The sequence below is a fragment of the Neomonachus schauinslandi genome, chromosome 13 (assembly GCF_002201575.2).
Source record: "Neomonachus schauinslandi chromosome 13, ASM220157v2, whole genome shotgun sequence".
NCBI classification, from domain to species: Eukaryota; Metazoa; Chordata; class Mammalia; order Carnivora; family Phocidae; genus Neomonachus; species Neomonachus schauinslandi.
Genome location: NC_058415.1, coordinates 60,116,512 through 60,188,600, shown reverse-complemented (window position 1 = coordinate 60,188,600; position 72,089 = coordinate 60,116,512).

Genomic DNA, 72,089 nt, shown 5'->3' with positions numbered 1-72,089 from the left:
GGCTTTCTACACCATCGGTGCCTGAGCGGCACTTCGGATCCCCCGTCAGAATCCTTTGGTGTTGTTATCTAATTTTCCTTGTTGTCATTTGGGTTTATTTCTCAGCTCCTCTACTGACTCCAATATGTAGCTTTTTGTGGACTCCTGACATCAGAGAGAACCCCACATAAAAGTGGCTTAAACAAGAGAGAAGCGTACTTTTCCTGTCACTTCAAGGAAGTGCAGAGATGGGCTGTGTGGGGTGGGGTGGAAGCGCAGAGATGGGCTGTCTGGGGTGGCGTGGAACTCTGCTTTGCCTCCCTTTCTACGGCACAGAAGCCCACTAGAGTTTTGAGGAAGGAGGTGAGTTGACATGATCCAGTTTGCAATTTGAAGATTATTCTGGTTGTAGTGTGTCTCCTCTAGTCTCCTGGGGGAAGAGAGAATTCCAAGTTATTTTACCCAAAACAACAGGTGTCAAGAACTACTTAAGCCAGCTGCTGATGGGCACAGGGGGGTTGTTATATTCTATTTCTGCATATCCTTAAACTGGTTCATAATAAAAAACCAAAAAAATACGAAAAGATTTATGTTACCAAATCATTAGAAGGTGCCCTCCCAGGTCAAAGGCTCTGTAATGGATCTGTCCCTTCGTGCCCCTCGTGATTGGGCCTGAGGGGTCTATGTCTTCATCTAAAGGCACAGTTAATTGTTGGACAGCAATCACAGAACAGGGCAAGAGTGGCACAAAGGGCAAGGGGCTCGGTGTCAGAGCCTGGTGTGTGTGGCCTTGGGCAACTTCTTTCTGTCCGCCTCAGTCTCCCCCACTGTTAAAGAAGGGGCTATGAGATGCACCAAAGGGCCGTTAGCGGATCAGGGCCCCAGAAGGTTATGGTTAGGCTGTTAAACAATGTTCATTGTTAGCAGAGTCCTTGGACCACAAACTTTGGCCCCGCACACATGCTATTTGTGAAACCATCAGTTGACTCTCCCATCCTGTTATCGTTGCTGGTTATGGGGCTATAATGAGGCAATGACTGAAGTACAAAGTGTTGGCAGAGGCCAAGTGTATCTTTACACACTTGCTGATTGAGTGAGTTTGAGATGCTGCCCCACCGTTAATGACACTTGGTGCAGATTTGCCAACGAATGCACAAGGGCCTCTTAGATCCAGGAATATCTGACCAGAGCAGGGATGAGCTGCTGCTCAGGATGCCCTTGCCTTTCACCTCTGTCTCCAGTCAGCTTCCAAGACTACTCCACACTAACAAGCACCTGCCCTCTGTCTTTCCTCCCTTCACTCAGCTCCTCTTATGGGTGGCCCCATGGCAGAGGCCCTCGCAGAGCAGAGATGAACCGGGCATTCTCCCCGTCCTCAGTCCGCAGACTGGGGAGGCAGACAGACAGGAAAACTGGTGTGTTGCTCTCACACAGTATGAGAAAGCCCCATGGTGCCAACAGAGCAAAGCAAAACAAGAAATGGAACACAACAAAGCCTGGGAAGATCGTAGGAGACTTCCTGGAGGAGGTAATACTTGATCTGAATATAGAAAGCCGAAGAGGGCCAGCGGAGAGATGGCATTTCTGGGAAGCAGAGTTAGAGGTGCAAAAGACCAGAAACGAGGGGTGGCCTGGGTGGTGTGGGGAGCTGTGAATAGCTCCTGCTGGCTGGGGCCTGGGGTGTGTTGGGCAAGGTGGGGTGCAGTGAGAGAGCCAAGGCTGGAGTGGGAAGGGGGGTACATATCATGAAGGGCCTGAGGTACCAGGCTAAGGAGTGTCAATGTTATCCTGAGGAGGCACAGAAGGACTTTAAGGCAGGGGGTGTGATTTGGTTAGGGGAGAACCATTTCATTTCGTCAGATCCCATGGCAGTGAGTGAGGATTAGGTTTGACTCTGAGAAACAGAGCCTCCAGTAGCAGTGGCTTATAGAAAATGGGAGTTGATTTCTCTAAATAAGGAAAATAAGTCCAGAGGTAAGCAGCGCAGGGAGTTGATAAATGATCCTCAAGTATACATAGCCCTCCAACTCACCATTTGGTCACCCTTAGCAGTAAGCATTCTTTGTGGTTCAAAATAGCAGCTACCACATCCACATTTCAGGTGGCAGGATGGAGGGAGGGATGGGGACAAAGAGGCAAAGTAGGTATGTCCACTGCTTTTAAAGAAGGGTCCCCAAAGCTGCCACCAAACCCTTCCATTTGCATTCCTTTGGCCAGAACTTAGTCACATGGTACAGCTAACTACAAGGGAGGCTGGGACCTGCAATCTCTATATTGGGTGGTCATTTTGAGAGATCCCATTTCTGTGATTCTCTGGGAAGACAGACACTGGGGAATATCTAGGAGGCTCTGCCACAAACCCTCCTAACTCTGCTTCGAAGACAAGTGTCACCAGCTTTGGTTGACAGATAAGGACACTGAGGCTCAGAGAGTGAAAAAGATTCACTCGTTAGTGGTGCACCTGAATTGCAAAGATTGGCTTTGACTGCCACACTCTTTTTTTTTTTTTTTTTTAAAGATTTTATTTATTTATTTGAGAGAGAGAGTGAGAGAGAGAAAGAGCACAACAGGGGGCAGTGGGAGAGGGAGAAGCAGACTCCCTGCTGAGCAGGGAGCCCGATGCGTGACTCGATCCCGGGACTCCAGGATCATGACCTGAGCCGAAGGCAGTCGCTTAACCAACTGAGCCACCCAGGCGCCCAACTGCCACATTCTTAAGCACTAGGCAAGCTACTGGAGGTGCCTGACCTGGGCTGAGCCTCCCCTCTCCAAATCTGGTTCCAAAGATCCTGCCATGACTGCCTCAGTGGGTCATCCGGGAGGAGCAGCCTCTACCTCAGAGGATTCCCATGATGGCTAATCCTACCCTTGGCCTTACAGAATCAGGGACAGAGCAGGGAGCAAGGGGGCCCTTAGAGCGTCTGGTCCAATGTTGCCATTGTACAGATGGGGAGACTGAGGCCCAGAGAGGCAAAAGGACTTCTACAGGTCCTTCAGGGAGTCCATGGTGGGGGAGGGGGCTTGGACTAGCATCCATAACAAGAACTCACACATGTCACAGTCTTATTTATTATTCACCTGGTATCTAGTGTGGTGTTTAAACAACCTTTTCAGATAGGCTGCATCCTGGTTAAGGCCACAGCTGCAGGTTGGTGAAATTGCCCCAGGGTTGGCATAAGAAAGGTGTTTCCCACTGCACATCTGTTCATAAGGATTATGGGCCATGGAATATTCCTTCCGCAGAACACAGTAATATGTTTGCAATGACAGGGAGGATGGAACCACAGAGGAGAGAGGACATGAGATGTAGTGGGCAGAGTCCTGGGCTAGGGGCCAGAGGCTTGGGTCCCAGGCTGCCTGCCTTATTATGTGCCCTCTGGGCCTAATTGTCCATACGGTGAGGGGACTGGGCTAGATTGTAGACCCAAATGAAATCTTAACACAGAAGGTCAATGTCAATCCAGGTGAAAAGGAGCTGCTTGCTGGACCTCCCTACCCCCGGGGACCCCTGAGGCAGCTCCAGGGGTCTCTGTGGCTCCGTTGTCTTTCTCATGGACTGAGGTATCTAGGGATGCTCACAAGGAGGGGCAGCATAAAGCGACTCAGGGGCAGGAACCAGGGAGTGTGGCCTCCACCTGGCCTGGTGAGAGTCCTTCACAGGGTTTGGAGGACAGCTGGCCAGGTCTGTCCTCCCAGGGCCAACAGATCAGGGGTCCCTTGCTGGGCAATGGCTTCCCAGCACTCTGAGTTTGTCCACAAGCTGGGCCCCACTCCGGTGGATAAAGGGTGGCAGAGGTTCCTCAGAGAAACAGTATCAGACCGGGAAGTGCTTAAGCCTATGGAGGGGCTAGGCATGCTATTCAAAACCTGAACACCAGAAATCCGCACTCACTAGCGAACATAGGGCCTGCCGTCATTCTTCTATGCCTGGTCTTTGTGTTCCCCTTGCTGGGCCAGGCATGACTCCTTCGGATGCCAAGTCACGAGGAGGTTTTGGGGGTCCCAGGGCAGTGCCTGGACGTAGATACAGGTAGGCTCTTGGGGGCTCAGACGATGGCTGCTTACAAATTGGTAGGTGATCATTTCCTATGAAAGCACCCATAGGCAGTACTAGTGTTTTTCAGCTGGGAGAATGAGTCCTGCGCTGTCATTTATAACTTAAGCCAAAGGGGTTTATCACTGTGACAGGAAGAACATGGACGAAGAGCACTGTTACCCTGATTGTACAGGAAAGAAGACTGAATCCCAAGCAGGGACAGGGGCTTGCCCCAGGCCAGGCAGAGAGACCCTGGCAGGGCAGAGCATGGCTGAGGAGACCCCCAAGTCTCTGGCTCTGCACCCGGAAGCCACTCCATCGGTGGCCTCGGAGGTGCAATGCCTGCCTGCTGGGGACAGATCAGGGCCTTTACCAGGCATGTTTATGTAAAGGGCTTCCGGACTCTCAACACCCCGAAGGAAAGAAGAGATAATTCGATATTGTTTTCTATCTATCTATCATCTATCTATCTATCTATCTATCTATCTATCTATCTATCTATCTATCTATCTATCTATTTATTTGACAGAGAGAGACACAGCGAGAGAGGGAACACAAGCAGGGGGAGTGGGAGAGGGAGAAGCAGGCTTCCCGCCAAGCAGGGAGCCCAACGCGGGGCTTGATCCCAGGACCCTGGGATCATGACCTGAGCTGAAGGCAGACGCTTAACGACTGAGCCACCCAGGCGCCCTTGATCTTGTTTTCAAGCAAAAAGAAAATGAAACAGGAGGGGTAACGAGGGGGCAGAATCATCCTCCAGCTGAGGAGGCCAGAATCTCAGACTGCTTTCCACTAAAGCCATCTTTGTGACAGGGACAAAGGAGCTGCTGTACTGAGTGGGGCTGTTTATTCACCAAACCATGTTTGCAGACCTGTTTAATCATTGTCTTCTAATCAGCGCCACCGTTCTGTGCTTCACAGAGCAGCGAGGGGGGGCAGACAGGGTCCTCCTGCCCCAGATGTAGGGGCTTCCGGCCCCACCCAGCCTGGATCCCCGCCCCAGCCCGACTTGTTGCCTTGATTCCAGCTCCAAGGGCTTGCAGCCCCGGGGCTCCATTCCAAAGCTCTCGAGCTAGGAAACTGTTTCTGCCTCCAGCTGAAGAGCATTGAGGAGCATAGAGGAGGAAAAGCAATTATTTTTAAAAACTCAAGGTCATCCCTTCAGGGAGCCCTTGAGTCCAGAGTAAACCAAACTCCTGGTTCTAAAACCTAAAGGATTTTTACAATCCTTGTCTGCCTTCCAGACAGGCTCTTCCCTTCCTGAATATGTGTAAATGGGTAATTTCTTGCAACCTTAAGACATGCTGGGAGCAAGACACTCACCTCAGTGACACTGAACCAGGTGCTTGCCCTGGGCTTTGAGTGGTACAGGAATTCCATGAAGCCGGAGAGATGTCTGATTAGATCCTGTCTTATGTCCCCCTGGAGTCTGAAATGCTTGATTTAAGTGTACCTGAAAATGTCACCATGTTAGTGATCTACTGAACCTTCCTATTTATCCTGAAAAATTTAAAAGTGGGTAGAGTAAGGGGTGCTGAAAGATGATCCATCTGTCTGGATTGAAGTATGACACTAATTAACATTTATTGAGGGATTGCTATGTGCTGAGCACTTTGCACGGATTACCTGTTTAAGGCTCATCACACCCATGGGATAGGTAACCAAACTATGATTTCTATTTCCAAGGAGGAACAGATTTAGAGAGGCATTGCTCAGCCGGGCTGCACGTCAAAATCACCAGGGGGCTTATAAAAACACTGATGCTCAAGCCCCTACCCCAGACCACCCGAATCAATCTTCAGGGATGGGGCCTGGCCATGGGTATGATTTGAAGTGTTCTGGGTGATTCTAATGCATACTCAGAGCCGAGAAGATGTGGTTGTATAATCTGCTCATGGTCATGCAGCTAATGGGTGGTGGATTCTAACCCAGCATTTCTAACTCACCAGGCCTCATTTGAACATGCTGGAAATCAGTATCATTGGTTATCCTTCCAAAGGAACTGGGGCTTTGGTGTGAAGGTCCTTCTCCCCTTAACAACAAAGGCATGTATGAAACCTCCCTGAAACCTCCAGCACTTGCAGCTCTGGAACCAGAGGTGTTTGTTTGCTCTAAGTTTTCCTGATTGTCCCAAATGAACATGACATATGGTGTTAGTTTGCTATTGCCCCTGATACAAATGACCACAAACTTAGGGTTGGAAAAATGCACACTTATTCTCTGACAGCTCTGGAAGTCAAAAGTCCGAAATCAGTTTCACTGACCAAAATCAAGGTGTCGGGGCCGTACTCCCTCAGTTCTCCCTCTAAGGGAGAATCCACCCCCTTGCTGTTTTCAGTTTCTAAAACTGCTTTTCTTGTGCTCCTTGGCTCATGGCCCCTTTTTTGATCTTCAAAGCCAGCAGCGAGGGTATCTGCTTCTCTTTTACAAGGACCTTGTGATTGCCTTAGGGCCTACCTGGATAATCCAAAAAGTCTCCCCGTTTTAAGATCTTTAGCTTCATCACATGTGCAAAGACCTTCTTCCCTCTTACAGCCAGCCCCAGGGGGTACGCGACTTTAATCTGTCCTCCCCTCTGTGGTTAATCAGCCCATTGCTTCGGGAGCCACTATGGTGGCTGACTTAAGTGAGACCAGAAGAATCCATCATGAGGGAAAGAGATGGTTTGAAAAGCAGGGAAAAACAAAGCATCCTGCTGACAATAAAATGGCAGAAAGGGGGCCCATCAAGGTCTCTCACATACAACTGTGGCAAGATCTAATATTATCTGGGACCTCGAGAGAAAATAGAGACAAGCTCCCCAAGTCAGTCTTGCTAAGTAAGCCTAATGAAGGCGCTGCTTCAGGGAAAGCAGGTTATTCCTTTGAAGGAAGGCTCAGAAAAGTCAGGTGTGTTGTCAAATCCCCTTCTGCTAACAGAGGAATTTGAGGGGTGGATCCCCCCCACCCTTAGAGACTAGGGGTTAGGCTAACATTGCCCTCGAGTGTGTATAATAGGGGGCAATCAGAGGCCCCATGTTGAACTAACCATTTACTGGTCTTCCACTAACAAATACACTGTACTAGCTCTGACAGACACTGGAGCTGAATGCACACTTATCTATGGAAACCTCTTGAAATCTGGGGGAGAAATAAAGGCTACTGATGGTAAATTTCAGGCAAAGACCCTTTTCCATCTAAGGTAATCCTCACAGGGAGATATCTTTATTCGTACTTCCATTCAGGTTCAAAGCCATCTGTGATCTGGCTGAAGGCAACTGGAGTGAAACCATGTTGGTTGATATTAGTTTGGTCCAAATGAAAATTTGGTTAAGAAAAAAAAAATGCTATAGCTAGAACCCAAGAGAGCCCCCGACAAGCCCCGGCTCCTGGCATTCACACCCTGCCCACATTGTGTAGACCCCTTCCACGCTGTGCTTGGAGGGTTGGTCTATGTGACCAGTGGTGAATGCTATGTCACACCCGAGATTCGATTATGAAAGACGGAGGCCTCCGTCTTGGGCTTTTTCTCTCTGATCTCTCACTCTAGGGAAGCAAGCTGCCACGTGAGCTTTGGAGACATGCACCTCAGTCGAACTGTGACCTCCTTTCAGGCTGCCAACATCCCATAAGTGCACTTGGAAGTGGATCCACCAGCCTAGGCAAGTCATCAGGGGGCTGCCAATGGCTTGGTCACAACCCCCTGAGAGACTTGGAGCCAGAACCAGCCAGCTAAACCGTTCCTGGATTCCTGACCCTCAGGAACTTGTTTAAAAGTGCTAAGTTTGGGGGCAATCTGTTATGCAACGATAGATAATGAATACAGCCTCTGTTCTGTCTCAGTTCTGGAACTGGCAATTTTTAGTTCCTCCAATGGGGCATTTTGCAAACTTTCAGGTAACTTGAAGCATTTTGTCCATTTTCCAGAAGTGTGCAGTAATTGATATTTCTCTTTTTATAGATGTTCAGCCATTGACCACTGTGTTCCCAGGTTTTAATATGAAAAAAGGCAAAGAGAAGATGACTTGGAATGATCTAATATCTAAAAATGGCGATTGGCTGGGACAAGGCACACAGCTCATCATTGCTGGTGCTTCCCTGACATGGGGGCTGTGGGAAGTGCCTAGGACCTCTTTTATCAGGACAGAGCATTATATCCCAGGTGGCCCATGGCCCCTTTCAGAATGACCGTCTCTTTCTGAAAACCTCCATCTTCCCCTCCACCCCCCACCCCCCACCTTGCCTTTGCCTTTGCCTTTGCCTTTGCCTTCACCAGGGGCTTTTGGTGAGAACTTTCTGTAGTGTTGGGAACCACTTTTCTAGTCCTGAACTGAGGCCTCGCTCTATCTTCTTTCCTAGCCTGGCTGCTGGGGACTTCTCTTCCTTCTCTCGACCTCGTTTTCCTAACTGCACGCTGACTACAGTGAAGTGACCCTGACTCTCTTTCCTTAACAACATTTCTACCTCCTCCATGCAAGGGAGCCTCAGCTAGAGATCAGAATCAGAAGGAAAGCAAAGGGATTGGAGTAATTCACACCAGGGGGTGAATGGCTGATAGCTCCATAACTATAACACGCACCCCCATTACTTATATTAGCCTTAAAAACAAAAACGAACAACCAAATGAGTAAGAGTGAATCATCCTAGTGGCATTTCATATGCACTGAAGAAGAAAAGGGAACTGCTCTGGTTCTGAGAAAGACAAAGGGACCAGAAACCTTCTCCACAACCTGAGGCCAGACTTCAGGCTCTGGGATCAGAGCTGAGGCTGAATCAGCTCTGCCACTGACAGGCTTTGTGGCCTTGGCAAGTTAGCAACCCCTCTGAGCCTCAGTTCTCACATCTGTAAAAGGATGTGATAACCTCTGCCTCTGCCTTGTAATAAGCTATAAGCAAGCCAGCACAGCCGAGGCGCCCAGCCAAGTGGGTGACCCTCTTTCGTCTTTCCCCCTTTCCACTGCTGAATGTGGACCTCCTCCCACTGCCGGCCCCGGCCCCAGGATCTGGTGTGTTGGCTGTGAGCAGAGTGGACTGTGGGAGGAGAGCCAGGTCAGCCATGGCTGTCAGGTTGGGAGGATGGTGGTGACCTTCTTCCCAGAAGCCCCTGGCCCCACATTCCCTAACTGGTCCGGATGGTGGAAGCTGAGGGTTGGCTGTGGGACAGGCGTGGCAGCAGGCTCCCAGGTGCCAGGCTTGATGGAGGGGGGAAACAGCTTTCCTTTAAGGCAAGTTGGCTCAGCGCACTGCTTTGTTTAGTTTCAAACATTCAACTTCTCATTTCTATTTGAAAACCTGCATGTGATGTGATGGCCTGGCAGCTGGTGAGAAATGTGGGGAGCTGCATCTGTGTGTGTGTGTCGGCCCAGTCTTCTCTGTGCCTGGGATCACACTCAGTCACTCATTCAGCAAATATCCAGTAGGTGCTTACTATCTGTGCGAAATGCTGGGATCCAACTGGTGAGCAAGACAAACATGGTCTCAGCCCTCAGAGTGTAGGTGCAGGTAGGTATGGGGCCATCAGCGGCTCATTAGCCAAACAGCACACAGGTTGGTCTAAAGTTGAGGCCCAGGATGAGTGTTCTCAAGGACTGGACTATGCTACCATCAAGGTGGTTAATGGGCCTTAACCAGGTAGAAGGGGCTGCTGAATTTAAGTGTTTCTGCTAATCCATTCATCCAACAATTATTTACAGCTACTCTGCCCCAGGCATGTGCTAAGGCCTCAGGGGAATCGTCGTCTTGCCTACCAGGAGTTCCTTGAGGGATATACAGAGGTGTGATCATTCTCCTCTGGACACTCCATGCTAGACCCAGGCTTGATTATGCCATAGGGACTCAGTGAGACTGGGATGGAAAGTCATGCAGAAAAGCAGAGAATCCTTCCTGGCTGAACAGGGATCTGAGGGAGGAGGAGGGCCCAGATTATCACTAGCATTACGGTGAACACAAGAGACTTGAGAGACTCAAGAGCTGTGTGACTTCAGGCAAGCCCTCTCCCTCTCTGGTCTTCAGTTTCCCCTACTGTACAAGAAAGGTCAACATGAGGGTCCAAGCTACAGAGCCCAGGACAACCTCTGGGGCAGAGCAGGAACAACTATGTCATTTGTCAGAGAGACCAGATGCAGCCAGAGTTGGAGATGTGAGTAGTGCTTATGATAAACCGTACGAATTTATAACACTCTCATCCTCCCTGTTCATAATCAGGGTTGTTTTGTAATCTGAGGAACACAGCATAGTATGTTTATAGTGATTCTCAGATCATTGGGTCTGACAGGTAAATTTCCTTTTAAAGCTTGATGTTAAATGTATTTTAAAGTGATCATAATTCATTGATTTTTTTTTAAAAAAGATCAATTATAGTATGGTGATAGGTTCTGGGACACATAAAATAGGATTCCAGACTCTCTGTCTTTGCTTCCAAAGACTGGAATGTGGAAAGGAAAAAATAGTAACTTTCCAGCAGAGACACCTGGCAAATACCACCTTAACTGAGTGATTAGGGAGAATGTCACCAGCGATCGCAGGTGTCACTGGTATGTCGTGATCTGTGGTATTCTTCCCATAAATATATAACCCCAGTCTAAGCATGAGAATAACATTAGCCAAGCCCAGAGGAGATGACATGCTCTAGGATACCAAGCCGGAACTTCTCGAGACTATGAGGCTCATGAAAAATAGGAAGAGACTGAGGAACTGTCCTAGCCCAGAGGGGACCACGAGGAGACATAACCACTAAGTGTAATATGGTGCCCCACATTGGATCATGTTGCAGAAAGAGGACATTAGTGGAAAAACTGGTGAAATCCAAATAAAGTCTGGCGCTTACTTACTAGGCCTGTACCAATACCAAATGTCCTGGTTTTGACACGTGTACCACAGTAACATGAGATGTTCACACGATGTTCACATTTTAACCCTAAAATGAAAGCATTTGGTGAAAAAGGAGAGAAGGATGATTAGCAGACAAAATAAATACTTTCCTTCTTAGAAAATGCCACAGAATAATTTGTTTTGTCCTAGTTGATGGGGTTGGGGTTTTTGATAGTTAACAAAATTCCTAAGGAAACTAAGCCAAACTATGAGGATTTAGGTAAGGTGCTGCCTTATAACCTCATGCCTCAGCTTGGTGCTAATACAGAGGGCTGCACGAGCTGTGCTAAAAGCACAGGAGGCATCACTACCTCTGGAAGAGTTGCAGAAGACTTCCTGGAGGAGGGGGCATTTTGAATAGAATCTTAAAGGATGTATAGGAGTTATCAAGCTAACCAGAAAGAGTAAGGATAGGAATCTCTATAACTATATTTAATAAATATTGGTCACCTAGAAAGTGCCAGCCACTAGGCTGGGCTCTGGGGGTATAGCTAGAAACAAAACCAAGAAATGTTCTCTGTCCTCATGGTGTTTTGCTTCCTGTTACCTTCTGCAACCTATGTAATTACACAGCTGTAATTATGGAGTGGATGGGCATATTTAGGGATGTGTGTTCTAGAAATATCCACTACTGGGCCTGCTTTGTCACCATCCTGACTTCTAAGGGAGACCACTCCATGTTAGGCTCTGCTACCCAGGCCACCAGGTTTTTACCAGACTGGTTTGCCAGGTATGTGATCTGTGCAATTGCATGGGACACGTGTGTGTGTGTGTGTGTGTGTGTTTCTGCTGTCGTCACCTTGAAATGCTGAATAATTTTACCTCTGAACTTGCGTTTTGTAAGTGAAGTCTAATGAGACAATGGAGCATGCATGTGAGCGGAAGAGCTATACCAGGTGGCAGGGCTTGCTCATGTGGGCTTGGCCCCACGGGGACTGTGAGCAGTGCACATAGCAAGCAGATGGCCTGGCCACTGGGTGTGCATGCGCAGTCCACCTGGGGTGGTCTCAGGTAACTGTAGGACCCGGCAGGGGCAGCCAGGGCCGGGACATGAGCTCAGGTTGATGGTAGCAGCAACCGCAGGAGCAGCAGTGCTGGTGACAGCCAAGGCCTCAGGAGAAAGGAGCCTTCAAAGCTGAGCTATTGGTCCTTGGCTTGATTGGTCCTTGCATTTATTGAGGGGCTGCTAAGTGTCAGGTTCTGTGTTTGATAGGAACTCTAGTTATGCCCCATGAGAGGTGGAAGGAAATGCAGGGTTTTTTCCTTTAGTTTTTTTTTGTCTCATTAAAAAATATTATATAGCAAATTTGGAAGAAATAAAAAAGAGGAAAAAAAAAAAGACTCCATAGACTCAAAACCTCAATAAATAACGACTACCATTTTGGTGTATTTTTTCCTAGACTTGGCCATGCACATTTTTACAGTGTTTAAATGATATATAATATATATTTTTACCAAGTGAATATACCACATTAACTTTCTTTGACATTTATGTGGTTTCCAACTTTTTGATAAGACTTTGCTTTACATCTTTGTGCATAATTGTACTTTTCAATAAACTCACTCATTTCAAAAGAGCATAAAGTTCTTCATGAATTTCAGCTTATTTCCTGACCCAGAATTTCTGTCCTTTGTTGGCTATGGTCACTTTAGGTGAGTTATTCACTTGGGTGTTTGGTTATTTCAGCGCTGACTTGTCCCCAGCTTTATAACAATACATTTAATAACTCCGATGAGATGGACAAATCCCTCGGAAGACACAACTACCAAAGCTTCACTCAGGAAGGACTAGATAACGAGAATGGCGCTGTGTCTGTTAAACAAATTGAATTCATAATTGAAAACCTTCCAACAAAGGAAACTCCAGACGCAGATGGCTTCACTGGTGAATCTGAATACCAACTTATTTAAGGAAGGAAGAATACCAACTCTGCACAAATTCTTACAGAAACCAGAAGAGGAGGAAACACTTCCCAATAATTTTATAAGGCCAACAGTTCCCTGACACCAAAAGCAGACAAAGACATCCCCCCGCCGAAAAAAAAAAAAAGAAAAAGAAAAAACTATAGTCCAAGATTCCTTATGAATATAAATGCACACAGCTTCAACAAAATGTTATCAAAGCAAATCCAGCAGAACATAAAAGAATACTTCATAACTGCCACATGGGGAAATAACCTACATGTCTTTCAACTGGTGAGTGGATAAATATGCATAGGTACCTTCATTCCATAGAATATAGCTCAGCAAGTAAAGATATGATCTATGGATAACACAACACGGATAGATGTCAAATGCATTATGGTTAGTGAGAGAAGATTCACTCAGAAGCTATATATATTAGGATTCTATTTATATGACTTTCTGGAAAAGACAAAATTATAGGAACATAAAACAGATCATTGCTTGGGGGGACATGGGGACAGCATGGGGACAAAGGGTGACCACAGAAGCACAACATGGGGGAATTTTTTGGGATGGGAGAATAACTCTGTGTCTTGATTGTGGTGGTGGTTACAGGACCATGTGTTTTTGGTCAAAACTCATGGATTTCTCTGCCAAAAAGTATATATTTTACTCCATGTAAATAATACTCCAACTAAAAAAGAATAAAAAGGCCAATCTCTGCTTCCATATATGACATTCTGGAAAATGCAAAAACCATAGGGACATAAAACAGATCAGTGGTTGCGGGGCTGGGATGAAAGGAGGGATTTGACCACAAAGAGGCATAAGGTGACACAGAGGGTCATGGAAATATGCTATTTCTTGATTGTGGTGGTGGTTGTAAGACCATATACATTTGTCAAATTCACAGAACTGTAAGCTTAAAATGGGTACATCTGACTATATGTAAAATATACTTCTATACACCTAACTTTTAAAAAATCTCTATGCCCTGGATTGCCCATGATTGCCTGGTTCATCTACAGCAGCAGTCCTTAAAAGGACATGTTTATCTATTTTTCTTAAGGCATTGATTTATGTCAAATTCTTGTCAAATGCCCTGCTTCCAGATTTCAGCTCTCTCATCTATAGCATGACATTTTTTTTTTAAGATTTTATTTATTTATTTGACAGAGGAGACATAGCGAGAGAGGGAACACAAGCAGGGGGAGTGGGAGAGGGAGAAGCAGGCTCCCCACTGAGCAGGGAGCCCGATGCGGGCCTCGATCCCAGGACCCTGGGATCATGACCCGAGCTGAAGGCAGACGCTTGATGACTGAGCCACCCAGGCTCCCCTATAGCATGACATTTTAATGAAATGTTTGGAATGGTAAAGAATGTGGTTTTGAAGTTGAACAATTCTGGGAGCAAAACCTTTCTCCACTTCCCAGCTGTGTGACTTTGGGCAAGTTTCTTAGTCTTGCTAGGCCTCAGTTACAGTTATAATAGCTTACCTCATAGGAATATTGGAAGGATCAAATGAGATGGTCCATAAAGAGTGTGGCACAATGTCAGACCCAGGGCCAACATTCTACAAATGGCACCTGTATGCTCAAGTCCCATCCGTGCTGACCTACGCAGAACTGTACAGGGAGATGAAGGGTTTTGGGGTGGGCACCTGTAACAGGATGAGTAATGGGTCCCCAAAGATGTCTGGGTATTAGGAATACCCAGAACCTGTGAATGTTACCGTCTATGGCCAAAGAGACCTTACAGATGTGACTAGGATCTTGAAACAGAAAGATTATTCTGGAATATCCGGGTGGACCCAGTATAATCACTAGAGTCCAGAAAAGAGGGAGGCAGGAGAGTCAGAGAAAGAGACAGAGATGTGACAACAGAAGCAGACGTTGGAGTGATGTGGGGCCACAAGCCAAGGAATGCGGACAGCCTCTAGAAGCTGAAAAATGCGAGGGAACAGATTCTCCCCTAGAGCCTCCAGAAGGAATGTAATCCTGCCCTCCCGTTTAGACATCTGACTTCCAGCACTCTAAGAATACATTTTGGTTTTTTTAAGCCCCCAAATTTGAAGTAATTTGTTACAACAGCAAGAGGAAACAGCATCTCAGGTAAAAGGACCCTATTTCCCAGACCATTGGGAGGGACTTAGCGTGATACATGAAGGGCATGTTACTGAACATGTTCTTATAATTGGGCCTGGCTAGGGCAATAGAGAATGCAGGGCCCCAGCAAATGTGGAAGCTTGGAGTAAGGTTTCTCTCCACCATGCTCTGATCCTGCGCAGGCTGCCTCCCTCCTGGCCCATGAACCCACCAAGTGGAAGCTCAGTGACCTTGCCTCCATACCAGAGGATAAGTTCTTTCACCCCACGCTATGAAGCTGCTGCCTATTGGGCCGGACCCTGCACAGAGTTCCCTGCCAAGTGGATGCCTGCCCTTTCCTGCCCTCTCCGAGACCATCCTGGAAACTTTGCCCTATATGTCGCCATGGGACCAGTCTGGAACTGGAGGGGATCCAGATTCTGCTTTCTTTGAGGAGTCTTGGGGTGCTTTCTGTTGATGTCCACTAGAGGGTACTGTGTACATGTGTATAGGAGACTCTGAACACAAATTTAGGCGTCCTCCCCTGCAAACATTCAAGCAGAGAAACCCGGACAAAGACATCCCCTCACATGTGCCTAGAGCCAGACACATGGACATACAAACCCACAAATCATCACACACACATAGCACTCACTCACACACATGGATAGATATGTATATACACACCACAGCATCACATGGAAGGATACACTCATGCACGTAGTCACACGGCCACAATGTACATATCCACATACATTCAGATTCATATGGATTCATCTATACACACGCACACACGATCAACCTAGACATCCATGTAGCTGATTATACATTGGCAGGCGACACACAGCCACGTGTACAGTGTCAAAAATATACATTCAAACAGATATAAGCACGAAAACATAACATGCATATACATCTAAACAACACACATGCACACCTAGTCCAGGCCTTTGTTATCTTACTTTTGTGGAAAATTAAGTCCCTTGAGGGATGATTAATGTTGTGGTGTTTTCTAAGGAAAACAGTGAAAATGTCAACTTCACAATCCCGATGGAACTGTTTTATTCGTTAAATGTTAATGAACGGCAGTTCAGATAATACACTCAGTTTTTAAACTGAGACACCCTAAATCAAATACTGGTTTAAAAGAAAAAAATTGCCAGAGAAATTTCAATAGAAAAATCAGGATACACCAAAATATCATGTTAAGACCAGTAAGTCCAAACAAGTCCTTCCTTCTCAGAAAGGGTAGTAAGGAAGCAAGGAGCCTTTGCCAATGATTATCAGATGGCCAGGCCTGGAAATTTGCCTTCAATAAAACAAAGACATTAAAATAAAGGAAAAGATAAAAGAAGGAGAAAGGGGGAAAAGCCTATAAAAACAGCTGATTTGATAACGACGCTGTAAAGCTGAGAGAAGTCAGCTGTCAGAAATGCACAGCATTCCGGCAGCCCAGCCCTGGCACCAAACAGGTGAATGTTCTCCGGGTTCTCTGGGCGATGGGCATTGGACCAAGTGGAGGCATGAATGGCTTTGCACACACGTGCACTGTCCATTGCTGTGTCTTTTCCCACAGAGACCTTGTAAGCAGGGGCAAGAGGCTCAGCTTCTAGGTCAGGACACCCAGGCCAAATCCTGTTCTGCCACCACCCTGTCCTATGAAACTAGCAGGTCCAGCCCATCCTTCGGCCTCGGTGTCCCCAGGCGCACAGTGAAGAAGTTGAGATTAGCTTCTCTAATCTCTGAAGTTCCTTCCTTCTCTGACACTTTATCATCACAAGTCCCCGACGCTATCTTTCTGAGACTCCACCGCATCCCATGGCCAGAATCTTTGCAAGTAGCTCAATTTGTGCATTTAACAAAGTGCCCGTTCCAGCCCATCAGTGCGATCCCAGTGAACAATAGCTCAGGAATAGATAAAAGGCATTCATCAGGCAGCCAGGCCCAATTATCATGTCACACTGAATGAATGTATTTTAAAATCTTTTCTGACAAGAAAATGTTCCAAGTAGATACCTTCAAATTAGCTGGAAAATCCAGAAAATTCGCTATTAGGCCTTCTTTGAAGAATCTTTATTCCCCCCTACTGTTCCAGAGGAATTCCTTGGATATTATTAATTCCCTTTAAGAGTATGACCCTGTGCCCCCTGCTGGGACTGAAAGACTTGGTCTGTCGGCCTGACTCCCCTGGAGCCACGGCAGAGATGATACACACCACAGCCCTAACAGGGGATCACCTGTCCATCAATTTCAAGTGTCAGGTGGGCTCTAGTAGAAATTCGGTTCAATTCAATTCAATTCCACCAACATTTACAGAGCATCTTTTCTGCATCTGTGAGCCCTGTGATGAGAGCTGAGTCCACGCAGCTCTTGTCCTTGAGGGGACACTCTGCTCACAGAGACATGCTCATAAACAGACTGGTGTCGGGAGGAGGGAGGTCGTGTAGCTCAGTCAAGTCAAGACAGACAGCCTACATTTTGAAGCTTGATTCAGCTACTGGCTGTGTGACCTTGGGCAGGTGACCTCACCTTTCTGAGCCTTGCTTTCCTCACCTCTAAAAATGGGGGAAATGATACCTAACTCCTGTTAGGCTGTTGCTCCGTTTCATGGGACATTGACTGTCCCTCCCTCTAACTATGGTCAGGACCCGGTGTTCCAATGTCATCCCTGGTTCCCAGGGTTGAGGGGCCCCCTGACCTCTTCTTCACCACACATGGCTGCTTTATTTTCCACTTCACATTGCAGATGGCTCCATTTGGCTGTGGTCCGGGAGAAGAGATCTCTCTAGCTTAACGAGAAATCGCATCAAAGGCAGTAGTACCTGGAACTTACAGCTCTGATGTGGAGCTCTGGAAAGGCAACACTGGCATTTGGAGGAGAAGAGATTGATTCAGGAATTCATTTTCAAATGAATATAGAACAACCTGCTTTGGCTTCTTCATAGCACGGGTTTATGCAGGAGCAGATTGCTAACAAGGAGAGATTTCTCATTGACCCTCAAAATTTCAGGACTAGAGAGGGACTCAAGACCACCTAGTTCTTATTTTATGGGTAAGGAAACTGAGGCCTAGAGAGGGGAAGGGACTTGCCCAAAAGCACACAGTAAACCTGTGGCAGAATTAGGCCTAGATCCCAGAGGCCCTGAGTCCTCGCCTCTGTCCCTCCTTTCATCTCACTGTGTCACAGATCACCACCAGGAAGACTGGGAATGGCCCCTCTCTCCAGCTTCCCTTCCCTGCTTCTGAGCCCCTGGCCTGGGACCCCCCTGGCTCTGCCCTGCCCCATGCCTAAAGACCCTTCCTGTTCTCAGCTGGGGTTATCCAAGTCTGACCTGCCTCCAGCAGCTCTGTGGACCTCCAGGCCATGGGAAGAGTTCAACCACCATCCCTTCTGTGGGATTACACCCGATGATTATGAGTAAGGCCTGGTGGGGTGAGAAGAGTCACTGAGGAAGGCTATGCAGTGATAGCTTTTGTCCAGGGGAACAGAACTCAGATGCCGCCGGGTACCTGGGAACTTCTACGGGGCTTACTTCACTTCATGGTCTACAAAGCACTTCCACATCCATGAATGGGTGGGCTCAGCCATCCCATTTCATAGATGAGGCTCTGAGAGTGCAAGGGTGTCACCTAAGGCCCCACAATGACAGAGCTGTGGAGTTAAGATTTGACCCCAAGTAAGCCCTCCAGAGAAGAGAGGAGCTTGGCGTCAACAACAGAGGTTGTTTGCATTTATTTTCTCATTCACCCTAGTCAGAGGGTTGATGCACCTGCTGGGCCTAGGGAAGAGCAAGACACCTACCTGCATTCTCAGTCGTTACTTTACTGGTAGCATGTTGCCTGATACCTTTCCCAAACACCTCTTGTTCATTTTACTTTGACCAGGGATGTGCAGACAAACAGTCAAACACACTGCCTCCAGGACTGCTTCAACACCCAGGGAAGTGGAGAATGCTCCAGAGGGCATGCCCGCCCTCTCCTCTGGCAGGGAGGATGAGGAGTCAGAGGACAAGCAGCAAAGGGTGGAGGAAGGGCATGCCAGCCACGGGGGTGCATGGGCAAAGGCCTGGAGGAAAGAAGGCACATGTTTGGGAACAAGAGCTTTGATCTGGTTCAGCATGGAACATGTGAGTAGGAGAGACGAGGTTGGCACAGAAGATTGTAGTGAGTGGTCTTGACCACGAGGATAAGGAACGTAATAAGATCTAGGAGATGGGGAGCAGCAGGATTAAGAAATGCTCTGATCTCTAGGTGAGCTGACGGTTGGATGGCCAAGGGCAGAGGTGAGATGAAATCCATCCATCAAACAACCACTCAGTGGGCAGCAAGTCTAGACCTGGTCCTGTGCCACGGTCTGCTGGCCCCACCGAGATGGAATGCCTTAAGGAAGAAGCCCGCACCCACGGCTCCAGGCCAGGCTCACGCTGCCGGAGTTTGGATATCTCCACCTCAGACTGTATCTTTTGAGGCAACACCTTCCTAAGGCAGCCTCAGAGGCCCACAGCTGCCAGCTTCCTCCTTATCTCTCTTGTAAACACAGATGTTCTACTACCTTGTCAAAGGACCGTTCTTACAGCTTGCCTTGGGGAAAACAGAAATTTCAACCCCTTCAGCCTCCTGAAAAAGTGCCATTGTGAGGTCTCTGGCTCGCATGCAAAATTGTGCAAATCTCTTCTCTGAAAGCAATGGAGGGCCTCCCCGCTCTCCAGGCCTCAACTCCTTCATGTGGTATCGTTGTAGAAAGCCTCCTCCTTCTGTTTACTGGTCTATCTCCCCACTAGCCTGAAGCCCCCGAGGGTGAGGCTCCACCAGGGCCCACCCACGGGGGAATGCCCGACACCTACCTACCGTGGGCGTGGCTGCTCAAGTAATGTTTGTGAGTGAATGAACAAATGAGCAAATAAGCGAGGGTGACTTCTTGATGTGTGGTCCTGGGATTTCCAAGTGATCTGTGAGACACAACTTGAGGCTGTAGCCGTCTGCTTTCGGCATAGCCTCGACTCCACTAGAGCAAGAATTTGCTGGCTGCTCCAGGGTTTAGGGCTCATCTCTTTGCCACCATGCTCAGGGGTGGACATGGATTTCCCATTAGTCACCTCAGATCACGGGACAGAAAGGCCTGGGAGTCACTCCCAGAGGACACACATTTCTTAAGGACAATTGAGTCACTCGATTCACATGACAGCTGTTGTCTGGTTAAATGCCCACCTCCTTTCACATTCCGGATAATGATCCAGAAGACCCTGTTCCCAGGACTGACGATGAATGACTGCCAAGGTCAGAGGGTAACTTCCACTTGGCCTCTTCATGGCTGCCTCGGAAAGGCAGTGGGTGTGTGGGAGAGAGAGAATTGGACATTGTGCCAGATGGACTTGGGTCTCTCCAGCCCCACACTCAGTAGCTCCGTGACACAGGCAAATTCCTTGACCCCCTTGTGCCTCAGCTTCCTCTTTTGTACGAAAGGAGAAATAATGCCTGGGTCTGGGGGACTGTTGTTGGCCCAGGTGGCAAGACATGCTCAGGTAAGTTGGTTCCTGTCCTGGGTTCCAGCTTTGCCTCCAGCTTCTGAGCCACTTCAGCAGAGCCTCCCACTGGTAACCTGTAGCACAGGTCGAATATCCACCTCAGGAGTCTGGTGAGGGTTAAATGAGATTATTTACAGGAAGACGCTTCTAAACTGAGAATGGGTGGGTACTGCAACAGGACTAGTATTCTATTTTTTTCAAATTTTTCAAACCAGATGCTCTGCCAAATGTGAAGCGCATCAGCCTCAGGACTGCGGTTTGAGCCCAGTCACCTTCTCTGAGCAGTCAATGGCTGGAGCTTAGGGTGTGTGACAGTAGTGGGAATCTGGGGTGGTGATGATTAGGGGTGTGGTGATAGAAGCTGATGCTAAAAAAAAGTATGAACAAATGACTGATTTCAGGTTTTATCCAGTGGGCAATGGGAAGCACATAAGGTCTTTGAGCAGGAATAAGGCAGGATCAGATCTGTAAATGAGAAAGAACATTCTGATAGCCTGTGTGGCTTGGGGAGGGTGGCTTGGGGAGGGTGAACTTGGAGCAGGGAAACTTGCTAGGCCTCATCTAGCAATGCATAGTTGTCCCAAGACCCAGGTGAGGGAGGGCCAGGCCAGAACAAGAACTATGTGACTCCAAGGTCTAGGTCCACGGCCACAGCACTTTGGTGCCTTACTCATTAATTAGAAATATGAGGGAAGACCTTTTGCTAAGAGCAAGGCTGAAGATAAGAGCATTAACCTTTTGTAGGAGGGGTTAAACCTCATAAGCAGGAGGCAAGAAGTGGTTGAACATGGCCTCACCCTGAGCCTCTCAAATGGCCAATCTTTGGCTTGGTAACGATTTCTCTGAAGTCCTTAAACAGGCAGAAAGAAAAAAAAAAAAAAGAGTCCCATGAACAGATTTGTACTTTGCTGTACTTGTTTGAGTGAATGTTTTTATGGAGGCCTTTATTTTTAAGGCCACTTTCTTTCATTTAAGAGGGACAACTATCTAGGTAATGGAGTGGCATTTGCCCACATGAAAATCCTGCAGGTGTATGGCCAGGTCTCAGCCCGGGATGGTTTGAGTAAGGGAGCAGCAAGATGATGCCCATGGAGGCCAAGATTGACCCCAGCCTCATTTCTGTCAATATATTCCCCCTGGTGTCCTCAGCCTTGGTGCTACGATGACTTGAGTCGATATCTGCTGTAATGTGTTTTGGTCTCATTAACATGGACTGGATTAAGTAGCCGCATGGGCTTTTCAATTAGGAAGACAAGTTTCTGACAGTGTTTACAAAGGGATTAGATCCCTGCTTAGCATGTGGCAATCCTTGCCTCTCCTTCCTTCTACCTTTCTTCCTTCCCTCCCTTCCTTACCTCCCTCCTACCCGCCTCCTTCCTTCCTTCCTCATTCCCTCCCTCCCTCTTCTTCCTGCTTTCTCTCCCTGTTTCTTTCCCTGTGTTCCATGAACAAATGGGGTTTGCCCTGTTTCTCTTTTGGGGATATTTAGCCAGATGTGCTGGTAAGAGTAGGTGTATGATTGTTTAACCATCCTAGGTGACATCTAATCCAGCTGTCTGCCCACACTTGATTCTACTCCCACCTTTGCTTACACACCTCCCACCCCTGGGAGCTCACTACCTCAGGAGCCAGCCCATGTCACTGTTAGAAGGCTCTGACCGTAAGAAGAGTCTTCCCAGATCTGAGCTGTCAGCAGCCCTGGGAATGAGTTTCCCCTCACACCCCAGGCCTGCTTTTCAAGTCCACAAAAGCCCAGCAGCAGCTGCCGGGATGACCTTTGTGACAGAGATTCAGAAATCTCAGGCTGCAGGGCAGTCTCCCTCTGTGTGAACACTCCACTGCTCTCAACGGTTCCTCCTTTGCATGAAGGCAGTTCCCGCCTCACACAGGCACATGTGCATATAGTTTCAATCATACTGTAAATAGCCTTTTGTTCTCTTTTTTTAAATTAAAAATATACCATAAACATTATTCCGTATGGTATGCCCACTCTTCAACTACCCTTTTAGGCATTTCAGAGTATTTCATGTGGAAGCATTATGGCTTGATTCACCATCTACCATTAATGGATGCATACCCTGCTTTTTCACATTTTTTCACAGCATCTTTGTTCATTTGGCTTTGCCCTCCTATTGAATGATTTCCTCAGGAGAAATACACATTAGTGAGATTCCTGGATCATTTGTCTTGATTTGATTTTTGGTACATGTGGTTAGATTGCCTTATAAAACGTCCGTGCCAGAGCAGGTCGCCACTCCACAGCTGGTGTTTGCACTTTCGCTAGAAACCTCGCCTGGATCAGGTATCCTCTTCTTAGTACTTTTCCTATTTTTATGGAAATAAAGCCATCTTCAGGTTGTTTTAACTTGATGTCTTTTACTACTGATTAAAGAAGAAAAGAAGGGCGCCTGAGTGGCTCAGTTGGTTAAGCGACTGCCTTCAGCTCAGGTCATGATCCTGGAGTCCCGGAATCGAGTCCCGCGTCGGGCTCCCTGCTCAGCAGGGAGTCTGCTTCTCCCTCTGACGCTCCCCCATCTCATGCTCTCTCTGTCTCTATCTCATTCTCTCTCTCAAGTAAATAAATAAAATCTTTAAAAAAAGATAAAATAAAAATAAAATAAAGAAGAAAAGAAAACCGAGGAAAAGACATCTTTCCTTGGGTTTGATTGCTATTTGTCTGGTGGGAAGGGTCTATTTGTACCATTTGCTCATTTACGAATTGGGGTGTTGATATTTTTCTTTGAAAGTCTCATGAGCTCTTAGATTGTAAAGACATTAACGCTTAGTCTGTCCTCGTCAGACCTCCCCCCAGCACTTTCATGTTCACTTTAATAACGTTGTTCTTGTTTTCTGCCTGGAGGAGCTCACTCCTGGGGACTGGGCAATAACTCTGGGCACTGCTGCCCAACCCCCACAAATGGCATCTCTGAGATGCAAAATAATAATAATAATAATATTAACAAAAGCACGGTACTAGGTGTTCTGAGGATATCTTCTCTAATCTTCAAAGCAACCCTGCAGATCTTATGCCTATTTTATAGGTGAGACAGCAGAGGCTCAGAGAGGTGAAGTGCCCCTTTCCAGGTGACACAGCATGGACACACGTAGGAGCTAGTGAAGGTCAGCATTTTCTGCGAGTCTGCCTGTCCCCTTCCATAATACCAGCAGCTTGCAGAGAAGTAAGAAAACATCTGCTGCCAACATCTCCAGGTCTGTGACTTCAAACTCCCCTGGCAGAGGAGAGAATTACCATATTTGGGGACGATTCACATCAAATTACCATGCACCAGCCAACAGCTGCCGCCTGGAGCAGGAGGCCGGCTGCACCGATATGATCACATTTGTACACACGATAATGAAAACCCACGCTTGGGCCTCCACATTCTCCCATAAATACGGTCATTATGATCTTGTTGGCGTTGCTTGTTGAATTCCATCTTGCAAATTGTTTCCTGGTTGCCTGGGGGAGCTGACTTGGGCTCTTCTCGTTCTCCTTTTCTCGAAGATGCGACACTGCTTGGGCTCGCCCACTCTCCTCAAACTGTCCTCTGCCACAAGACTGAGAATTCTCAGGATGGCTTCTGCCCAAACTTATGAGTGTTCATCAAGTGCCTGCTGTGCTCATGGTGTGTGTGTGCGGGGTGACAGGGCTCTCCGGGCAGGCCCTCTCCTTCGTTGTACTTCCTGACAAGAGCTGCCCAGAGAGGTTGAGAGACAGGAGTGGGGTTAAATCCAAGATAAAAAAGAATGCTCTGTGTTCCCTGCCCTGGACCCTGAAGCGGGGGCACCTGGACCTCCCCATAGCACCTGGATGGGGATGGGCAGGCCTTGGGGCTGAGTGCTACAATGCTCCATTTTTTAATAGTTAAGCCTTCCTAATTGTAAATAATAGAAATCCTCTTTGGCTAGCTGAAGCATGGGGGTGGGAGGAAGGGGATTCTGTGCAAGGACACAAGAATCTCATAAAATCCAAGGGGTAGATCAGGTCACATCCCGGAAGGACTACAAACAGGAAGTGGAGAGCTAATAGGAACCCAGGATGCCCTGTTTCTCCAGCTCTTGTCTGCTTCTCTCTGCAGAGGATCTGATCTCTCAGTCTGCAAATGCACATCCCTTGCTCCTCTGTCCAGGTGGTAGAACACGACACCCAAAGTGCACTGTTAAATGTTACAAGTCCAGCCATCCAGAGGTCCCAGGTCTCTCTGGTGTTCTAAATTGTCCCAAAGAAGGAGGAGTGCCTATAATGATCTCAGTGCAGGCCCGAAGCCCCTCCTGGCTCAGTTACCTGCAGCCAAGAGGGTGAGCTCACTTCATAACACAGGGCTGCTGAGAGCCCACCGAGTGCCCCACCCTCAGTCTAGCACTTAAAAAAAAAAAAGGATTTATTTATTTATTTAAGGGGGGAGAGAGAGAGTGGGGGGGGGTAGAAGGAAAGGGAGAATCTCAAACAGACTCCCCACTGAGGGCAGAGCCCGATGCAGGGCTTGATCTCAGGACTCTGAGATCAAGACCTGAGCCAGAACCAAGAGTCAGACTCTTAACTGACTGAGCCACCCAGGTGACCCAAGCACTTTTTAATTAATTGAAATTTGTATTGAAATAATTGTAGATTCACATGCAGTTATAAGAAACAATGCAGAAGAAGCTCTTGTGCACTTTACCATGTTTGCAAACTATAGTATATTAGTGCAACCAGAATATTGACATTGATACAACCTACCAATTTTACTCAGACTTCACCAGTTTTTACTTGTACTCAGTTGTGTTTGTGCGTGTTATGTTTTATACAGTTTTACCCCAGGTAAGTCCATGTATCCAACACCACAGGATCCCTTGTGTTGCCCTTTGAGGCAGGCTAAATAATGCCCTCAGCACCCCTCTCCTGCAAAGATACCCCCGTCTTATCCCTGGAAACTGTGAATGTTACCTTGTATGTAACATTGGCAAAAGGGACTTTGCAGGCATGAAGGAACTTGAGATGGGGCGATTATCTTGGATTATCCAGGTGGGCCCTATATGTGGTCACAAGAGTTCTTGTAAGACAAAGGGGAGAAAGTCAAAGGAAGAAGCAGAAAACACAATGATGGACGTGAGAGTTTGGAGTGATGCTAAGGAGGGGTCACGTGTCAAAGTGTGCAAGTAGCCTCCTGAAGCCTGAGAGAAGGTGAGGAACGCAGTGTCCCCTAGGGCCTCCCCTAGGACAGGAATATAGCCCTGTCACCACAGTGTCTTTAGCCCAGTGAAGGTGATTTTGGACTTCTGGTCTCCAGAACTGTGGGAGAATAAACTTGTGTTGTCTTAAGCCACTACAATTTCTGGCAATTTATGAACAGCAGTAATGGGAAACTAATATATCCTTTTACAACTATACCCACCTCTGTTCTAGCACCCTTGTCCCCATCAGCAACCACTCATCTGTCCTCCATTTCTAAATTGTGTCATCTCAATAATGTTATATAGATGGAATCATACAGTATGTAATTTTGGGAATTGGCTCCCCCATCCCCATCCCCTCCACTCAGCATAATTCCTTGGATATGCATCCAAGTTGCTGCATGTGTCAACCAAAAAAAGTTCATTCTTTTTTATTGCTGAGTAGTATTCCGTAGCATGGATGTAAGTCTAGCACTCGTTAATGCCTGTGTGTTTTATCTTTAGTACAAGCTCTAATTAGGGATATTTTGATAATAGTCTCTAGAGGCAGGATGTAGGAAGGAAACTTAAAAATCATTCTGTTCTCCCTACTACTGTACCAGATATCTGAGTCCCCTCTAGAGCCTGCCCACCAAGTGCCCACCAGCTTCTGCTTGCCTACCTTCCCTGACCAGCCACTCACTACCTCCTGACACTGCCTATTATATAGTTGTGCAGCTGTACCAGAAGCTCTGGTCTGGAGCTCAGCAAGGGGCCTCTCTTAAGGGGAATGTGTTAAGAGGGGGATGGTGTCAGACCCAGAGAACGCCCTCGAATGAGAGCAACTTCAGCTGGAAAGGGACCTGAAAAGGAGTCATCTGGGCACTAACCTGGGCTCCATCCACACATCCACTAACTTGGACATCTCCCTGTCCCATTCCAGCTCTTCTTCCTAGGACCCTCGTGCCTAGTGGCCCACAGCCAGGAGTCCCTACTCCATGAAATCCTCCTCCTCCTCATGTGGCTCCTTCCTCCTCTGTCTTCTTTCCTGCCTCCATGGGGAAGGAAACACCATCCCGTCAGCTGTTTGAAGAGAAGGAGCGAGCCCAAGAGGGAGAGGCCCAAGACTCAGGGCAGAGAGATGGGGCAGACCTGAAGGAGCAGGAATCAGAACCTGCCCCACACCCAGGCGATGCACTGTAACAAAAGGGCTTCTTCTAGGCTCTTCCCTTTTCTCAGCTGCCCTCTTGAAGGAGGGAAGCTGGCTCCTCCCAGTCCTAGGCCCCCACTCTGAATTGTCCCCACCCCCACCCCCTTGCCTGGTGAGAAGCACCCTGGGGATTCTGAACAAAGACATCAGGGAACTAGAATGAGAGCGAATCATAAACCACCCTTTGCGCTGCCAAGCCCCCCCCCCCTTCCCATCCACACACCCCTGGGCTCCCGCAAACACTTCCTGGCTCAGGCCCAGCACTGGGCCTTCTGGTGAGAACCCCTCCCTGGGAGTGCCGCCTTCTGGGCAGCTTTCTTCTCTGGGACTGAGCTGTCAAGGAGCCTCCCAGAGATTTCAAGATGGCTCCCCTCCCCCAAGGGATGCCTTTGTCTTTGTCTCTACAGAGGAGGTAGCAGCAGGGGTTTGGAAGAGAGGGGAAGGAGGCTGGTCCTTACCCCCAAGGAGCTCATGTTTGGAGGTGAGGGGTGGCAAGACAAGGGTGCCTTTTATATCTTTACTGCAAGGGGAGCTTTGGGAGCTCAGAGTACTGAGAGTTCACTGCCTTCTGAAAGGTGGTCAGAGACGGCTTCGTGGAGGAGGCAGTCTTCAGGCTGTCCTCGAAGGACAGGGAGGTTAGATGGATGAGGTGGGAAAGCACCCGGAGTACCGGGGAACAGGAGGTGGTCCAGGGTGCAGGCCGCTGTGGGGACTGTGCTGAGAGATAAGGCCAGAGAAGCCCCCTGGGCAGCCAGATTGTGGAGGACCTGCATGCTGGAGAGGTGAGGGCCATTGTTCAGGCAATGGGGAGCCGCTGAAAGTTTTTGAGCAAGAGAGTGACTTGACAGGAATGATGGCTCTGGTCACCTGAGTGAAGGATAGATAAGTAGGGTGAGGTAGAGTCAGGGAGAGCAAGGAGGGGATCCTTGGTGGCCTGGACAGAGCAGGGGCAGTTAGGATGGAGAGAAAGACATGCATGTGAAGAGCACTTTCAACAGAAGGTAGAACTTATGGAATGTGGGGCTGATTGGAGGAAGGTCGAGGAAGAAACAGCAATCAGGGACGACTCCCTTGCAGAAGCGACTGGGTTAAGTGGAGAACGGGAGGGCATGGGGTGGCATCTTCTTTTTTTTTTTTTTTTTAAAGATTATTTATTTATTTATTTGACAGACAGCGAGTGAGAGAGAGAGCACAAGCAGAGGGAACGGGAGAGGGAGAAGCAGACTCCCTGCTGAACAGGGAGCCCGATGCAGGACTCCATCCCAGGACCCTGGGATCATGACCTGAGCTGAAGGCAGAGGCTTAATCAACTGAGCCACCCAGGCACCCCAGGTGGCATATTCTGAGCACAAATGTCTGTGTCCCTCTGGATGTCTGTGGCCCCACATATGTGTCTGGAAAGGTGGCTTTGCCCTGGGCAAGACTTTGTTGCCTTAGGCTCCCACCCATGGTCTCCCAAACACATGTGGAAGCTAGAATAGGTCCTTGGAGCATAGGGTATGAGGCAGGCCCGGTGTGCTGTACCCAGGCAGGTGGGAGACTCATGGATGAGGAAAGGAGCAGGTGTCCTGACCACCCATGGAATATGTGAAGGGAGAGCCCTATTTTTCTTTCCACCGAAAGGTGATGCTGACTTTGACTTTCCATCATTTTAACATTGACCGAGCACCTCCCGTGTGCCAGATAGTGATAAGACCATGGTGGGTCCCGGCCCTAGCCCTTACCCTTAAGGAAGTTTCAGTCTAAGCAGACAGGCTGGAGTGGACATAATGGACTCCAATACTAAGGCCCACGGTGCTCAGTGCCACGAGCAAGGAACAGAGAGTGACAGGTCAGGGAAGGAGACCTCAAGGGGGCTTCATCATAGGGGCATGGGACAAAGGGCAATTCCAGGAGAGGACATAGCTTGAACAAAGGCATGGAGATAGGAGTCTCTCTGCATGGACTGGCACCCAGAGGATTTGAGGTGGGTGAGGGGAGAGGGGAGGACAATGGAAGCAGTTCTAGAAAGGCAGGTTGAGGCAGATGCAGGGGACCTGGGTGCTGACTGGAGGTGGGAGGCTACAGTGCAGGCAGTGGCAAGGGGCAGTGGGGGTAGGCAGAGAGAAGGATGATGGAAGAGTTTCATAAAGGCCGAGGCTATGATGGTTGCTGGGCCTGAGAGGTCACTGGGCCCCAGCTGCCCGCCTGCCTCCCTAGGACCTCTCAGTTTACATTACTATCTGGGTCCCGACTCCTTTATGTTACATTTTTGGATCACCCACTCATAAATCCTCATCCTGCCTGGGGCTGGGAGCCCTTGAACAGAGAGCAACTTTGATTTAAAGACAGAGAGGGCAGTGAAGGGGGAGCAAAACTATCCAGAGAAGAGCACAGGCTTCCCCTCAGGGCAAAAATGTAATTAAAATGGGGCCGGCTCTCTTCCTGGGTTGGGGAAGTCTGGCCCTGGCTCTGTGTGGCCCTAGAGCACTAACAAGGGAAGATCACCACATGCCACCTCCGTCCACTGTGCCAGCAAACTTCCAGATCCAGGAAGAAGGGCCAAACTCAGAGCAGCCCAGCTCCCTGCTGTGGTAAGCAGACTTCTAAGACAGCCTCCAATACTCCCCACCTGCTAGTAGTCATGTCTTTGTGTAATTCCCTCCCCTAGAGTGGGAGTCTGGAGTGACCTAATGACTTTTTCTGATGGATAGAATGCAGCCAACGTGTGGGTTGTCATTTCCATGATTAGGGTATAAGACCATGATTTCCTTCTTGCTAGCAGACTCTATTGCTTTCTTGCACACTTTGAAAAAGCAAGCTGCCATACTGAAGGGGCCCCCGTGACAAGGAACTGAAGGTGGTTTTCTGTCCACAGCCAGTGAGGAAATTAAGCCCTCAGTCAGACAGCACACAAAGAATTGAATCCTGCCAACAACCACATAAATGAAATTGGAAGAAGACCCTTCTTCCCCAGTTGAGCCTCAGATGAGACCACACATTCTGGGCTGACACCTTGATTATAGCCTCATGGGAGACCATGAAGCAGAAGTTACAGTTAAGCCCTGCCTGGATCCCTGATCCACAGAAACTGTGACATAATACTGTGTACTGTTTTAAGCTGACAGATGTGTTCACAGCAGTAGATCACTCATGCACACACTGATTTAAGCTGGTTAATTCCTTGCTCTAGATCTCGATGTTCTCATCTGAATAAATGGGCTGATGATACTCAAGCCAAGGGGTTGTTGCAGAGATCAGAGACGATGGCAGATGGGAAAGAGCTCTGTAGACTCTAAAATGCTGTGTACATGGAATGCATTTTTGTGAATATGATTATCTCAGTGAAGGGTTAGGGAGAATATGGTTCTTGTCTCAGCTTCTCGACTTACATGCTAGGTAACCTTGTGTAAGTCAGTTAACCTCTCTGTCCTCAGTTTCCTCACTGTAAAATGGGGTTGCTGGGAGGATGTTGCTGTCCTGAGGCTTCAGGGTGCTAATGGGAGATAAAGGAGAGGAGGGAGTCCTGGAGACAATGTGCATCTTGGTTAACCAACACCGTTTCTCATCTCTATTGGGTATTGGATTCTGACTGGGTGGCCTTTAGCCTTCTCAGGGCCTACAGGTAAGGGGCTGTCTATACCCTCTTGGGCCACAGTCAGCTGGGCAAAGCAGAGCCATTGGCCCAGAGAGACAATGACCTACTTGCTCAGGATCACACAGCCAGTTGGTGAAGGAGTAGGGAGCAGGAAGTGGGTCTGCCTGACCTCAAAGCCCATGCCAGAGCTGAGGTTCTAAGGACTCATTATTGTTCCTTGAAAAGAGGATAAAATTGCAGAGTTTAGCACATTTTAATCCTGAAGATTTTAGTCCAAAGGATGATCTTCCTGCCATGTCAGAGCCTGAGTGTATTCTGTCCTATGTAATGACAGAGATGATGATGTAGATGCTAAAGAAGAGTCAGGTTCTGAGAGAGAAAATGATGTGAGAGGCCTAATTGGGATAGGTGGGAGGTATAAGAGATGACTTCTCTGAAAACAGCTGAGATCTAAAGGATGAGTAGGAATCAGCCAGGGATGAGTGGAAAAAGAGAGTCATAGGAAGAGGAAATAGCATGTGCCAAGGCCCTGCGGCAGAAAGGCACATAATGGGTTCATATGATGGAAAGGAGGCCAGGCTTCCTGAAGCTCAGTGAACAATGGGATGGTAACTTGACCAGAGTGTATAGTATCTTAGAGGCCTTAATAAGAAGTTTGGATTTTATTCTGAGTGATCCAGTTGTCATTATAAACAGGCAAGACCTCTGGGTATGAGGTGGTGGGGTGGTGGAGAGTGATAGCAGGGGTTTGGTTGGAGATGGTGCTGTGTCCTGAGATTGGATAAGCAGTCGGTCTGGGAGGTAGATGAGGAGATGAATAAGGTGAGGAAACACCAAATGCCTTTGAACAGGGCAGCCTCAGTTTTCCTGGGCAGCTTGGCACTAGGGAGCTTGCTCCAGGTTGTAAAGGCTCAACTGTCAGAAGCCATGGCCCCCCATCCATGAGCTCTCCAAGGTCCTGTGGGACTGTGTCCCAAGACAGAGGCTGCTGAAGCCCTGGCACATCTGGCCCAGGCCTGATACACCTACTCTGCCAAGTGACTGACTGTTGGGTTCTGGGGGCAGGATTCTTCTTTTTGTCCCTGTGATAGGTAAAATAATGCCCGTCCAAAGAGGTCTGCGTCCTAATCTCTGGAGCCTGTAAATATGTTAGGTTACATGGCAAAGGGGAATTAAGATTGCAGATGGAATTCAAGTTGATAAACAGCTGATCTAAAGAGCGTGAGGATCCTGGATGATGCAGGTGGGCCCAGCATAATCACAAGGGTCCTTAAGAGTAGAAGCGGGGTAGGGCGCCTGGGTGGCTCAGTTGGTTAAGCGACTGCCTTCAGCTCAGGTCATGATCCCGGAGTCCCGGGATCGAGTCCCACGTTGGGCTCCCTGCTCGGCGGGGAGTCTGCTTCTCCCTCTAACCCTACCCCCCTTGCGCTCTCTCTCTCAAATAAATAAATAAAATCTTAAAAAAAAAAAAAAAAAGAGTAGAAGCGGGGGCAGGAGAAGAGGTCAGAGAGATGCAATGTGAGAAGAACTTGACCGGCCTTCTTTGCTGGTGTTGAAGATGCAGGAAGGGGTCTTGAGCCAAGGAACACAGGTGGCCTGTAGAAGCTGGAAAAAGCAAGAAATGGATTGTATCCTAGAGCCTCCAGAAAGGAGCGCAGCCCTGCTGACACCTTGACTTTAGCCTAGAGAGACCTGTGTCACACTTCTATCCTGCAGGACTATATGATAACCATACATTTGCACTATTTGAGCCACTGAGTGTGTGGTAATTTGTTAGCGGCAAAAGGAAACTAACACAGTCCCCTGTTCCCCCAAGGGCAACCCTGAGGCTTGTGGGCACCACCTCTGTGCAGATAGACAGCTTGTTGTCAAATAAATAAGACCATCTTCCCCAAACTGGGGCACAATGGGAAGAGCACTGACCTGGAGTCTGGGAACTTGGGCTGTCACTGTGGCTTTGCCATCTGGATGTGAAACCATGGGCTGGTCCCCTCCTTTCTCTGGCCTCAGTCTGGAATGGGGCTAATACCTGTCCCCCCTTTTCATCTTGCAGAGGGGACAGCACTCTGTGAACCATAAGGTGGTGCACTTGTGTAAAGGATGTTCATTAGGGTGCAGGAATGAGTGAGTTCATAGTCCTAGAAGAGCAGACATTTCAATGAGGAGAGAAGAGACATGGACACAAGTCAAGATAAAGTAGAAAAGCCACTGGGAGCTGTGACTGGAAGGCACCAAAGCCAACACTGGAGGCTGGACAACCTTGAGTGTGTTCAGGGAATGGTGAGTTGCCTGATTGCACCCAAGCATGGGACATGTGAGGGAGGGATGGACACGAGGCTGGAGCCTGGCTTTGCAGGGCCTTGAGTGACAGGTAGGGCAGCCCAGACTTCATCCTGAAAACTGACCCTGGGGAGCCCTACTGGGGACCCAGTAACTTACTGGAAGGCCACACAGGGGCTGGGGCATAGGACCACCTATGCACCTAGAAGACTGATACCAGAATCCTGGCTTTGGGCGGGTGTCCATGGATGTGTGGATGCCCCATTTTGCTTTTCCTCACTCCCAACTCTGCCCTCACTGGCTGGGAGATCTTGGCCAAATCCTTGCCTTCTATAATCTCAGTCTTTCCTCTCAGAAAATGGGGCTGACTTTGCTAACCCCTTTAAAGTGTTGTGAGGTTCTATGGTCAACTAATCTTCAACAAAGCAGGAAAGAATAGCCAATAGAAAAAAGACAGTCTCTTCAACAAATGGTGTTGGGAAAATTGGACAGCCACATGCAGAAGAATGAAACTGGACCATTTCCTTACACCATACACAAAAATAAACTCAAAATGGATGAAAGACCTAAATGTGAGACAAGAATCCATCAAAATTCTAGAGGAGAACACAGGCAGCAACCTCTTTGACCTTGGCCATAGCAACTTCTTGCTAGATACATCTCCAGAGGCAAGAGAAACAAAGGCAAAAATGAACTATTGGGACTTCATCAAGATAAAAAGCTTTTGCATAGCAAAGGAAACAGTTGACAAAACCAAAAGACAACCAACAGAATGGGAGAAGATATTTGCAAGTGTCTTATCAGATAAAGGGCTAGTATCCAAAAGAACTTATTAAACTCAATACCCAAAGAACAAATAATCCAATCAAGAAATGGGCAGACATTTCTCCAAATAAGACAGACAAATAGCCAACAGAATAAATGCTCAACATCACTCAGCATCAGGGAAATACAGATTAAAACCACAATGAGATACTCTTCACACCAGTCAGAATAGCTAAAATTAACAAGCAGGAAACGACAGATGTTGGCCAAGGATGCAGAGAAAGGGGAACCCTCCTACACTGTTGGTGGGAATGCAAGCTGGTGCAGCCACTCTGAAAAACAGTATGGAGGTTCTTCAAAAAGTTGAAAATAGAGCTACCCTATGACCCAGCAATTGCACTACTAGGGATTTACCCCAACGATACAAATGTAGTGATCCGAAGGGGCACCTGCACCCTAATGTTTATAGCAGCAATGTTGACAATAGCCAAACTATGGAAAGAGCCCAGATGTCCATCAAAAGATGAATGGATAAAGAAGATGTGGTATATATATACAATGGAATATTACTCACCATGAAAAAAAATGAAATCTTGCCATTTGCAATGACGTGGATGGAACTAGAGGGTATTATGCTAAGCAAAATAAGTCAATCGGAAAAAGACAATTATCATATGATCTCACTCATATGTGGAATTTAAGAGAAAAACCAGAGGATCATAGGGGAAGAGAAGAAAAAATAATAAAAAGATGAAATCAGAGAGGGAGACAAACCATGAGACTCTTAATCATAGGAAACAAACTGAGGTTTGCTGGAGGGGAGGTAGGTGGGGGGATGAGGTTACTGGGTGATGGACATTAAGGAGGGCACGTGATGTAATGAGCATTGGGTGTTATATAAGACTGATGAATCATTGAACTCTAACTGTGAAACTAATAATACATTTTATGTTAATTAATTGAATTTAAATAAAAAATTAAGAATAAAAAAAAGCATTGTGAGGATCACATAAGAAAACATGTAAAACACTTGCTATGAACTCCCTAAATACTACCCAAACCACCAGGTTCCCTTCTCCCTAACCAGCGACTTCCACACCATTCAAGTGGACACTTTGCACCCCTTCCTTTCCCCAACAAAAGCAACTTTTCCTTTCTTTTAATCTGTATATCCTTTCCCAGCAAGGGTTTCTGATATCTGCACAGAGCACCCCCACATTCTTCAAAAGACGTGTTTGGAAACAAGAAATTGCTAGAGAGATGATTCAGTCTTTGGCCTCAGATTGTGTATGGACATAAGCAGGCCCATCTGCAGAGCCTACACTGCCAAATTCTGTCACTCTTACTCCATATGGTCTGTGCTCCCCCCATCTTCCCTCTCAGAAGCCGCAGTCTGTGCCTGTCTCTCACTCCACTTCAGTTGCTACACAGAAAATTCAGCAAGGGGTGTCTTGACTCCAGTGGGTGGGGCATCTCAGCTCCCCTCCTGTTTTGCCTGGGGCTGTTAAGGGACCAAAACCAGTTGGTGGTGGGGTGGGTATTGCTCGGCTCCTTTGGCCCCCCTCACTTCTTGTCCACATAGGGCCACATTATAGAGTCCTAGAGCTGAGAGGGACTGAGGGAGGCTGTCCTGCTTCAGAGGCAGAGATCTCTCCTGCAGCAAAGTAATGTTCCTAAAATGTTCACCAGCCCCATCCCCTTGTCCCAAAGCAGAATGATGTTCCACGGCCTCTTTCAACCACATCCTTGCCTGCGGGCAGCTTGACGTGGCATTGGAAGACACCAATTCATGTCAAGCTGTGTGACCTTGGACGTTGGTTAACCTGAGTCCCCCTTTCTTCATTTGTGACCTGTGAGTAGTGATTCCTGCCCTTTACACATCATAAGTTGGTTGTTGGGGTCTAATAAGATACCAGTTGGGAAAGAGCTTTGTAAACTGAGATCTGTAACAGATCTCAAAGTGTTGTCCCAGGACATTAGCTGCAGCATCGCCTGGGAACTCATTAGGAATGCAAATTCTTGGCCCCATGGCCAACCTACTGACCCCGAAGCTCTGGAAGTGGGCCCAGCAGTTTGGACTTCCGCAAGCTCTCCCAGTGACAAGCTTGGGGATCGCCCCTGTGGGAAGATAGGCACAGGGACGAGACTGTCCCCACGCCATCATCAGTGTAGCTCAGGCAGTCCCCTCAAGTGTATGAGGGCCTGTGTGCCATGTTGGGCTGCATAGATATTTCATCACAAACGGTTTACAGTTTCAAGATCTGCATGATCTCTCATGCAGGCAAATCCATTTCAAAATAAATTCATGATGTTCATGGTCAGATTGAAAAAGCAGCTTCCCAGGGAGATTTAAACCCTGGATGACAAACTAAAAGCCTTCAGGAGCTAAGCAGGGCCGTGAATGAGGAAGAGGCTGGGTGGGAGAGGAGGAGGCAGAACCTGGCCAGGCTGCAGAGCTCAGGCCCTACCTAAAGCCATTGAAAAAAATAAACCCCTGTACTGGGCCAAACAAAACACATATGTTAGACAGATCTGGTTCAATGCCTGCCAGTTTGTAACTGGTGTAAGTGTTGAAAAAAGAAAAGATCTGGTCTTAACCAAGCTATGCATTGGCCACAGGCTTAACTGCCCCAGAAAAGAGTGTTTGGCACACGGTTATAATTCCTAGGTTCAGCCTGGGCTAAACATGGTATGATTTCATTAAGTCACTCATGTATTCATTCTAAAAACACTATCTGCTAGGTCCTGTGCTGAGGCTTATCTACCCAAAGCTGAATCAGACACTATCTCTATCCTCCAGGGAAGCTGGACATAGCTGTGAATGGCTCCACGGCATCGTTTTCCAGCATTCTGTGGAATACTACTCAATGAGATAGTGAGTGTTCCATGAGAAAAGTGGTGTGGGGTTAGCTCATGGAAAGTACCAAGTTAAACAAAGTTGAACCTATTACTTCACTACAGGACTTCTCAGAGCTTTTACCCTGCCCATTAAATGACCTCCAAAGATCCGGGTTTGTCCAGGGTCCATGATGGGCCTAGATGTCCTGACCTATACTGGGGGCTGGTGAATGAGCAGATGTGCCTGAGTCAGGGACCCGGTTGCACTTAAGCCTGGGAGGCCTCCTTCCGTGGGCCTCCTGATGAGGAGTGGGCTGAGGCCCTCCCTTCAGGGTACTGCAGTGCATTGCTGAGGGGGCAGTCCTCGGGGGTGGACTTCACTTTCTATGGCAGAAGGTTGAATCCAGGGGCTGCTGGTCCCACTGCATTTGAGAAATAGGACTGTGCTATGCTGGGGAGGAGGGATCCACAGCAGAGAAGGGAGAACAGTCAGTGTCCCATGCAACAGGAATGCTAAAGCCTACTCCCATGGCGGTTTCTGGTTTTTATTACCAAGAAAGGGGGAGAAAGCAATTTCGTGTATACAGACAGGGCTTGATCTTCCTGCTACAGTCTAAGCTGCTGCTCTGCCCAGGAGAATAAGGAATCCTCAGACAGAGTCTACAGTTGCATTAACTGCTGCTTTTCAACCAGGGTGGCTCTGGCTTCTGTGAATAAAATTGAGAGGTTCAGGATAGATCTGAAAACCAATCTGCCCCTTTCTCTTCTCAACCCTCCCTACTCATTGTCTGGCTCTCTCTCTCTCTTTCTCTCTGCAATATATGAAGTCATTCCAGTTTGGGACTCAATACCACTTTTGTTCTGGAAATCCCCATAGCGAAGGTAGAATGAATTGCACTTGGTCAGGAATAATCTTTCACAGAATTAAGATGGAAGCACATTCATGGAAAAACACCAAACAAAACAACATAAAACCCAAACTCTCCTGAAAGCATAACTCATGGAGATCATCTCCAAGAATTAACTTCTCAAACCAATAAAGATTGAGTCTAAAGGTGTCTGTTATGACTCCCTTTATATTTTCACTTTCAGGCGCCCAAAGCAGAAGGGTGAGAAAATCCCACTTTGTTGGTAAGTCAAGTCCTATTTAAGGACTCGGGGTAGGAAAGTTTACTCTGGCAGAATCAGAAAAAGCTGGAAGCCAGGAAGAGGAGACATAGAAACACACACACACACACTTACTTCCTTACTTCCTTACTTTATTTATTTCTTTATTTTACCCCGAGTGTGCTCAACACTCTACTGGTCATTTCCACGTGGTTCTCTCACTCCTAGTGTCTTCCCAATGACCCATGTTCTCTGTGCTCCAGGGTCAAAGGGACTTTCTCAAGGCCAGATGGGCAATAAAGGACAGCTCTCAGAGTTGCAATCTATTGGTTTTATAGCCAGTCTGCTCTGTGCCTGGGATGGACCTCAAAAGATCTAGTTATTTGGGGGATGGCAAGAGAGAGAGGTTTCCACTTGAAAGAACAGCAGGAAGTGCCTTCTGCTGCTTGTCTTTGCGACAGAAGGGAGAGGGATTCTCCCCGCAGACGGGCCTGGGGATTTCTTTCCCTTGCTTTGTCCTCAGTCCCTCTCCTTGGCAGCCCCTGGTCTGTCAGTTTGTGGGGGATATGCCAGCCCGCCATCTAGATTTGTGCTCCCAGACCAGGGAAAACTGAACTAGACCCTTCTTCCCAAACAGTGTGCAGGACATGTACCCCAGACTTCATGGGAATCTGCTCGTGCAGAGGCCCCCTCAGCAGGGACAGACGTGACTCAAGAGCAGGGCTTGCATTTCTCAGACAGTTGGAGGAGGTTATAACCCACAGAGAGCTCTGGCTTCCATCTGGCCAAGACTACAGAGGGCATCTCTTTCCCAGCTTACATGGACGTCTCTTGATTTAATTCTTGTCCCGCCGTTGGTCTGCGTGTTGAAAGCAGGTCTGAACTTGTGGGAGCATCCAACAGGCAGACAAAGGAAATGGACTGTTTTTGTAGACATCAGAACATTGGGTTTAGAATGAAGGAGGTCATGGTCCCACCTTGGCCACAGCTAGGACATCAGGATCCAAGTACAACTAGCACCAGGTAAGTCCTCATGGCTGGTGGGTGACTGTGTAAACAGGAGTGATGCTGCCAAAACACCTGTTCAACTCAGCAGTTTCCAAGGTCACAGCCACTATTTTTGCTATTGCTTAGCTAGTCAAACATTTTCCAAAGCATCTTTCCCTATGCCATGTTAATAGGTGCCAAATGGGGGAAAAGGAGGTTTTCTGTGGGAAAATAAGTTTGGGGGGAAAACTGAATTAAAGAAAATTAATTAGATTTCTTTAACTGGAAGACTTCTCAGAGCCTTTATCATGCTAATGTGCTTTATGAATCTCTGAGAGGCAAGTAGTTGGTAGCATTCCCCAAATTTATTGACCATAGATTCATTTTTCCTTCCAGAGTGCCCAGGGGATGAGTGTTCCCAGGGGATGAGTGTTCCATGGAGCACACTGTTGGCAAGGTGGTTTTCATGTTACACTTTGCCTACTTTTGTAGGGACTGACATTAACCAGAGCATGGAAAAGGAAGACATCACAGAAGGAGCCGAAAGGGAGCATGGAGTGTGGACACCCCCAGGCTGCTGAGAGGTTTCTAAAGGCCAAGGCAGAAAGGGAGACACTGGGCTACTATACAGCTATTGTTTCCTGTTTCCTGGGATGTTTTCTTCCCAGCCCCTTCTGTCCATTGACGCTCTCTCTCCAACCTGAGTTTTATATCATTTAGGATTAAATTTGGTTGCAAATAACAAAGACTCCACAGTAGTGGCTTAAACAAGACAGAAGTATATTTTTCTCTCACATAAAAATGTAAAGAGAAGGCAGCTCAAGGCTGGTAGGGCAGAGACATGGGATCAGGGACCCAGGCTCTTTCTGTCTTGCTCCCCTGCCAGAGGTAGCTTCTATTCCATTCTTCATGATGTGGGGTAGCTGCTGGAGCTCTAACCATTGCTTCCACATTCCAAGCAATAGGAATGAGAAAAGAGGGCCACGTGGGTGGCTCAGTCGGTTTAGCGTCTGACTGTGGCTTGGGGCATGATCTCAGGGTCCTGGGATCAAGCCCTGCGTTGGGTTCCCCATTTAGTGGGGAGCCTGCTTGTCCCTCTCCCTCTGCCCCTCTCTCTGCTTGTGCTCTCTCTGTCCTTTTCTCAAATAAATAAGTTTTATTTATTTAGATTTTTTTTTTATTTGAGAGAGAGAGAATGAGAGATAGAGAGCACGAGAGGGAAGAGGGTCAGAGGGAGAAGCAGACTTCCTGCTCAGCAGGGAGCCCGATGCGGGACTCGATCCTGGGACTCCAGGATCATGACCTGAGCCGAAGGCAGCCGCTCAACCAACTGAGCCACCCAGGCACCCAAGTTTTATTTATTTATTTGGTCAGAGAGAGAGAGAGAGCGCACAAGCAGGGATAGCAGCAGGCAGAGGGAGAAGCAGGCTCCCCGCTGAGCAGACAGCCTGACACAGGTCTCGATTCCAGAACCCTGGGATCATGACATAAGCCAAAGGCAGACGCTTAACTGACTGAGCCACCCAGGCATCCCTAAATAAATAAAAATCATAAAAAAAAAAAAAGAAGAAGAAGAAGAAAAAAAGGGAGGAGAAAAGGACAGCCTCTCCCTTTTAAGAGCTTCCAGAAATACCTCAGAATACTTCTGCTTATATCTCATTGATCAGAAGCTGGACACATGGCCATACCTAATTGCAAGGGAGACGGGCAAAAGTATTAACTGGGCAGCAATATGCCCAGCTCAAAAATGGAGGTTCCAGCACAAGGGGAGAATGGATATTGGGAGAAAGTGCTCTGCCACACTTCAAATATTATTCCCCTGGCTAGAAAATTTTGGTCAAGCTGACCAGTCTGAGCTTCACCCCAGGATGTTTTAGTTTGAAGCTAGAGGGTAAGATTCTTTTTCTTCTATGGTTACCGAGCTGAAGAGAGTCTGCAGGTTTGAAGCGCTGCTCCCTAGCTTGTGAAGAAAGCAGGTGCAGATGGAGAGGACAAAGCCAACATGCAGAGAGACTGGGGAGGAGCCTGGAAGACGTGCCAACTGAGATGGACCCCCAGGTCCAGCCATCCCTGAGGCCAGCCTCTCCCTGCCTCTCCTGGTTACATGATCCAATAAATCCCCCCTTTAGACTTAAAGTGTTTCAACTTGGGTTTCCATCACTTGCAATAAAAGAGTGCTGGCTACTAAAGTTATCACCTTTCATTGCTGAGAGCAGGGACCACAGGGATATCTCTTTTGGCAGGGAAAGCTTTGTCCTGGAAGTAAATCACAGGACTTTATTGCCTGATTTCATATTGAAGGACATCGAGTAACGTAATTACACCCTCACACGTCTGCGCCGCTCTTTACAGTTTACACATCTCTTTCACACCCATTAGCTCATCTGAATTGCATGGTCTCTCTGAGATGTAGGCATTATTTCCCCTGTTCTAGAGATGAGGACCCTGCTGCTCAGTGAGATAATCTGGTTCATCTGCTTGGTTGGTCAGCAGTGGTACCACTCACTGCTCAAGCAGCGCTTCGTGTGCAACCCTCTGTAAAGATGAGGACAGGGTGACCCTGTCACAGCATGGAGGAAAACACAGAATGTGGGGTGGAGGAGCGAAGAAAACCTGGCCCACCTACCTAACTCAGGGCCAGACCTCCGAGAGAAAGATTGGAGAGTGGGCACGACCATGAGACTGACTCAAGTATCAGTTGAAATAAAATCATTTTCAGATCAATACTGAGGTTTACCACCAACAGACCCTTTCTGGGGTTAAATCTAAATGTTCACTGAATGTATAAAGTACTACTAAGAATCTGGAAAATATGAAAGTAAGGTGGGACTAAAATACTGGGCAACAATAAGACATGAGGGCTATGATGAAATCCAAGGTTTGCTAAGGTCCTTGCATTGTTTGGGAAGAAGGTACAGATAGTGATTAAATGGACACTGTCCACTATGCATATTAAAAAAAATCAAGGGTGGGGCACCTGGGTGGCTCAGCTGGTTAAGCGTCTGCCTTCAGCTCGGGTCATGATCTCAGGGTCCTGGGATGGAGCCGCCGAGTCCAGCTCCTTGCTCAGCAGGGAGCCTGCTTCTCTCTCCCTCTGCCCCTCCCCCCTGCTCATGCTCTCTCTCTCTCACTCTCTCTCTCAAATAAATAAATAAAATCTTTTAAAAAAATAAAAATAAAAAATCAAGGGCAACTAATAAAAGAAGAAATAGTATGTATCATCTCATGAAGACTGGAGGGGAAGTGTGTAACAAAAGAAGATTCAGTCACCCTGACAGAAGGCCAAAAAAAAAAAAAAGCATTGTATGTAAATAGACCAAAGTCTCTGATAAAAGAATAGAAAATCTCAGACCAAAATTCTTATAAAAAGCCATATACTATGTATTCTGGGCAAATACTGACCAAAATTAAGGTGGTATAGATATTTGGATCAAACAGACATTAGTATCAAAAGTATTTTTAGGGATAAAGATGGTCATTACATAATAATAAAAGGAACAATTGATAAGCAATACATAAATTCTCAAATCACATAAAAACCCTAAGGCAAGGACAAGTTTGGTGAATTGAAGGGACAGAAAGATGGCCAGTGTAGCTCTAAACCCTCCCCATCTTCTTTCACTCTATAACCTCTCTAAATCTCATCTATCCAGTTTGAACTTTGTAATCACCTACAAGCAAGGACTACCAAGAGCTCTTCCCCATACTTCAGACTGTCTGCTGACCATTTCCATCAGGGTCCCCAGGCAGCTCACATCCAACATGCCCAAAGCCACACCCCTCATCCCCATCTCCTCCACAAATATACTCTTTTTCCTGTGCTCTCCATCTTTGTGAGGCTATCATAACCAACTCATCACCCAAGCTAGAAAACCAGAAGTCTTCAAGTGGCCCATAGTCCAATGTCCACAGGCCTTTGCATGGCAAATCAACGTGGCAAGCCAAATGGCATTTGGGAAGAGGCCTGGAAGACAGGAACCAGCAGGAAGAGTTAGATCATATTCCTTTACATTTTTGTTAGTTTTTCTAATTGCAAATAATCCAAACAAAAAGAAGTAGATCTTAAAAGTCATTCAAGATCCCCGTTTCTCAAAGACAGTCATTCTAATAGTATACTTCCTGTCAGACCTTTAAATGCATATATATCTATAGGTATATGTATATTTTGGATTTTTGTCAATTGTGAATGTATTAATTGTCTAGTTTCTTGCTTCTTTCATTTTTAATATATTTTGAAGTCTTTTCATATCATTTTTTAAACATGTGCATAATATTACATTATCTGATTATGTCATTTCATTTAACAGATATCCTAATGGACATAAAAATGTTTCAAACTTATCACTTGTACAAGCAACTTAAGTGAACCACCTTGGACCATGTATCTTTGTACATTTGAGTGAGGAAATCTGCAGAATAAATTTCTAGAAATGGAACGTCTAGGTCAATAGATATTCACATTTTAATCTTTGATAGATTCTGCCAAATTGCCTTTAAAATGCTCTCTCAATTTACCCCCTTCCCAACGGGGGATGCATTTCCCTACCATCTCACTAACATCAAGCATTATCCATCTTTAAAAGTGTTTTGCCAATCTGATAGGTGAAAATATATTTTTGCTGTTTTAATCTGTATTTCTTTGTTAGTTTGAGCACTGTGGGGTTTTTTTTCTATTTCTTTTTAAGTGACTTTCTAATTCAAATCTGCACATTTATTGTCCTGTTGTTTTTCTTTTTTTATTGAGTTGTAGAAAGTTATTTATATATTAACACTATTAACCTTTACTATGTAATAAATGTTGAACATGTTTTTCCTCAATCTGTCATTTATACTTTCATTTTATTTATAGTGTCATTTGCCTTACAGAAATTTTAAATATTTATGTAGCTAAATGTTTTCTGTCACGATTTCTGGCCTTATTTTCATTTTACCTGCCTTGTTTTTAATGATCTGTTAATGATTTTACTCTCTAGTTAATCATGAGTTCTTTGAAGGCAGAGGCTATCTCTTACTCATATTGGTAGATCTCTACTTTAGAAATCACTCAACCCTCAGCCTTGGCTATGATAAGTATTCAATAAATGAACACATCTCAAATTTTTATTGAGTTGACAGAGTTCTGTGTGCTATAAAATATGCAGGCATGGAAAGTTTAATTCCAAGACTGAGGTTGAGAGAAAAGCTCTAAGGTAAGTTGGCCTACAAACCCAAATGCATGGTGAGTTAGAAAGTGTAATTTCAATCAATATGTGGAAAAAGATCAGGGTTCAATTCAGCTGGTAATAGAAGATTATTAAAAAGATCACAAGAAATGTGCTCTATATTTGTTTCATTTTAAAAGCTTGTTTTTGTCACTGAATTATCTGCTTTCAGAATCAGAGTTTAATATGAAAGAGTTATAGTTTAATATAAAAATAGTCACAGTTTAATACAAAAAGCCAGAACTTAATATAAAAATAATAAAGTAGGGAGTACAAACGATAATCTGGATCTCATGCAAACCATATACCTGATGAACCACTCTAACCATGTTAACAACCCTGTGTCTACCCCTAGCTGGTGGCAGCATACACTAATTGTTGGACACATAGGGAAGAGAGCAAAAGGCAGAATCTTAAGTGCAAGGACTGCACACCTCAAGGTATAAAAGGCTGTGGTTTGTATTCTTAATGCCACTTCAGCAAAACTTGGGAAAGCCATGCAACGTTGGGGGAAATCCCCTGGCCTCAGTTTGGCTATTTTAAAAACAAAGAGGTCACCGGGTGATCTGGCAGCTCCTTCCAAAACAGAGGTCCTCAGAGTCTATGAACATCTTTCTGTAAAACGGTTTCCAGGGCCCTGCCTTCGTGGATTCCCTTGCGATTTAATCAGAGGTGTGAAGGCAAACCCATCGCAGCTGTTACCAGCTGTTCTGTGAGGCTGCTCTGGGAGCCCCCAAGAGTGTCAACACCGATGTCTGTATGAGTTAAATTAAATTCCAGGGTCTGGTGTGAAGCTGGAATGGGCCTTGATGTTGTTATCTGTCTGCTGCTGGGTCCCTGCAGGGCCCGTTGCTTCAGCTGAGATAGCATGAGAGAAGGGGAATGGAGCAGAAGGGGCAGTCTTCTCTCTTTTTTATTTGTGCATGGTTCATACTCATTTTATTACATAAATTAGACCCTGGTCACTTCCTAAAAAGACTCAGGATGATTCATTAATTCACTTGAATAGCAGGTAGTCTGTGCCTGCTCTGTGACGGACCCAACGCTAGGGGCTGGAGGAGTCAGAAACACATGGAAAAAATGAATATTGTCTCTTCCATAGTAGGACAGAGGCCCTGGATATACAAAGACTATGAGGACAGAAGAAGGAGTAAGCAATTTTGATAGCCCAGATGTGAATATGGTGAGGAACAGAGATGGGAAAGGGAATGAGTGCCTTCTAGGAGGCAATATGGCATAATGATTAAAAGCCTGAGCTCTGGAGCCCCGGTTCAACCTCTCTAAACCTCAGTTTTCTTATCTGGAGTATATATTTGCAAAATAGAATAGTGGAACTTCCTTTCCTGAATTGTTGGGAAAATAAATGAAAAATGCATATAAAGCACTTAGCACTATGTTGAGCACATGGCAAGCATGTAATCCATAAGTGCTATTCCTATTATTATTCTGTGATCAGTCACTAAGATGGGCTTTATCATCAAATATTGCATTATACTCATTTTAAAGATGAAAGGGAGGTTCAGAGAGCTTATGTAATTTTCCTAAGGCCACACAGCTTGGAAGCAAAATTCTAACTAACTTCAAAGCCCATTTTCTTTCCAATGCTGTGATGCCTCAAGGTTTCCCAGAAGACCTGGTATTTGAAGTGAGTGTTAAAGAATGAAAAGAAGTTCCTCTGTGGAGGTCAGGAAGGAGGAAATGCCAGACAAAGGAAACAGCACGTGCCCCTAGAGCACACAGGCAAAGGTAGAACGAGCTGTCTGGGGTTGGGGTGGCGGGGAGACGCTGGTGAAGCTCTGGGTTTCTGAAGTTTCCTTCAGTAGAGGATGGGTTGGAGGACATGAAGATGGACCAGATAGAACATTCAGTGACTCTGTCTTGTCCTCTGCCCACCCTGAAGTTGAACCCTCACAGCAGGTGGGAATCGGAACCATTCCTGTTCCATCTTCTGACCTTCAGGGTACATAGCCCGATGGCCCTTGTGAGTCCCTGGTTCCCAGGTGACCAACATTATGGTCATTGCCGGAGCCTCTGCACATCCCTTCCTCCACTGTATCCTACTCCCAAGCCCAAGAGGTGTTTGTTTGTTAGTGGGTATTCTGTTTTTAAGCCAGCAAAACGGAGAATCAGGATAGGGAGGAAAACCTCTCACACTCTGACACCAAACTACTCACCAGGACTTGCTTTATGGGCTGTCAATTAGGAGAGTTTTAGAATCCTCATAATCTCTACCAGCCCCTTCCCATTCTCTGATGCTTTTTGAGTTTTTGAAAATTGTGTTAAAGTATTTTTGGTTAGGTAAAATCATCTGGGATAGCCAGGATTCTAAGACGACCCTCAATGACCCTCATTCTTATTTAAATCCTTCCCCTTTGAGTGTGGGTGGCACCTGTAAATATGATATCACTCCTGTGATTATGTTATGTTATGTGGCAAAAGGGATATTATTCTGGGTGGTCCTAACTTCATCAGGACATCCCTTTAAAAGCAGAGCAGAGCATTTTCTCTGGGTGGTCATAGAGGAAGAAACCAGACATGTTCCTGCTGGCCTGGAAGAAAGCAAACTGCTGTGTTGTGAATTGCCAGGGAGAGAAGTGGTCTCTGGTTGCTGACAGCAGGCCCCAGATGATGGCTAGAGAGAAAACAGGAATCTCAGTCCTACAGTCTCAAAGGGCTGAATTTGGCCAACAACCTGAATGAGCTCCGAAGTGATTCTTCTCCCAGAGCCTCCAGAAAGGAATGCAGCCTGGCTGACACCTTGATTCCAGCAGACCCTGAGCAGAGAATCCAGCCATCCTCTGTGCGGACTTCTTAACTACAGAAACTGTGAGCTCAACAGATGCAGGCAATTTGTGACACACAAACAGAGAACGAATATAATGCTCCTCATACAGATATAAAAGGAACAAGTGTCAAATACTTTCTTTAACTCACTAGTTCATGAGGTACTCTGTAAACAGTTACAACCTGTTCAAAGGAGGAGTCATGTAGACAATCAGGAATGTTGAAATAGATGCAAAAATAGTCAATATCCACAGAGCAATAATCATTACAACTCCAATGGACAAAATTCATTTGCATTTCTAGGGGCAGGAATCACCACATTGCTATCAGTTTTCTACAATTTATAAAGTTGTAAAATAGCTCGAAAACAATGACAGGAGAAGATAAACCGAAAGAAAGGGTCATCTAGGAGGACTAGATAAGAATTACCTAGAAGTTAAAAAAAAAAGAATTATCTAGAAGTTACTAGAAGGACAACCAGTAATCTTTATTGCCCAATTTAAAGGACTTTCACAATCTTTCCTTATTAAGTGGTATGGAAATGCAGCTTCAAGATAGGCCACCACTGTCACACATATCCCTCCCCAAATATTGCCACTTTAATTCTGCCACACAGAGTTTGTGGAGTGGCCATGGACTGGGATTGAGTAAGGCCAAGGGCTGGATGAGTCTTCACATCCGTGATCTGACTCATGATTCTGTCTTCTCACAAGACTCAGGTGGGTAGGGTAGAACCAGTGACAGTTACCCCCATGACGTTGCTTGGACACTGGGGCCCAGAGAGGAGGGGTCACACTGAGTCAGTGGCAGATGTGACCCTTGATCTTCTTCCTTCCCATTCAGGGCTTGTCTTCTCCATGCACCACCCTCCTTATCCTCAGGTGGGTGAACTTTCTGCCTCCCTTTCCCTCCCTTCCTTTGCGCTGGACCAACCTCCCGTCCACACTGCAGGGCTTGGCACCTGACGTGGGGATTGGCTAAGGCCTCAGATGCCCTGTGTCCAGTCTGCAGAGAGCAATCTCAGGCCTCTGCAGAGCCTGCCTGACCCAACACCTCCCAGACTTCCAACCACCCTTTGTGCCCTGAACACATTTATGCCTATGTTCCCTTCTTTCGCTCTAGCAGCCCAACATCCCCCAGAATAGCACTCAGATATGACTTGCCCAAACCTGCTGTGCCAGGGCCACCTGCTCTGCCTCTCTGGCTGCCCACCCCAGCCACCCTCTTCTGTTGGCTTCCCACTGGCCCTTGGGCTGGGAAGTCGTCTGGGAGGCCAGGCATGCCAGTTTGCCGGAGCCTCTTCCCAAACCCTCCTCTTGACTGGTGCCAAGCACTAGTGTAGGACAAGCCACTCACTGATGCCAGGTCGGGCAGCTGGCTGGCAAACTGGCCACCTGCTCAGCCCACAGAGTGTAAAGTTTTTGTTTTGCTTGCTTTTTGATTCCTGGAGCTGAGACTCAGAGCTGAGAGGGTTTGAAGAGAGGCTAGTCCAGCCCTACACCATTCAGACACGGTCACTGAGGCCGTGTCTGGAGAGGAGATGGGTGCTGTGAGGGCTGTTCTCATTGGCTGGGCACCTGATCTATCGATAGGTCAGGTGGGTTTAGTACTGAATGCCCTATCTGCTCCTTGGGGACCCCTGTGGGTGCAGATCACAGGAGAGTGGGGTGTAGCTTGATCAGGACTTTTGGATTTGCTGAAGAGGCAGAATTGCTGGAGCTGGAACCAAGCATCAGCTCAGTTGTGTGACCTCAGTGTCTTCGGTTTCCTTGCTTCTCACCCCCTTCTCTGTCTCTCTCTCTCTATGCCTCATGCTCCAGCCCTGTGAAGGAACCACATGCTATTTCCCAGACATAGCACGTTCTTCAACACCACTGGGGCTTCCACCGTGCTCCTGCTGCCTGAGCTGCCCTTTCCTGACTCCTGCCTGTTTCAAAATTCAGGGCAAGCTCCATGGGGATCTCTGCCCCTTCTGTCCTTGCTTCACTCCTGTTCCCTGCCAGAGGAATTCACCTGTCTCTGTTTGCAACCCTTTGCCCTCTTTTCAGCACCTGCAATACCAGGTTCCTCCTTCTTTGCATCTGTTTGTACCCCCTCCAGCTTGTGAGCCTCTTGGAGGTGGCAGCCGAGTCTTACTCGCCTCCATAACCACACACACACACACACACACACACACACACAGAGTCTGCCAGATGTTTGCTGGATATGGGTACACTTAGAAAACAAAAAGGGACAAATATCTTCAGTGATATTTACTAAGGCTTTCGGAAAGCATCAAATGTATTTAATTATGGAGAACCATATGGAAATAATATAACTAAACTTAGAAATTTACCTTGGTTAAAAATATCACAATATAGAAATGATCTTAAAGACAATTTAATGAATTACTGATCTGAAAATGGAATCACATTTTTAAATATTTTAAATACATCCTATTTATTGAAATGGTAATAACTTTTTAAAAGGTCCAGATGACTTGGGCAATGCTTGAGCATGAGTATTTTTGAAATGTGTTAAACTTTTTTTAATAAAGAGAGGAAGAAGTAAAGAAAGGGAAGGAAGAAAGGAAAAAGTTGCCAGAAAACAGCCCTTTGATCTCCTTCACGAGGCTCATCATACTCATTATGCCATCAGGGCAAATGATGCCACCTCTCTGGGTCTCAGCTCCTTCATCAAAAGCCAGAGCTGGACGTGGTAGTGAGAGATGTGCTGGGTGTTGGTGGAGGGTCATTGCATTGTCTTTCAATTACCGTGGACCCAGCAGTAGAGAGAAAACTCTGTCTTTTTTGGGGGGCGGGGGGAGAATGAAGTTACTAGCAATGAGAGAAATGTAAGACAAGGATTATGTTCTAGAAGGGCTTTTGATGTCAAGCTGGTCTGAAATTGGGAAGCCTTTGGACATTTGAAGCCAAGTCTCTCTCTTCTCTGAACTTCAGTTTCCAAAATGAGAAAGTTGGACCCAATGAGTCTAAGCTCATTTCCCACTTCCACAGTCTGTGAACCCACATCTGGCAGGCTAATTATGAAAAAGCAAAATGATCCTGTCAGGGCTGGAGAAAGTTCCAGTGCCCATGCTTTATAAGAGACATCTCCTTCTTTCTCACAATTTTCCCCAAGCTACAGAGCCAAATCATTCAGCCAGCTGCTGGGGACCTCCGACTTTGGATCTTTTTTGTCCTTTGTGCCTGAAAATCATTCAGCTTATCTTCGACCTGCTGGTATGTTCCTCATATGTCAAAACAGCTGTTGGAAAGTGAAATGGTTGGATCTAAGCAACTGGGGAAGAGTTGTTTGTTTCAAGGCTGGAGACCCAAGAAATGCACATGGCTCCTTTTGTGGGTTATGTTACAGTGCATCTGCAGGGCCTTGTTATTTCTAATTATAAAGTAGTTTCATGGCTTCATAGTGTCTGTTGTGCAAAGGGTGGGTAGAGACGGCCAGAAGTCCTGAATTCATGTTATGGCATGGCTGGAAAAGGAAAGGATGTTTATGCATGAGCACGTGAATATCCAGACTGATTGCTGGTGGAGCCAAGATTCACAGACCCAAGCTTTGAGAATGTCATGGGTGGCACCACTCACTGTCCCCACACCCTGTGGCTGAGTCATATCCCTCAGTCTTTTCACACACGTTTCTGCTCAACTCCACATCCCCGTCCTGGGTGTGAGGTGTTTGTGAGGCAGCTTGGACCAAGCATGCTAAGCAGGACTGTGACAAACGCAGAAACAGTGAAGCAAAGACCATGCTAAGAGGAGTTTTCACAAGACTGATGTTTCAATAAGCTTGGTGTGTAAATACAAGCAGGACTGCTGAGGACCCAGGTGACTTTTCCCTATTTGTGTCCAGGAGGCAAGGGGACCAAATATCCCATAGAGTGGTATTTGAGACCCATAACCTTTCGGGTGGCAGAGGGGAAACTGAAGCATGAGCCGTGACTTGCCTCAGGTCCCACAGCTGGTCAGAGGCAAAGTGAGGGTGGCAGCCCTGGGTCTGGCCTGACCTGCTCCTCTCCTTGCCCTGCCAGGTGGCCTCCTGGGGCTTCCTCTTCAAGCCTCAAGGCAGACCAGGGCTCAAAGGAGCAGAGAGCTCATGAAACATTCAGAGGGAATGTACTGTTACCTTCAGAGGCCTAGAATCTTGTGTCATTCAGGAGGAGCTAAGGAATAAGGAGACGCCTTCTCTTCTTGGGCCAAGAAACAGACAAAGCAGATGCTAGTCCATGGGTGGGCAGGGATGCCACATATCTTGGATCAAGGCACATTTGATGTGATCTCTGCCACCTACCACTTGGCAAATGTTGACACTGGCAAGGTGCATAGTGCCAGGCAGAGGAAGGAGCTCTGGCCTGTGGTTGGGGGACCAGTGTGCCTGGTGTGGTTCTCTCTCTGCCTCACAGCCTCTGCCCATTTAGTGCTGAGTGCCTACTGCATGCCAAGTGGCTTCAATAGATGTTGTCTCATTAGATCCTAGAGCTGTGGGCTGCTGTGAGTCCAGGCTGTGGACATGTGCAATGGAGTCCTCCTTAAAGTCCCTCTCATTATATCCACAAAACTGCCCTGTCACGTAGGGGTTGGCTATCTACTTTGAGATCAGGCAGCTGAGGCCCAGACAGAAGAGTGTAACCACACACATTCCAAGGGCTGCGGCCAGGATTCAAACCCAGGTCTGTTGGACTCTTGACCCATGCCCTTTCACCCCAGCACTCTGCCTCTCAAGGAGAAACACCAGAAGGTCAGGCCTCTTCTTACTGTCTATTCTCTCTCTGAGAGCACTTAACAACATTTATGGCTTTGATGGCCAGAGGCTGAGTGAGGTCAGACACCAGAGAGGAGCTGGTCCCTGTGGACTACAAGACAGATGGTGGAGGGACAGGGGTCAGTAGGGAGAGGACACCTAGAGAACCCCCCCCACCCCAGGGTGCTGTAGGCAGGAGCAGGGACCTTCTTACTCTGAGGGAGCCCGTGTTGATGGTGCTGAATGAAGTGGATGAGGTCAGACTCCCCTGTGCACACCCACCAGTGGAGTCAGCTAGTCAACCCCAATTATAAGTCAAGGTGCTGCCATGACAGCTGTCAAGCCTAGAACGCTGAGATGCAGGCAGAAACAGAGTGAGTGCAGGACATCAGGGTGTCGAGCCAAGTGGATGGAGCAGCCCTCTGCCTGCTCACCCCTCTGAGGGCATGACCCACTGTCACTCTGGCCCTCAGCCCCAGGAGGACCTCTCCTGGAGCCGCATTCTGCAAACAACTTGACTACTTGACTACTCCCTCCCTCCCAGCGGAGCAGTGAGCCACCCAGACTCCTGCCCAGCATGGCAAAGGAGAAAGCAACTTCAGCGAATGGGAGCTGGAGGGGCACTGCCAGGGGACCGACCTGAGGGCAGCTGAGCAGAGGCTGCTGGTCAGGCTGCCCAGAGTGGGGGTTGCTGGAACCCCCCCCCCAAAAAAAGCTCAGGCTGCGCCTAGGAGCCAGGGACTCTCACATGACATGGACAGGCGGAAGGAGACAGGGAGGTGTTAGAAGACTCCAGAACAAGACATGGGAGCCCAGGAGGTACCTAGAGGATGGCTTTGAAGGGTGTGATTCCTCATCTTGAAGTCAGTCTCTGGCATTTGAGATTCTGGAGCCTGGAGATCAACAAGGTCCCAGGTCAGGTTCCCCTAAAAAGCCCCATGGTCCACTGACTGCACCCACTATTCTGCTGCAGGAGTGGGGGGTGGGTAGAAGCAGAGAGGACAGCTGTGACTCATCAGGAACCCTCAGATTGGTGGAGCAGATCAAAGAAACCCTGTGGGACTAGGACTTGTGCTTCTGGGCATGGTGAGCCATGGCGTGGGCGCTGCCAGCCAGGGAAGTCAGTGGCCAAGCTGGGCAACAGGGCTCATGGGGGAGCTGTGGAATAGGAGGAGAGGGGAAGGAAGAGAAAGGGAGCGGGCAGGGAGGGTGAGGGACAGGAGAGGTTGTGGTTGTAGGTGGGACAGTCACTTCTTGGCAGACCTTGGTGATGGGGAAGCTGTGGTAAACAGGAGGGAGAGGTAGAAACGAGCAGTCCTTGAGCAGAAAAGCTCAACTGGTTCTGGCATTCTCACTTCCCTAAGCCCAGGGACATAAAGGGAGAGAGGGGAGAAGCCAGGAAGACTCCAGAACATGGCTTAGCCCTGTTCATGCTTCATCCCTATCCAGTGTGCTCTGGAGGGGCTTTGCAAGGACCTCTCTGTGAATATCCGTGCCCTGGATCCTAGAGAGGACTGACGGTGGGGCAGGAGGAAGAGAGGGGCAACGACAGCAGAGAGGCCACCTTCTCTCACTCGGTTAGACTCAGGAAGGACTTAGATCACAGATGAACTGGAGGCAGGGAGCAGAGGCAAGGACCCCATTCCTCTTGTCTGGTCAAAAAAGCCCCTGCAAAGGGCTGCTCTTCAGCCACAGAAGACCTGACAGAGATGCCCAGTGATCTGGGCTGAGCTCAGCCTGACATGGGGCCCCTCTCCTGATGAGCCAGATGAGGTGGAGGGGACCCAAACATGTGTCCCCATGTCACTGCTACCTTATGAGTCCCCTAGTGTGGGGGAGTGTTCCCTAGGTAGCTAGGTGTTGCTTGGTGTGAAGATTTCTAACCAGCTGGAGCAGGATCTGATATCAGAACCACATATTGTGCTTTTGCTTCATCCTAACCAAATCCTATCCAGATTGTGGACAAAAGCTTTCTAGAGATTTTGGGAAAGAAAACAGAAGGAAAAAAAAAAAGGACAAATATAAGAGAATAAAACCTGGTGTTGGCTTTGACCAAAGGAGCAGAGACCATCTAAACCATTGCTTTCTGCCTCTTGAGACTGTAGGTAGCGGAGGGAAGCACATGTATTCTGACTTTAGACATGCCTAATATGGTGCAATTATGGAAGAAACTGGTAATTACAGAGATTGCATCATTTTCTGTATTACTAAGTTGTTACCGAATGTCCTACTACGCTTGCCCAGGGGATATGTAACTAAGTTTTTGGCTTGTGAAAGGTAAAGCCAAGAGCATTTTTTGGAATGAAAATGTTGAGACTGAGGGAACACAATTTCTCCATATTAGAAAGCAACAGGGGACGCCTGGGTGGCTCAGTTCGTTAAGTGTCTGCTTTCGGCTCAGGTCGTGATCCCAGGGTCCTGGGATCGAGTCCCGCATCGGGCTCCCTTCTCCCTCTGCCTGCCGCTCCCCCTGCTTGTGTGCGCGCGCACTCTTTCTCTCTCTCTCTGACAAATAAATAAAATTTTTTTAAAAAAGAAGGCAATAGGAATTTCCAATTTATTGAGAGTGTGGAGAGGAGGGAAGGACTCAGTAGGGAGAAGTGGGTCCCACTTCTACACCCACAGGGTGGTGTGTAGAAGCCAAGGAGACAGATGGCTTGAAAGGGCCTCTCTGTGACAGGGATGATCAATGAACTTGAGCACCAGTAACATCTGGCAGGTAATTTCAAGTTGTTTCTTGCTCTGTGATGTCATTTTAGGTTTTGTGTTAGTGGTGCTTTGGGGAATGACAGAGACGGGGTACAGGGACTGGAGTTGTCCAAAGAGTGCTAGAGTATGATGGAGACATGGTGTGATGGTTGACTTTATGTGTCAACTTGGGTGGGCCACAGTACTTAGATCGAACATGTTGCTGTGAAGGGATTTTGTAAATGAGGTTAACAGTAGACTTTGAGTGGAACAGATTACCCTCCATAATATGGGTGGGCCTCATCAAATCAGTTGAAGATTAAAAAAAAAAAAAAAAAGACTGACCTCTCTGAGAGAAGGGGGAATTCTGCCAGGAGACTCCTCCAGATTCAAATTACAACACATCTCTGGATCTTCAGCTTGCCGGCTTACCTTGCAGATTTTGAAACCTCTCTCTCCACACACATAAATAAACACACACACACACACACACACACACACACACACCGTTGGTTCTGACATAGTAAAGATGTAACCAGAGGTGGGCAAGTGGAAGCTATTATGGAAGTCTAGAACCAGAGATGGCAGGCAAAGGCAAGGATATGTAAATTCCCTACCCCCCATACAAAAATCTTGAGAGATATTCAGGAGGGGACCAAATTTCCTATCAAAATCAGGCTAGAGGCATGTGAAGCAGCTTCTGTGTAGGGAACAGGGCCACTCCAGGCAATGTGGGCAGGGAGGGATTTGCCCCAGGGCATGGGGTGCTTACCCAGTCAATGGCATGGTTGTAGGAGTAGGCTCCAGGCTGGCCTCCAGGAAGAACCCTCAGGACAACACAGAACACAACATAGAACTGAACCCCCGGGGTTACAAATGCCTCCCAGAACACCACTGGGGCTCTGCTTGCAGAAAAAAAGCCGAAACTACCACTGTTGCTGCGGCCGCTGCAAAGGCTCTAGAAACAAGACAACAGGGGAACAGGCAGGGAACGTGGCTACAGGGAGACGGTGTGCTTCCAGGTTGCTGGCCAGTGGGAACAGCAAGCAGCAGGTAGGAAAATGGATCTTCCTCACTCCAGCTTCCAAAACTCACACAAGTGCACCAAAAGGATGGCACCTGCCTCACACCCGCAGCTCTCACCACGACAGGGTCTGGGAAATGTGGTCTTGAGCTGTCCAACCTCTCTGGCTAAGAGGGTGGACTGGAGGATGATCCCGGGAAATGTCCTGGGGCACATGGGAGGCTCTGGAAGCACACACACAGAGGAGTGAGGCCCACAGCGACAAGAGTCCTCTCTACGAGCACACGGCAATCAGAGACAGGGTGATAAGTCACGACTCAACCATGCCTGCCTTCCTAGGTGTGGGGCGTGAAAGAACACAGCTGCTGGGAGCAAGAAAACGTTCTCTGCTCTCGTGTGGAAGATGGAGAGCATTAGCGGGAGATGGGGCATTTCACTCCAAATGCAGTTGAGATCATATCTTGGCTTTGTTCCCTGAATCCGCACAGTTATTTGTATTCCAGCATAAAATTCTAACTCCCAGGACCTGGTTAACAAAGGCGGCGCACGACGCATGCCCCCAGAGGCCAGCCAGATGGAAAGCCCAACGGAATTTCACTTTGAAGTGTTCTGTGTTATCTGACTCATTTGCAAAAGAAATGAGCTTTATGGGGTGTTCAAATGTTTCCAGACATAACCAGTTGCCCCCAAGCCAGAATAAAGTTATAATCTCTCCTTCACCTTACACACACGCATTGGCACAAATGTACATAGGCGGTTAGAATCAGATTTTGTCTCCTCCCCAGGCTCTGCAGGGGTAAGCAGGAGGAGGAATCAAAACAAAAACACCTCAGATCAAGAAATGATGGATTTGTTTTTCCCCCACTTTGACAGTAGAATCGGAATAACTGTATGGCTGGTCTAATGAATTACACACTCATTTGTCATCAGGATAATGCAAAATAAGTGACGAAATATGCTCAGTCAGCCTCCACGTCTCCGTGGTGTCAGGGACCAGCACATATAGATTTGGGCTTAAATCTCAGCCCTGCTGATTTCCAGCTGTCTGACCCTACAGAAGTACCTTCTGCCCTCTGAGCCTCGGTCTCCTTTCCTGTGAAATGAGCATAAAAATGTTGATCTCACAGTATGGTTAAGAGGAGGGCATGAAAGGGCTTCAGAAACCACAAAGGGCTGCTCGCACATTAAGATCCCTCCCTCTAAACACCTAGTGATCCTGTTACCCCAAACCACCTTGCCTTCCCTGAATTCAAGGAGCAATCCCTCCCTCTCCCCCCCCCCCCACCGCCCTCTGTGTCCTTGTTCCAGCTCTTCCCTCTGTTTAGAAAGCCTTCTTCTGCCTACTTCTCCACATCCTTGCCAATATCCCCTTTTGGGGTGGGGGCTGCCCATTGCTGATTTGGGAGGTGGGAAATGGTGTGAGGCTTGGTTCTCTTCACTTCTCAGTAACTTGGCATCCCAGGGCCCCCAGAACATTAGAACCAAAGGGCCTTGGAGACCATCCAGTCCAACTCCTCACTGATGACATAGGGAAACAGAGGCCCAAGAGGCCGACGTGGACGCTCCACATGTGCCAGGCACCTCAAGGAGCCCTGTGGCACCCAGGCCACTTGGAAGTGCTTGCAGTGGTAAGTTCTTGGGCCTCTTGTTTTCCTCTTTGTAGAAGTCAGGGTTCTCCAGAGACACAGAATCAATAGGATGGATATGAGGGAGACTGGCAAGTCTGAAGTCTGCAGAGCCGATGTCCCAGTTTGAATTCCAAGGCCAGCTCACTGCTGCAGAACCTGGATTAGCTGATATTCCGGTTCAAAGGCCCTCAGACAGAATTCTCTTTTGCTCAGGGAAGGGTCAGCCTTTTATTCTATCCAGACCTTCAGCTGATTGGGTGAGGCCCACCACCACAGGAAGAGCAATCTGCTTTACTCAGTCTAGTGATTTATTTATTTATTTTTCTACACCTTTATTTTTTATTCTTCAGTAAGTTTAAATCCTTGAGGGGTACAGCATCACATAGATTCTATGGTCAATGGCTTCAGCAGGAAGGCTGCTTCAGAATTTGGCATGAATCATGCCACTGTTTCCATGAGCTTGAATTACCTTTCCCCCAGATTACTCTAGTTTGGTTTGCCACCAGGACTCACGTGCTGGTCTTTGCTTTGTATCCATAAGCACAGCTCTCGCCTAGATAGAATTCAGTTGCAACTCAAGCATGAACACCTTCAATTTTAAGAACAGTTATATGCTCCCTCTGGTTCGGAGACCCCACTTATAGCCAGCAAAAATGGCCTTGGACCACAGCCTTCAAGACATATTTGTTGTTTTAGGAGTCCTGTTCCCAGCAGGCCTCCATAGGCTCCAAGATGGTGGAAAAAGAAAGACCAGTCTAGTGATTTAAATGTTAATCTCATCAAAAAACACCATCTCAGAAATAGCCAGCAGGATGTTTGGCCAAATATCTGGGCATCCCATGGCCCAGTCATGTTGATGCATAAAATTAACCATCCTACTCATGAAAGTCGAAAATCTTTCAGGAGTTAAACAAGTAGGAGTGTGTCTATGAGATGGATATTTAAAACACAATGGAGGGAAGCCTGGGTGGCTCAGTCGTTAAGCGTCTGTCTGCCTTCGGCTCAGGTCATGATCCCAGGTCCTGGGATTGAGCCCCACATCGGGCTCCCTGCTCCACAGGAAGCCTTCTTCTCCCTCTCCCACTTCCCCTGCTCGTGTTCCCTCTCTCGCTGTGTCTCTGTCAAATAAATAAATAAAATCTTTTTAAAAAATTTAAAAAATTAAAAAATTAAAAATAAAATAAAACAATGGAATTTGGAGAGGTGATTTGGACTTTTTTTTTTAATTTAAATATTTCTAAGTGAGATTTCTGTTTAAAATGGCATTTGGTTGGTACTTCCCCCTTCCCATCCCCCCCCATACTGTTGGTAATACAATGATGAAGACTATTGTTGGTAATACAAATTCGCAAAGACTAAGATGGACAGAGACTTACTTCCCAAATCTGAGAGGACACTTGAATGATAAGACAAGTAAAGTAGAGAAAAACCTTCTCAGGTTCATCTCAGGAAACACAGAGTTACTTAAAACAGACAAGAAGTCCCTCCAAACCTCCTCCACCACTCAACCTTGAAAAACCTACAGTCACACAAGAAGAGTGAAGGCTGCTTTTGGGGGTGGCCACAATTTCAGCATCCACTCTACAAATACCATCTTCCTACTTAATTCATGCCCAGAGTCTCAAAGAAAACAGTCTTATAAATCTCAGGGGAGATTAAAGCAAAGTGAGATACATTCACACCCACCAGATTAGGGAGAAAAGCCTGAAAATCCCAGGTATTGGGGGCGGATATGACCTCACCAATAACCTTCACACCTTGAAAGCTAATGGTAAATTCTCTGTCAGCTTCCATTACTTACCAATGGTACTTGAATGTTTCCTCCTCTTGGAAAGATTTTCTTTATCTGGCTTTGGGGAAACCACACATCCAGGTTTCCCCTGCTGGATGCCACTTCCCTGTCTTCTTTTCTGGCTCCTCTCCCCTGACTTGTTACCACTGACATGCCCCGGGGCCCACCCCTTGGATACTTTTTCCTCACTATCCACACTGAGTTAATCTCCTTGGTCTCAGATTTAACACCATCTAGTTGCTAACAATTCCCAAATTTATATCCACACCCAAACTTTCCCCCAGCTCCCCTAGCATGGATTTCCCATGGCCAATTCAACATCTCCACCTAGATACCTAAGAGTTGTCTTAAACTTCCAGTGTCCAAAATGGATGTGTCAATTATCCCCCAGACTGTGCTACCCACAACCCTCCCTCTCTCAATAAATGGCAAATCCATCTTCCAGTGGCTCAGGCCAGAGACCTCGGACTCCACTTGGACTCCTCGTAGCAAATCTGGTTGGCTCTCCTTCCCAGATCTGATTTCTTCTCTCTACCTTCATTGTGACCACTCAGGTCCAAGCTGCCATCTTCTCTTGCTTGGAACATTGCCACAACCTGCAATCTAGTCTCCTTCCTTCTACCCTGGTCTCCCTACAGTCTGTCAGCCACACACTCCCCGAGTGGTCCTCCTAAAATGTAAGTCAGATCATGGCACATTGTTGCTCAAAGCCCGCCATGCTTGTCATTTTTCACTCAAAGCCAAAGTCAAGGTCAGTCACCCACAAGGTCACTGCAACTGGCTCTGTTACCTCTCTAACCTTACCTCCTTACTTCTCTCTTTCCCTCCCTCCCTCCCTCACCACACTGGCACCTCCACTATACTCTGAAGCCTCCAGTCACTCCCATTCCACGACCTTTACTCCTGCAGGCCCCCAGATACCCATGTGGCACACTCTCTTACCTCCTTCAAGTCTTAGCTCAGCATCACCTTCTCAATGGGGTCCCGACCACACTACCTCACCTCCTCACTGTCCTTACTCTGCCTTCTTTACAGCATTTCACACTTTCAAATGTACTATGTAATTTATTTATTTATCACATTTGTTGTCTCTCTCCCCCACTGACATTGTCGGGAAGAATTTCAATCAGGATTGGAACACAGATAAGGAAAAGGAAGACCAAGCAGAAGCCAGGATTTCAGCGGCAAGATGAGGCTGGTGAAGGCCCCACAGCTACTACCACTGAACCCCAGATATGCCATTTGTGCAGTTGACAATAGGCCTTGGCCACTGCTGCTGGCCCTACTGGATGTGGAAACAGTGTGGCCACCACTCATGGCTAGAAGTAGATTTTTCAAGGCTCCTACTTCTTTATCTCAATAGACCCTATCCAAGGCAGCTGCACTGACTTGGCTGCGCCTGGGCCCTAGCAGCAAGGGAGGCTGAGAAAGCAGGTGTTAGGCATACTCACTGCCAAACATAGAAATGGGGTTCAGACACTGAGCAGCCAAGAAAAATATCTACCACATTGGGGCATACCAAGGCCATGAAAGAAGCCCAAAAATTCCAGAAAGTTGGGATTGTACAGGTCATCTTCTCTTATCATAATCTAGTAAATCACAGCTATTTGGTTGAAACAGACCAAATTCAATAGGATACAAGCAGAAAAGAACTTGATTCTTTCTTCCTGCTGTTCCTTCAAACTGGTTCTGTACAGATTATTTCTTCTCCAGTCCTTGCATGAAATCTCTGGTGTGTCCCACCATGTTTCCAGTCATCCTTGGATAAAACAAACAAGCCAAGAAAACGTCTACCTTTAGTCACAAAAACTGTCTTGCCTTTCTCAGTAAGGAAAATGTGTCCTATCTTCAGTTAAATCTTCTCCCCTTCCCTGCTCTGGCTAGTCGGGGCTGGGAAGCCTGTGGTAGGGGAGGTGGCATGGAGCACCTCTGTCACATTTCTCCTCCTCCAGCCTCTTCCACTCAGCCTCTCAACCCAAAGCTCCCGACCCCTTCAGGTGGGACCCAGAGGCAGCGAATGTCAGGGGTAACTGCACAATCTGATGTGGCTGGTGCTGCTAGGGTCAGTGTTGGTGTTCTCTGGCACTTTTGTGGGTTTCACAGAAATCTCCCCACCTGGGACCCTGCGATTACAATCTCCAGGACAGGATCAAGCTTGTCTCTGTCTGGTAGCTTACATCTCCAACTGATTCCAACTGACTCCAACCCTGAACCCTGGGCGGTCTGTGGTCCATCTTCCCCACATTATCTTTGTTGGGTCCATCAACCCTCCAAGGGGACTTTTGGGGCAAAGTCCTTATGAAGATGGCCCTAGGTCCAGTCTCCCCACGAGACCCACAGTAGGTCCATGAGAAAATGTATGCATCTTTGATCCCTTCTGTTGACAGAAGTATGACTCGGGCGCCTGGGTGGCTCAGTTGGTTAAGCGACTGCCTTCGGCTCAGGTCATGATCCTGGAGTCCCTGGATCGAGTCCCTCATCGGGCTCCCTGCTCGGCAGGGAGTCTGCTTCTCCCTCTCCTACTCCCCGTTTGTGTTCCCTCTCTTGCTGTGTCTTTCTCTGTCAAATAAATAAATAAAATCTTTAAAAAAAAAAAAAAAGGAAGTATGACTCATTCTCTCTGCGGCCTTCTTTGTTCCAGCCCCTCAGGTGGATGGCCTTGGTCTCAGGCCTTCGAATTTTCCAGGAGTCAGTCCTTCCCAGTCCACTGCTCCTAGACTCTAAGGGACACACATATGGAAATGAGAGGGAAGCATTCCCAGCCTCCCCAAGGTGAGGGGAGGGTAAATGTCTCCAACAACTTTCTCAGAGAACTGTTCTCCCCCAGACTCTTCACTCTCAACCCTTTCATATACTTGAGGTGGATATTGGGCTAAGGTGGTAAAACTCAGTTTCCAGATGCTTCCTTAGCAAGACCTATAGAGATGGTCTGGCTTCTCACTTGAGGATGTGGGGGTTTTATTCCCAGATTTGGGGGCTTCAGCCAAAGTGAGAGGGAGTCCCTAGTACAAAGAATTTATTTTAATAATAAAATTTTAAATAGGAAAAAATTTGGAAATAAAAATATATTCCATATAAGAAAATAAGAAAATATTATATATTAAAAATCACAGTTAATTATGTTGCCCAGAGAAAATTTCATCGAATATTTTAAAAAGAAACAATAAAAATTAGTCATCCAAGCATTTAACTCAAGAAGTTAGAAAAAAAAAGCAGCAAAATAAATGTGTGAAAAATAGTAAGAAGAAAGCAATAAAGATTATAATAAAACTGAACATATTCAGTAACAAGAACCCAGTAGAGGGATTAATAAAACCAAGAGAAGTTTCTTCCAAAAGTCCAATAAATTATACATACTTCAGGAAAAAGTAATCAAGATGGAAAAGGGAAAACAGAAAATGTGGCATTAAAATTAAGAAGGGTGACAGAACCAGATACTGATGAGATTTTACAGTTATAAGAGGATATTATGTCTCTATGCTAAATACCTTTAAAACTGGGAGAAATCGATAATTTTGTAAGAAAATATAAGTTGGCAAAGTTAACCAAAGAAAGAAAATAAAATACTATGGAAGGAAACAACACAATTATTAAGGAACCATTACCAAATAAGGCTAAAAGCTTGCACTGTTTTATGAGCAAATTTCTCTAAACCTTTGAGAAACAAGTAATTCCCATGCTATTTAAACAGTTCTAGACCAAAGAAAAATATGGAAATCTTCCTAACTCCTTCTACAAACCCAGCATATCCCTGATTCTCAAGCCTAATGGGAGTGTCACAATACAGAATGCTTGCCTACAGATTTTTTAAAATCACAATAAAGCAATAGCAAATAAGATTCAGAAGTACATTAAAATGATAATACATGCTAAATAAGGTTTATTTCAAGAAGGTAAGAATGGTTTGATATAAATCTATTGGTATGGTTCCTTATATTAATAGGTTAAACAAGAAATACCATATGATTATCTTGAAAATGCAACAAAAGAACACAATTCAACCTATATTTCCAAATTCTGAACACTGTTAGTAAACTTATAATAGAAATATATTTCCTTAACTGAAAGGAGTATTTCCTACCAAAAACTGCTATCACACCCAGAATGAAATGTCAGACACATCCCTTTGTGGGCAGGAACAAGACATGAATGCCTGTGATTACCACTCTCATTTAACAGAGGACAGCTGATTGATTCTTAAACAAAGGATATGAATAGCACAAAGAAGGAATCAAAGATAATATCTGCAGATGATATAATTTTCTAGCTTGAAAATCCAAAGTTATCAACTAAAAAATTCTACTACTATTCATTCTACATGAATGAGAATATTCAGTAAGGTGATCAGTTAAAAAAAAAAAAAAAAAAAGAATCAATCACTCTCAATACATTAGCAATAAAATGGGAGAAAATCCAGAGGATAAAAAGAGCCCATTCACAATAGTAGCAAAATACAAATGATCCAGAAATTAATGTAACAAGAAGTCTATGTGACAAAGACTATAATGCTTTACTGAGACATGTAAAGACAATCTGAATAAATGGAAAGGTATATCTACAGCTTCTGTCTATGGCCAGACAGGCTGAACACTTCACAACTCCAGTGTGAATGGCGCCCCCTGGGGTTGTGCAATGGCACCCCCTGGGGTTGGGCAATTGGTGGCCTTGGACATATCATGTTCCTGGGTGGAAAGATTCAGTAATGTGAACTTACCAGTTTTCCCCAAATGAATTTGTAAATTTAATAAGATACCAGTTAAAATCCAGCAGGACATTTGAGAACTTAGCAAAATAATTTTGAAGTTCATAAATGTACAAGGATAGTCAAGAACATTTTGAAAAGAAATAGTAAATGAGGAGACTTACACTGCCAGGCATTAAAACATATGCCAAAGTCAGGGCGCACTGGTGGCTTAGTCAGTTAAGCGTCCAACTCCTGATCTCAGCTCAGGTCTTGATCTCAAGGTCATGAATTCAAGCCTTGCACTGGGCTTCACACTGGGCGTGGAGCCTACTTAAAAAGAAAAAGAAAAACATATTCTAAAGTCACAATAAAGAAAACAGGGAGGTACTGATAAAGAAAGTTGGTACGTTCAGCTCAATGGAACAGAGCAGAGTCCACAAACAGATGCAAATTGAGGTGCCAACTTAGTACATGATAAAGGTAACTATTTATACGTGTATGTTGGGATTTGGGGGGAATAGATCACACCAAAGTGATGTCAGGACTACCAGCTAACCATTTAGAAAAACAGAAACTTTTTTTTTTATATAGCAGAGACCATAATAAATTGCATTTGTAAACTAGATCTAGATGGAAAACATGAAATGACAAAATATAGGTGGACATTTATATTTTCCTAGGGGTAGTTTAGGACTCTTATTCAAGACAATATCCTCATTAGTTTAGGGATGAGCAAATCATCAATCATTTTTGCTGTGTATTATGAAAAAACATACAAAACTCCTAAATATTCCTAATTTATAATTTTCCACACAAATGGAGCAAAAGTCTCACTGAAGCTCTCATGAAAGAGCAGGTTGTAAAGAGAAATGTAATTTTATTTTAGAGGGCCATATAGAACTTTTAAAACATAGCTTCAGGGGTGCCTGGGTGGCTCAGTCGGTTAAGCATCTGCCTTCAGCTCAGGTCATGATCCCAGGGTCCTGGGATTGAGCCCCATGTCGGGCTCCCTGCTTGGTGGAGAGCCTGCTTCTCCCTCTCCCTTTGCCTGCTGCTCTGCCTGCTTCTCTGCCTGCTTGTGCTCTCTATCTCTCTGTCAAATAAATAAATAAAATCTTAAAAAAATAAAAATAAAATAAAACATAGCTTCATTGGGGAATAATTTATTACAATAAGTTAGCAATTTTATTTGTAGTTTTAATTGAAATATTTATTGAGATAATCATAGATTCATATGTAGTTGTAACAAATATTACAGAGAAACTTTACCCAGTTTCCCCCAATGATAATAACTTACAACACTGCAGTACAACATCACAGCCTAGATATTGACATTGATAGCATCCACTGATCTTATTCACTTTTACTTGTACTCACATGTGCATATATTTAGTTCTTTACAATGTTGTCCCATGTGTAGGTTGGTGTATCTACCACCACAATCAAGATACTGAGCAGTTTCAACACCGCAAATATCCCCCATATTGCCCTTTTATAACTACACCCATATCTCCCCCTCTACACACATATAGTTTAATAAGGGTTGACAAATAAATATAGCCCTGTAATCATTTCCACAATTAGAAAACATTTCTATCATCCCCAAAAGTTCTCTCTTGCCTTTTTGCAGTCAATTCCTTCCCCTCATTCCTCACCCTTGCCAACCACTGATCTGCTTTCTATTCCTGTAGTTTTACCTTTTCTAGAATTTCATAGATATGTAATCAGCGTAATGTTTTTGAGAGTCATCCATGTTGTTGAAAGTATCAGTAGTTCATTCCTTTTATTGCCACATAGTATCCCTTTGTATGGATATGTCATATTTTGTTTATCCTTCCATCCATCTATAGACATTTGGGTTGTTTCCAGTTCTTTATTATTATGACCAAAGCATTGAATATTCAAGTTTTCATCTGAGTGTTTTCATTTCTCTTGGGTGGATACCTAAGAGTGTGATTGCTGGATCATATGGTAAGCATATGTTTTATTTTGGGTAGTTTCTAAAGCTATAGTTTTCCTTCTTCAAAGTCTAATCTGGTATTAATAGCATCCCATGTGTTTTTGCATTTCAGATACCGTATTTCCCGTTTCTAGAAATTCCATTTGGATCTAAAATTTTTTAAACTTCCATTTTTTTTCCTCATCATGGTCACATTTTCCTCACCTTCTCAAACATATGGATCATGATAGCTATTTTAATACTCTTTGCTAAATCCACCATTCTCTATCATTTCTTGGTTTGTTTCTAGTGATTAGTTTTCCATCTGGTGATGAGCCACAGTTTCCTACTTCTTTGCTTGCTTGGTAATTTTTTATTAGATGCTGGACATTATAAATTTTACATTGTTGATTGCTGGATTTTGTTGTATTCCTTTAAATACCATTGGATTTTGTTCTGGAGCACAAATCAGTCGGATCCTTTTGAGACTTACAGAGAAGCCTTTAGTCTAGGGTTAATTTTGCCTCACTATTAAGGCAATACCCCTTTGAAGATTCTGTTCAATGCCTCGTGTGTAAGGATGTCTATCCTCTCTGGCTGGTGGGAATGTGAAGAATTCCCAGCCCCATGTGAGCTCTGGGAACTATTCTGCCTACTCCTTGCCTGGAAACAGACATCTTCACTTAGGACTTTAAAGCATAACATTAAAGGCAGAAACTGTTAAGGAAAAGAGTTACAGATTTGACAACATAAAAATTTTAAGCCTCTCTCTTTGGTTTCCTCTTAAAGTCACTTCAAGTCAGCTGTTGTTTCTCAGTAATTTGAATGCCAGTTGGTAGAGGGAGAATATCAATGGGCCCTGGGTCTGGAGCCAGCTCTGCCACTCACCATGCAACCACAGGGGAAATTCTCCTTTCCGGGCCTCCTTTCTGATCTGGAAAAGGGTGGGGTGCTCCCTGAGGCACTTCAGCCCCAATACCATGCCCTCTGGCCAGATAGTACCAGCTTCTTGTTCATTTCTCTGCCTCCATAATAACTGATGCTCGGGGCCTCCAGCTCCACCTCAAAGCAGCCTTCTTATTTCTATTTCCCTTTTTAAATATAATTTAGTTTTTATTTGATTTATGGACTTGGTCCCAGTCACTGAACTTCATTTGGCTTAGACGGCTTATTGATTTTCAATAACGGTGGAGCAGAATAAAGAGATGACAGCAGCACTTGGCTACAGACCCAGGGCCGACTGAGAGAGGGAGGAATTAATCATCTCCGGGGTGATCACTCAGGCTGTCCCTGGCAGGACAGTGACCCAGGGAGCTTGGCCAATGTGGGACAGCGCAGCAAGCCACATGGTGATTGTCTGCGTCTGATAACATGAGCACACCAGACTTCTCTGCCTGAGTTCTAATTCTAGCATTACCCGATGTGAGTCAATTACCCATCCGGCATCCTCATCTCCACCGAGGGGATGCTGAAAGAGCTCCTGAGGCTAGCTAGAGGGAGGCTGCGCCATTTGGATCAACAGGGAGGAGAAGATGATTATGTACAAACGTGCCAACATTAAATAAATGAATGGAAAGATAAATAGATGGTGAAAGGTGAAGGAGATGCAGATGTGCCGGGTATGCTTGTTGATTTTGGCGTGGCTTCTCTTGGTTGCCTGTAGCAGCTGAAAACGGCAAGTCTGATCTATTTTTACTTCCCTAAAGAAATGGAAGGAAAAAAAGCTTTCTTTGTCTCTGGTCCTTTGCATATGCTGTTTTCTGCACAATGTTCCAGCCCTCTCTTTGTGTGGCCAATCCTGCTTCTCCCTCAGGTCTCAGCTTAGTTGCTGCCTCCTCTGGGAAGCCTCTCCTGATCCCCTCCCCCCGTCCCAACACTCTCAACCCCTTTTCTCGTTCCCCCACCCCTGGTGACCCCTACCTCATGCTCCCCCAGATTCTGTGTTGACCCTGCTACCCTGTTAGGACATTCACCACACTGTATTACAACAGTTATATCGACAGTGTTGTAGTTCACTGTTACAACAATAGCAATGGTCTGTTTTCTTAACTTTAGCTCCTACTAACTCCTAACTCTGGGAAGGCAGCGACTGTGCCTATTTATTCACCCAGTGTCCTGGTATATAAGAAATAATATTTGCTGAATGAATGAAAGCTAAAAAGAATGATTTTCAAGGTTACACATTCAAAGAATATTTACTGACAGTTAATTAAATACTAACATTGTGGGTAGGTGTTGAAACCTATTAATTCCTTTACTTAATCCTCTCTACAACTCTTTAATTGTATGCATAATAAAACACTCAGAGAGGTAAGGTGACCAGACCAAGGCCACGCAGCCAGACTCTGACTAGGCCAATTTAGAACCTGGGTCCCCTGAGTCCTAATTCTAGTTCTACCCTTTTCCCACTAGGGGAACTCGACTGGTTCCTTCTCTTCCAAGGACCCTGTCGTTTTCTCCTCTGTTTGATGAGTGGGTTGAACCAGACCAGTTCTTAACCTTTGAAAACTGATGAAAGCTATGAACTGTAACCCCAGGGAAATGCACCTATGCCCTGAAAAAATTACACACGATTTCACGGGTTCATAGACCCCCATAAAACCTAGCCTCTGTTCTCAGTTAATCTGGTCATGAAGACCAGGCCAGCCCTCTCAGTCCTGCACAGTCTATGATTCACCCACTGATGTTGGTTTTATGAAGTGGCAAAATTCTTCCATTCATTTTTCAAAGTCTCAATCTCATGTCTCCTCTCAGCCGGCTGGCAGCAGCTCCTCCCTACTGTGAGACCCCATTAGCCCCCAAACCCCAGGGCCCTGCCAGACTGCAGCTGTCACACTGAGTCCTGGTCCTGATTTACTCTCCATGGTGTCTCTCTGGATGAGAAGTTGTGCATCACAGCAGGACTCAGCCCATGGTAGAAGAAATGGCCAAGTTCAATCCTTAACAAATAAAACCACTGCTGTTCAGTAATTCCCATGGTTCATAAAAAATGGGATTTCCTTGCTGCAGCAAATGTGGAGGGCGGGAGATGTAAAGATGCTCCCACTTCGGTCTATGGAGGGAACCCTAACAATATAAATCAGTGAGATAGATAACCTTCTCCTCTATTCATTATCTGGGCAGGCCAGAGCGAATGTGTTTGTTTTCTAAATCCCCTGTTATCAGCCCTTCCCCCTCAAGGATAGCTGCACTATCCTTGTCTGAAATCCACCAGGAACATGACAGCAAAGAAACAACTTTCTGTTTCTGAAGATTATACCAGTTCTCCAGGATCTCAAATGCCAGGCCAGTAATTTCACCCTACAGGCCAGTGAGTCTTACCAAGGGGCATCCAGGATGGGGCAGACCCCTGGGGAAGGTGCTGGTGAGAGTGACAGCACCAGTTTTTTGGGTTAGAAAGCTCATTTTGGCTGTGCATGGGGATCCATTGGAGGGACTGGGAAAGATGAGGATACAGATGAGGTGTTTGGGGAGAAGCCTGGTGCAGTCAGGAGAGAGGTCTCCTCTGATACATTTGCCTTCTCTTATTCCCACAATGGGGATAGCACAATGTCCATTAAAGCTGTATGCAGACAGGATACTCTGCCGCCCTGAACGAGGGAGTGTCCAAGAGATGTAAGTGGAAACTGTTTGGTGGAGCTTATTGGAAGACTTTTTAGGGACCCCTTTTACCCTTCTTCACTTCTTCTTTCTTCTTATCTAGAATGCAGGTGGGATGGCTGGCACTACAGCTGCCTTCATGCAACCATGAGGAAAATGCCAAGAGAAGCACAGAGACATCAGCTCTGACATGCTGGAGCTGCTGAGTCAATGCCAGATGCTGTCTGCTTCTGGACTCATTCTGTGAGAAAAATCCCTGTGGGGCATCAAATGGAGAAGTTAAATAGAGAGGAAGATGGATAAGTTTGGAGCTGGAGTGTCGAGGGCATATTACATGGGGGTGGGTGAGATGATTCAGGAAGTAGATAGATAAAGGCTCGCTTGCTTGATTGATTGATTGACTGATAAAAAAAAGATGGTCTTGGAGAACACCAACCTTCAAAGACGAGGCTGGAGAAAAGGGACTGCAGAGAAGGAATAGCCAGAGAAAGAGGGCACCTGGAACCTCTGGGGTCTTGGGAACCAAGGGAGGACAGAGACTCTGAAAGTGGTGAGTGGTCAACAGTACATGTGACAGAGAGGGCCAGTGGCTGACACCAGAGAAGGGGACTTGGTGGCCATCCTCACACATCAATGCCAGTCTGCCCAAGGACCCCATTGTGCCCTCCAGGCCCTCCTTATAAGACTGTGGGCACCTCGCAGGCTGGCAGCTCCCAGGAGTCTGCATAGACAACAAAACAATGGAGAGAGAATACTTCCTTCCCAGACACTGTGACCAGGAGATATTTTGGACATGATTACTGCACATGTATTTTCTCCCTCTTCCTAGCTTATGTTCAGATGTACTTGATCTTGTTAGATTTGATTCTTCTTTGCTCAAAGGGCATGCAGCTAGGCGTTCAGTACCAGCTCTGCCGCATGCTCTGTGGGCCTCAGACGACTCACTCGATAAGTTGAAGGCAGAGCAGAGGCTAGAACTCAGGTCTTCCGATTACAAATCCATCAGGTCTCATAACCCACCAGTGGAACATTTCCTAGGTCTGGCTTTTAACAAATGCATTGGAGGTTGGCATGCTGCCAATGTTTTGCTGGCTCAGGAGTACCGGGATATTTTTTGCAAATTGGGTACTCCGTCATGTAGAAAAACATCTTTTTAGGGGGTAAAACATCTGGAGTTACATCGCATGAAAAGAAACTGAAGGCCAGGTTACACACTTAGCACACAGTTCTCTCATTTTAATGATGCTCAAAGATTTGGAATGTTCATCAAATCTGTTTGTTGTTGCTCTGACTTTCAATGTTTCCCTGGGGAGGTGCCGCTAGTTTTTTCTGTCTTGTTTAACCCAGTAGGATTTCTAGGGAAGCATGTGTCTCCCAGAGCTTGAACAAGATCCCCACAAAAGCTCCAGATCTCACAGATTCTAAGTCACAAAAACAAGCTTCTAAAAATAGAGATTGCCTGGCAAGAACACGAGTCTTGTCCTACTCAACCCAACCCCACAGGCAGCCTTTGTTTTGATACCAGGCCTGATGGTATTAGTATTTGGGGACTTCTGCTCAAGGGCATAACCGCAGTCAGCAAATCTAGCAATGAGTAGAAGACTGGATACAGAACAGGGACGTGATAAAAGGCGGAGCTTTGCAAGGCTCTAAAAGCTTGGGCAGAGCGCCCAGAGATTTATAAAGTGCTGGTCTTGGAGTCAGAAACCCAAACTCTAGTTCCGATTCTCCACTGATTGTCTGGATGCCCTTAGGGAGCTTCTTCCCCTCTCTGGGCTTTAGTTTTTGCATCTATAAAATAAGGATGGCAAATTCCAAAGTCTACCTACTTCAGAGTTGCTGTTGAAAGCCGTACAGGGGACACCTGGGTGGCTCAGTCAGTTAAGCATCTACCCTTGGCTCAGGTCATGATCTCAGGGTCCTGGGAACGAGCCCTGCATTGGGCTCCCTGCTCAGTGGGGAACCTGCTTCTCCCTCTCCGTCTGCCGTCCCCCCTGCTTGTGCTCTCTGTCAAATGAATACATAAAATCTTTAAAAAAAAAAAAAAAAGTCTGTACAGATGTGAAGCATCAGTCCATAAAAAAAGACTGTCCCCTGGTGACCAGGCTCTGGTAGAGCACATTCAGACAGCCTGTGGTGCTCTTTGAGCAGCTCTGGAAGGCTCTTTCAGGCAGAAGCATGTATTTTCCTCCAGAAAGGACTCTTCTTATTGAGGCCATTCATGGAGGTGCTCACAAGGACTGTGTGGGCCACTCCTCAGCACCTGACATTAAATTGGGAACCAGGCCCTTCCCTTGTCTCATCAATACAAGACTCAGAAACCCAAGTGTGCAAGACAGATACTTTAGCTGCAGGGTCTACAACTGATGGCCTCTGTTTGGTGTCATTAAATCCGCCAAAATAAGAAAACAGATTTGGTGGTGAGATTGAGTCCAGAGAAATTGACCTCATCTTCACTGTCACCCAGTCAGGTCATTGCAGGTGCTTCTGTGAGCAGGAGGACAAACCAGTCTCTTGTGTTTAGAGAACATCTTGCCCCTTGGGAACTTCTGAATCTTGTTTGTGAGTGTGTGCACATGTGTGTGCATGTGTGCATACATGAGTGTGCATCTGTGGGGCTGTGCATTTGGGTCTATGTGCATGTTCATGAAGGCACATGTGTGTGCTTACAGGGGTGTGTGTGTACATGTTTGTAAGTGTGTGTGTGTCCATGCACGTGCATGAACTTGTGTGTGTGTGTATGCACGCATGTGAATGTGTCTGTGCCCAAGTGTATATACTTACTCTCTCTCACAAGGAGGGAGGTTTATTCAATTGCACCAGGGCCACGGGATAATTTCATAAGCCCTGGGTCTCCTTGTCCAACATGCTGAGCTAGGGAAATGACAAAGCCTTTCCAAACCTGAAAGACAGATTAGTTCATTTTCAGGTTTTGCCATGAATTGGTGGTTCCCAGGATGGCTAATGGCTTAGAGAGGCAGCATTTGCATCCAGCAGTGTCAGAGTGGCTATGGGATTAGTGGCTAGGGGGTGATTTAGGATAGCTATTTGGAAACATCTACCATTTTCCAATAATGCTTGAGAAATTGCCTCTCTTGAGAAATTTCACGAGGGCCTGGAACAGTGATGAAGGACGCCAGGGAAAATGCAGATTCCTCTTGTCTGAGCAGCACAGCTGCAGGCCTCCAAAAAACCTGATATCCCAGATACCTCTAGGCAGATTGGCCGCATCGATTGCACTGTTGCCTGCCCCAGTCTGTGCACGTGCTAGTCTCCCTGCACCTCCCAACAACTATCTGATGAAATTAGTATTTGAAATACAATAAAGTGATTAGTTCACTTGACTGTGACAAACATATTTAATCTTCACCAATCGATAATGTCAGAAAACCAGCACCATTAGTTAAATTATCCCCTGGACTCAGAGAAGCAAACAGCCTAATTGAAGAAGGCAAACACCAAGTCCTCCTTTTAGCCCAGGCACATCCCACCTCATGAATTTGTAGAGCTCTGATTTGAACTTTAGCCATAACCTGATTTCTCTTCAGCCACCACTGTCCGGACCCACTCTGGGCCTCAGTTTACCCATCTGTCAGGACAGTGCAGAGACGGAGGGGAGAAACTCTGGAGCAACGATCTGTTCAAATCAGCACTGCTGACTAGCTGACCATGGATGAGTGACTTAACTTCTCTGTGCCTCAGTTTCTTCATCTCTCAAACGGGGATGTTGATACTAGC